Source organism: Procambarus clarkii, chromosome 33 (assembly GCF_040958095.1).
Source record: "Procambarus clarkii isolate CNS0578487 chromosome 33, FALCON_Pclarkii_2.0, whole genome shotgun sequence".
Taxonomy (NCBI): Eukaryota; Metazoa; Arthropoda; class Malacostraca; order Decapoda; family Cambaridae; genus Procambarus; species Procambarus clarkii.
In genome coordinates this window covers 41,242,627-41,314,715 of record NC_091182.1, presented here as the reverse complement: position 1 = coordinate 41,314,715, position 72,089 = coordinate 41,242,627, and the positions used below count along the sequence as shown (strand labels likewise).

Here is a 72,089-nt window from a genome sequence, read left to right as displayed (position 1 = left end):
TGATATTTAATAGGGTATTAATTTCATCAACACAAGACAGAGCATGAAACAATGGGTATTGAATAGAAATGATTGTAGATAGCCTATTGGTCCATATTTCTTGATGCTTCTATATTGGAGCGGAGTCTTGAGGTGGGTAGAATCTAGTTGTGCATTAATTGGCTGTTGATTGCTGGTGTCGACTTTTTAATGTGTAGTGCCTCGCAAACGTCAAGCCGTCTGCTATCGCTGTATCTATCGATGATTTCTGTGTTGTTTACTAGGATTTCTCTGGCGATGGTTTGGTTGTGGGAAGAGATTATATGTTCCTTAATGGAGCCCTGTTGCTTATGCATCGTTAAACGCCTAGAAAGAGATGTTGTTGTCTTGCCTATATACTGTTTTTTTTTGGAGCTTACAATCCCCAAGTGGGCATTTGAAGGCATAGACGACGTTGGTCTCTTTTAAAGCGTTCTGTTTTGTGTCTGGAGAGTTTCTCATGAGTAGGCTGGCCGTTTTTCTGGTTTTATAGTAAATCATCAGTTGTATCCTCTGATTTTTGTCTGTAGGGATAACGTTTCTATTAACAATATCTTTCAGGACCCTTTCCTCCGTTTTATGAGCTGTGGAAAAGAAGTTCCTGTAAAATAGTCTAATAGGGGGTATAGGTGTTGTGTTAGTTGTCTCTTCAGAGGTTGCATGGCGTTTCACTTTCCTTCTTATGATGTCTTCGACGAAACCATTGGAGAAGCCGTTGTTGACTAGGACCTGCCTTACCCTACAGAGTTCTTCGTCGACTTGCTTCCATTCTGAGCTGTGGCTGAGAGCACGGTCGACATATGCGTTAACAACACTCCTCTTGTACCTGTCTGGGCAGTCGCTGTTGGCATTTAGGCACATTCCTATGTTCGTTTCCTTAGTGTAGACTGCAGTGTGGAATCCTCCGCTCTTTTCCATGACTGTTACATCTAGCAAGGGCAGCTTCCCATCCTTCTCCATCTCGTAAGTGAAACGCAACACAGAATTCTGCTCAAATGCCTCCTTCAGCTCCTGCAGATGTCTGACATCAGATACCTGTGTAAAAATGTCGTCAACATACCTGCAGTATATGGCCGGTTTCAAGTTCATGTCGACTAAGACTTTTTGCTCGATGGTACCCATGTAGAAGTTTGCAAACAGGACACCTAGGGGAGAACCCATGGCGACCCCATCTACTTGCTTATACATGTGCCCATCCGGGCTCAAGAAGGGTGCCTCTTTAGTACAAGCTTGGAGTAGTTTCCTTAGAATGTTTTCTGGCATGTCAAGAGGAGTACAGGCTGGATCACGATACACTCTGTCCGCTATCATCCCGATTGTTTCATCCACAGGTACGTTGGTAAACAGTGATTCTACGTCCAACGAGGCTCTTATCCCTGTGGCCCGTGTGCCCCGCAGTAAGTCAACAACATATATATATATATATATATATATATATATATATATATATATATATATATATATATATATATATATATATATATATATATATATATATATATATATATATATATATATATATATATATAATATTATGAATAACAGAGGTCCCAGGACAAAGCCATGAGACACTGCACTTACAGCATTTGCCCCCGTCTGTCTTAACCCTATTTACACTAACTCTTTGTTTCCTTTGGTACAACCATGCCCTAATCCAACTTAATATAGCACCCAAAATACCGTGGGTCTCTAACTTTTTAATCAGTCTTTCATGTGGCACTGTATCAGAAGCTTTGCTAAAGTCAAGGTACACAACATCACAATCCTTACCACTATCAACTGCCTCAACTATGCTGGAACAAAATGATAGCAAATTTGTTAAACATGAACGGCCATGTGTAAGTCCATGTTGTGAATCATTTATTTATTTATTTATTTATTTATTTATTTATGTTTTTCAAGATGTTGACGAATGGTATTTGCAATTATCGATTCAAGTAACTTTCCCACAAAAGACCTTAAGCTTTTTTATTTTTTTAGGCCAATAGTTTGACGCAAGTGATCTATCTCCTTTCTTGAAAATTGGTACCACATTAGCAACCTTCCACGATTCTGACACTCTGCCTGACTCTAATGATTTATTAAATATAGTAGACAGTGGTTCGCAAAGCTCTTCTTTGTATTCCTTTAGCACCCTGGCAAACACTTCTTCCGACTCAGGGGATATGTTTTACTTTAGTTTCACTATTTGTTTAATAACATCCTCCCTGGTTACTGCTAAACTAGTCAACCTGTCCTCGTCCCCACCCACATAGACTTGTTTGGCTGAAGGAATAGTGTTATGTTCCTCTTTATTAAATACAAAGATAAAATATTTATTAAAAATACTAATTTCTTCATTATCAGTTATCTGACCTGCCTCAGTTTTTAATGGACCTATCCTTTCCCTAATCTTTGTTCGATATAACTGAAAAACCCTTTAGGATTTGTCTTTGCTTGTCCTGCTATGCGAACTTCATAGTTTCATTTTGCTCTCCTTATCTCTTTTTTAGAAGATTAGGCAAGAGTAACTGGTAGGGTGCTCCAGTGGGTAAGGGAGTACCCAAAAAACAGGAAGCAGAGAGTCACTGTGAGGGGTGAGACCTCGGAATGGCCACATTGTGAGAGGTGAGATGTCAGAATGGCTTAACTGTAAAGGGTGAGACCTCGGAATTATATCACATATTTCACACTCGACTCCCTGAAAATCGCCAGGTCTTTGAAAATGCTAATATATCTTAAGGCATTTATCCAGCCTATGTTCTTCCCGCACCCCCAAATGGGCTACGGGACAGACAGACATGCAAACTCCCTGCAAATTTGCGTGAGCATAGATGCACGCGAGTGCGCCCTCCAACTTTGGACAGACAGACATTATCTCCTATAGGATAGATATATAAACATATATCTTATTCCCCTAAATGGCCTGATCAGATGTACTCTCCGGATTTCGCTCTCCGGAATTCGGATTTCTTAAAAAAATATAAAAAAAATCCAGAGGAAACTCGGTGCCATCCGGATCGTCAATAAATGACGCAAAATAATTTTCATTAAATCACAACTTCGTTTTCTACTCACACTCGGGAATCCAGAGTTCGAATCCCGGGTGGGCCAGAAATATTTGTGCACGTTTACTTTAACCTTATACCTCTGTCCACCCAGCAGTAAACAGGTAATCGGGACTGTACTGGGTGTTTCGGGATTTACACCATTAGGGAGGTCAGGTACATAACACAAATAGGTGAAGAGTACGGCATAAAGGAGGGAAGAATAGGGCATAAATGGGGGACGAATAGGGCATAGAGGAGGGAAGAATAGGGCATAAATGGGGGACGAATACGGCATAGAGGAGGGAAGAATAGGGCATAAATGGGGGACGAATAGGGCATAGAGGAGGGAAGAATAGGGCATAAATTGGGGAAGAATAGGGCATAGAGGAGGGAAGAATAGGGCATAAATGGGGGAAGAATAGGGCATAAATGGGGGACGAATAAAGTAGAAAAAAAGGGAAGAAAGAACATACAAAGAATATTTATTTCTGATCAAAGAATATTTCTTTCTGATCAAAGAATATTTATTTTTACGTTCTGGTCTTGTTCCTACTCTCGTGGAGGGTAGAGTAAATAGTTCCGTAATTTGGGTATCCATAGTTCGATTCGATTCTTATGTGAATTGCTTCAAGAATTTGTAATCTTCTTACATCATGGGTTTTGTCTATTATACAAGTGTTTTTATTCAGCATTTCTCTTGTTAGGGTGATATCATGGGCTTGTCTCATGTGATTCCTGGGGGCACCGGATTGAAGACGGCATGTCAAACGCCTCGTCAGCTTGGTCGACGTCATACCTATGTACTTAGATTGAAGGTTACATCCTTCGTGGGGGCAAGTGTACATGTATACAACGCTTGACTGCTGTAGAGGGTTCTCTGTCGGCTTCGGGCTGTTTTTGATAAGGAGTTCGGAAGTCTTCTTGGTTTTATATTATATGAATAGATTTTATAGTTTTCATACTATATAAATTTACTCACTAATATTCTGCCACTCAGTAATTTACTGCCATTCAGCAGTTTATTGCCACTCAATAATTTACTCTCAGCAATTTACAACCAGTCAGTAATTTACTCTCAGTAATTTACTGCCCCTCAGCAATTTACTGCCACTCAGTAATTTACTGCCACTCAGTAATTTACTGCCACTCAGTAATTTACTGCCACTCAGTAATTTACTGCCACTCAGTAATTTAATCTCAGCAATTTATTGCCTCTCAGTAATTCTCAGCCTAACAATGATGTGGTGAACAACGGTGTGACTAATATACAGATTCATCATAATTTATCCCTTCACCAGATGCAATTAACGGCATTACACATTTTGACTCGGTGGCTCAGGCTTTCTCCTGTATAGCTGTGTGTGTGTGTGTGTGTGTGTGTGTGTGTGTGTGTGTGTGTGTGTGTGTGTGTGTGTGTGTGTGCGTGCGTGTGTGTGTGTGTGTGTGTGTGTGTGTGTGTGTGTGTGTGTGTGTGTGTATATGCTCACCTATTTGTACTCACCAATTTGTGCTTGCGGGGGCTTGAGCTCTGGTTCTTTGGTCCCGCCTCTCAACTGTCAGTCAACTGGTGTACAGGTTCCTGAGCCTACTGGGCTCTATCATATCTACACTTGAAACTGTGTATGGAGTCAGCCTCCACCACATCACTTCCTAATACAATCTATTTGTCTATTACTCTGACACTAAAAAAGTTCTTTCTAATATCTCTGTGGCTCATTTGGGCACTCAATTTCCACCTGTGTCCCCCTAGTGCGTGTGCCCCTTGTGTTAAATAGCCTGTCTTTATCAACCCTGTCGATTCCCTTGAGAATCTTGAATGTGGTGATCATGTACCCCCCTAACTCTTCTGTCTTCCAGCGACGTGAGGTTTAACTCCCGTAGTCTCTCCTCGTAGCTCATACCTCTCAGCTCGGGTACTATGGTGGGAAACCTTTGAACCTTCTCCAGTTTAGTCTTATGCTTGACTAGATATGGACTCTATGCTGGAGCTGCATACTCAAAGATTGGTTTGATATATGTGGCATACAAAGTTCTGAATGATTCCTTACAGAAGTTTCTAAATGCCGTTCTTATGTTGGCCATCCTGGCGTATGCCGCTGATGTTATCCTCTTGATATGGGCTTCAGGGGACAGGTCTGGCGTGATATCAACCCCCAAGTCTCTCTCTCTCTCTCTGACTCTTGAAGAATTTCATCTCCCAAATGATACCTTGTATCTGGTCTCCTGCTCCCTACACCTATCTTCATTACATTACATTTGCTTGGGTTAAACTTCAACAACTCCTTGTTCGACCATTCCTTCAGTTTGTCTAGGTCTTGTTGATGCCTCAAGCAGTACTCCTCTGTCTTAATCCTTCTCATAATTTTGGTGTCGTCAGCAAACATTGAGAGGAATGAGTCTGTACCCTCTGGGAGATCATTTACGTATATCAGAAACAGGATAGGACCGAGTACAGAGCCCTGCGGGACTCCACTGGTGACTTCACGCCACTCTGTGGTCTCTCCCCTCACTGTAACTCTCTGCTTCCTATTGCTTAGGTACTCCCTTATCCACTGGAGCACCTTACCAGTCACTCCTGCCTGTCTCTCCAGATTATGCATCAAACTTTTATGGGGTACTGTGTCAAAGGCTTTCCGACAGTCCAAAAAAATGCAGTCCGCCCATCCTTCTCTTTCTTGCTTAATCTTTGTCACCTGATCATAGAATTCTATCAAGCCTGTAAGGCAAGATTTACCCTCCCTGAACCCATGTTGATGGGTTTTCACGAAGTCTCTTCTCTCCAGACACACACACGAAGTCTCGTGTGTGTGTGTGTGTGTGTGTGTGTGTGTGTGTGTGTGTGTGTGTGTGTGTGTGTGTGTGTGTGTGTGCGTGTGTGTGTGTAACTGTGAGCTGGGTGTGGCTGTAAGCCTCTTGGGGGAACAAGGCAATTGCATGTTAATCTGTTCATAAGGTTTTATTTTTTATTATGCTAAAGCTGATACATGTACACCCAGTTGTGTCCACACTCCTGACACTCTCACACACACACACACACACACACACACACACACACACACACACACACACACACACACACACACACACACACACACACACACACACACACACACACACACACACACACACACACACTCACGCACACACTAAGATACAAAGAGACAGAAGATAGATTTATACCAACATTATTAATAGAAAGAAAGAGAGAATATAATAACCCGAGGTTCACTAAACAACGCGTGGAAACGGAAGCGAGAAGCAGGAAAGAGTGGAGGAAATACAGAGGACAAAGGGCAGAGGAAAACCAGAACAGGTTCAACGGGAAATAAGAAATATAAGAAGAGTAGCAGAAAGAAGCTATGAAAATTATATTGCTTCCAGAGCAAAGAACCAACCAAAACTGCTACTTAGACATATAAGTAGGAAAATGACACTGTCTACACTGTCATTGACCAAGTGACCAAGTGATCAGGTTATGAAAAAAAGAGGAGGCCAGTATACAGAAAACTATAAAGGTATTTCTGAAGAGCTTAGTGCCAGTTTCCATGGAGTGTTCACTACTGAACGTGAACAGCTCCCAGAGCTTGAAGAAGAGGCAACCCCCTCATGAGAGACTATTAAATATCAACAGAGGAAGTAATGAAACTGCTAGCCTCACTAGATGTAACTTAAGCTATTGGGCCAGATAAAATATCATCATGGATCTTAAAAGAAGCAGCACAGGCCCTCAGCATACCTCTGGCCATGATCATTAATGACTCACTTACACAGAGAATTGCCCAGCTGCTGGAAGAAGGCAAAGGTGGTGCCAATCGAGAAGAATGAAGATAGAGAAGAGGCACACTTAACCACAGATCAGTATCACTCACAAGCATCCCGTGCAAAGTAATCGAATTAATAAAGAGGTTGAGACTAGTTGCACACTTAGAATTAGGAACGTAACCCAACATCAACATGACTTTAGGGAAGGCCAATCATGCCTGACGAACCTCCTGGAGATGTATGATAAGGTAACTAAATTAAGGCAAGACAAAGAAGATTAGGCAAATTGCGAATTTGTGGACTGCCCAAAAAGCCTCTGATACAGTATCGCAGAGATTACTAAACAAACTCGAGAATCAGGGAGGAATACGGGGAAATGTACATATATGTGTGTGAGGAGTTACCAAACAGACAGGAGCCAGAGAGTGAGGGGGCGAGGCGTGGGACTGACGTAGGGTAACAAGCGGGGTGCCTCAAGAATCGGTGTTGGGTCCCATGCTGTTCCTCATTTACGTAAATGACCTGACTGCAGTAAATGAGCCGTATACGTCGATGTTTACAAACGTTGACTAGGTCTGTATGTCCGCCATCTATCCATGTATTTATCTATCCATCTATCCATCAATCCATCTATTTCTCTATCCATCTTTCTCTTGATATAGCTGTCATCTATGTAACTACCTTTCTATACATCCATCAATGATCCATCAGTATATATTTATCCATATTCCCATCCATCTATCCCTTTTTTCATCCTTCTACACTTCCATCATTCATATATCTATTCATCCATTTATCTTTCCCTCAATCCATCTATCTATATATCCATCTATTTACCCATCTAGCCTTGCATTTAACCTTCCATCTACTCATCTATATTAATATCTATCCATCTATCCATCCACTTATGTATCCATCTAGCTCTCTCTCCGTCTATCCTTCTATCCATCCATCCATCTATCTAACTATCCATCTATCTATCCATGCATCCATCTACACACATATATATATATATATATATATATATATATATATATCCATCTTCTCTCCCTTCAACTCCTCGTCCCTTTCATTTCGTTTCTCCTCCATCCTTCCCCCCTCTTTCACTTCCCCCCCATCATCCCCCCCCCTCCCTACCCCCCCCCCCTCACTCCCTTGGCCCCCTCCCCTTCAAACTCCTTTTCACCCCCTCCCTGCTTCTCTCTATGCTCTTTATTTCATAGTAATTCACGCAGAATATGATAGCTTCCCTTAGGAGTTTGTGCATTGGCCTCCAGTTTTCTATGGAGGGGAAGTTCCGAATATGATTTAAGTACTTAGCTAGTTGTGCTTGCCGGGGGTTGAGTTTCGACTCTTTGGTTCCGACTTTTAACTGTTAATTAACAGAGGTACAGGTTCCTGAGCCTATTGGACTCTATTATATCTACATTTGAAACTGTGTATGGAGTCAGCCTCCACCATATAACTGCCTAATGCATTCCATTTGTTAACTACTCTGACACTGAAAAAGTTCTTTCAAATATCTCTATCACTCATTTGGGTACTTCGACCTGTGTTCCCTTGTGTGTGTACCACCTGTGTTATATAAACTGTGTTTATCTACTCTATTAGCTCTTCTCAAAATGCTGTATGTGGTGATCATGTCTCCCCTAACTATTCTGTCTTCCAGGGACGTGAGGTTTAGTTCCCGTAGTCGCTCCTCGTAACTCATACCCCTCAGCTCGGGTACTAGTCTGGTGGCAAACCTCTGAATCTTGGTGGCATACAATGTAGTTTTGTGCTTGACGAAATACGGACTCCATGCTGGAGCTGCATACTCCAGAATTGGTCTGACATATGTGTGAGAGAGACTATAAGTATATATATATATATATGTGTGTATATCACGAAAAAAACACGTGATTAAAAATGTGACAGTGTCAGACCACGGAGGAAAATTGAAACAGGAATTTCCTTAAGTACTTTCGTATATTAATACATCTTCAGAAGTCAACTCCTTCTGAAGATGCATTAATATACGAAAGTACTTAAGGAAATTCCTGTTTCAATTTTCCTCCGTAGTCTGACACTGTCATATATATATATATATATATATATATATATATATATATATATATATATATATATATATATATATATATATATATATATATATATATATATGTGTGTGTGTGTGTGTGTGTGTGTGTGTGTGTGTGTGTGTGTGTGTGTGTGTGTGTGTGTGTGTGTGTGTGTGTGTGTGTGTGTGTGTGTGTGTGTGTGTGTGTGTGTGTGTGTAGCAGGCGGCGCCATGCATGGCTTCCTCAGCCAATGCTCGTCCATGCAGCATGCAGCTATCACCCCCAAAATACAATCATGAATTTAAACGCACGTTGTATCCTGTCTGTATTTTTCATATATAAAGAACTATTATTATATATTATAATTTCCTGTATAGTTAGACATAGATTAGGTTAGGTTAGGTGTTTAGATTCTGTTGGTAATTACTTGTATTTGCAATATGTTAGGGAAGCATGTTTAGACCTGCAGTTGAAACAGAGGACGACAGCGTAGCACTGATTGTGAAGCAATTCGATCGTCATCTATCTTAAGATGATTGATTGGATTGTCATCGAATCATTGTCACAGAGTCATCAGTCATTTGTAAAGGAGTGTTTTCACTCATAAACAGGGAGTTTGACGGCTGTATTAACGAGTATTTGATATCTGTTAATGGCGATGAGTTGGAAATGCAGGACTGGGCGCATGAAACACCATTTGGCTTCGAATAGATGAGTGAACCGGTTCATTCCAAGACCTTCTGAACCTTCTTCTTCAGCAGGTCAGCTGATTCACTCGCTGGCTAATGTCAGTGTGAGTTGTGTTGTGCTGTGTGCTGGATAGACTGCAGAGTGAGACTACAAATCACGCTTTGTACAATGAACATGAATGAAACTACATAACTACAATGACTACAATGAAAATCTCTTGACAACAACTCACAGATAAGGATAAAATTGAGTGAAGATCAGTGAAAGGAAAGTGTTGGAACGTCGTTTTGACTGTGTGTCTCAACTGCTACTTTCAGGAGGTTTTAAGTCTTGTATAGGACCTGCCAGTGGAAGACAGGCAGCCTATACTCGTGATGCAAAATTCATTGGTTGTCGTCAACTCCAGTCTTTCGTCCAGTGTTTCTTGATTTGTGTTGTTGAAAGTTTAAGACGGTTTGCATTGAAATGTGAATCTTTGACGACGACATGAAGTGGAACAATATTTTCTGAGTGAAAATCAAATAAGTTTAGCTAATTTATTTATTTATTTATTTATTTATTTATTTATTTATTTATTTATTTATTTATTTATTTATTTATTTATTTATTTATTTATTTATTTATACAAGATTTCTTTTATAACTGAACAGCCAATAGCACGCATAGCGTTTCGGGTAAATCCTTAATCCTAAATTTTCACATACACACATCTCCAGGAAGCAGCCAAAAACAGCTATCTACTTCCTAGGTACCTATTTACAGCTAGGTGAACAGGTCCATCAGGGTGAAAGAAACTATGCCTATTTGTTTCCGCTTCCGCCGGGGATCGAATCCAGACCCCTTAGGGCTACGAACCCCGTGCGCTGTCCACTCAGCCGTCAGGCCCTGTTGTTGTTATAGATTCAGCTACTCGGAACAAGTTCCAAGTAGCACGGGCTATGGTGAGCCCGTAGTGGACTTACCTGGCACAGGAGCGGGGCAAGTAGCACGGGCTATGGTGAGCCCGTAGTGGACTTACCTGGCACAGGAGCGGTAGCTGTGTGTCACTTCTCATTTGCGATGTTTATATTTATGGATTACAATGTGATCACCGAATGATTCGTGAAGATTAAGCCACCCAAGAGGTGGCACGGGCATGAATAACCCGTAAGGCGGTCATTCAAAAGGTGATATTATTATATTTGTTGTGTGGGGGAAATTTAAATGTATAAAGATGTTTCACCGAAGCATTTACAAAATTAGCAATGGGGATGGGTTTGCAGGTATGTAGGGAAGGGTTTGCAGGTATGTAGGGAAGGGTTTGCAGGTATCTAGGGAAGGGTTTGCAGGTATGTAGGGAAAAGATTGCAGGTATGTAGGGAAGGGTTTGCATGTATGTAGGGAAGGGATTGCAGGTATGTAGGGAAGGGTTTGCAGGTATGTAGGGAAGGGTTTGCATGTATGTAGGGAAGGGATTGCAGGTATGTAGGGAAGGGTTTGCAGGTATGTAGGGAAGGGTTTGCATGTATGTAGGGAAGGGATTGCAGGTATGTAGGGAAGGGTTTGCAGGTATGTAGGGAAGGGATTGCAGGTATGTAGGGATGGGTTTGCAGGTATGTAGGGATGGGTTTGCAGGTATGTAGGGATAGGTTTGCAGGTATGTAGGGATGGGTTTGCAGGTATGTAGGGAAGGGTTTGCAGGTATGTAGGGAAGGGTTTGCAGGTATGTAGGGAAGGGTTTGCAGATATGTAGGGATGGGTTTGCACGTATGTAGGGATAGGTTTGCAGGTATGTAGGGATGGGTTTGCAGGTATGTAGGGATGGGTTTGCAGGTATGTAGGGAAGGGTTTGCAGGTATGTGGGGAAGGGATTGCAGGTATGTAGGGATGGGTTTGCAGGTATGTAGGGATGGGTTTGCAGGTATGTAGGGATGGGTTTGCAGGTATGTAGGGATGGGTTTGCAGGTATGTAGGGATAAGTTTGCAGGTATGTAGGGATGGGTATGCAGGTATGTAGGGAAGGGTTTGCAGGTATGTAGGGAAGGGTTTGCAGGTATGTAGGGAAGGGTTTGCAGATATGTAGGGATGGGTTTGCACGTATGTAGGGATGGGTTTGCAGGTATGTAGGGATGGGTTTGCAGGTATGTAGGGATGGGTTTGCAGGTATGTAGGGAAGGGCTTGCAGGTATGTAGGGAAGGGTTTGCAGGTATGTAGGGAAGGGTTTGCAGGTATGTAGGGATGGGTTTGCATGTATGTAGGGATGGGTTTGCAGGTATGTAGGGAAGGGTTTGCAGGTATGTAGGGAAGGGTTTGCAGGTATGTAGGGAAGGGTTTGCAGGTATGTAGGGAAGGGTTTGCAGGTATGTAGGGATGGGTTTGCAGGTATGTAGGGATGGGTTTGCAGGTATGTAGGCAAGGGATTGCAGGTATGTAGGGAAGGGTTGCAGGTATGTAGGGAAGGGATTACAGGTATGTAGGGAAGGGATTGCAGGTATGTAGGGAAGGGATTGCAGGTATGTAGGGAAGGGATTGCAGGTATGTAGGGAAGGGATTGCAGGTATGTAGGGAAGGGATTGCAGGTATGTAGGGAAGGGTTTGCAGGTATGTAGGGAAGGGATTGTGTGCATCTGGGGGAGTCGGTCGGCCGAGCGGACAGCACGCTGGACTTGTGATCCTTGTGATCCTGAGTTCGATCCCAGGCGCCGGCGAGAAACAACGGGCAGAGTTTCTTTCACCCTATGCCCCTGTTACCTAGCAGTAAAATAGGTACCTGGGTGTTAGTCAGCTGTCTCGGCCTGCTTCCTGGGGGTGGAGGCCTGGTCGAGGACCGGGCCGCGGGGAAAAACAAGCCCCGAAATCATCTCAAGATAATTTGTGGTTTGGTTGAAAATCAGTGTTGGTGGGGTTAAGTCAGGCTTAATCTTTTACAAGACTATCTTGAGGTTATCTTGCGATGATTTCGGGGCTTTAGTGTCCCCGCGGCCCGGTCCTCGACCAGGCCTCCAACCCCCCCCCCCCCTGGAAGCAAACAGCCGACTAACACCCAGGTAGCTATTTTACTGCTAGGTAACAGGGGCATAGGGTGAAAGAAACTCTGCCCATTGTTTCTCGCCGGCGCCCGGGATCGAACCCGGGACCACAGGATCACAAGTGCAGCGTGCTCCCTACTCGGCCGACCGGCTCCCTAGAAAACAGAGGAATTGAATATTTTGAAAACTTGCTTTAGATCATATCCTTTTCTTTCTCTTTCAAGGCTTTACATTTTTTTAAACCTTTTCGTGTGATTTAATACAGTGTCTCAAAATTTTCCTTCTAGGTTATCTGTAGGTTATCTGTAGGTTATCTGTAGTTTTCAGGTTGTCTCAAATACCGCCACCAAAACTACATATAATTATCATGAGCAGGTCCATGTACTTATCATGAGTACCCAAATGAGCCACAGAGACGTTAGAAAGAACTTTTTCAGTGTCAGAGTAGTTAATAAATGGAATGCATTAGAAAGTGATGTGGTGGAGGCTGACTCCATACACAGTTTCAAATGTAGATATGATAGAGCCCAATAGGCTCAGGAATCTGTACACCAGTTGATTGACGGTTGAGAGGCGGGACCAAAGAGCCAGAGCTCAACCCCCGCAAGCACAATTAGGTGAGTACAATTAGGTGAGCACACACACACACACACACACACACACACACACACACACACACACACACACACACACACACACACACACACACACACACACACACACACTCATCTCACTGAAAAACTCCATAAAACACCAAAAAAGACCAAAACGCTTCCACACGCCGCGAAAAATCTCCCCTACGTGAGAGCGACCCCACAATAACCCGAGCACGGAGACAAGAGCCAGAATCATTGAAGAAAATAGAAAAAAAGGTTAAATCCTCTTGAAACTCCGTCTTAAAGATGATAGCAAGACTGAAACAATCAAAAGAGGGCACTGGCGTAACAAGCGAGGTAACAAGGGGGGTGCTAACAACCAGATGGTAGTTAGATAGAGCACACATTTCATTACCCTATACTTGGAAGCCTTTGGAGAATCAATTCTTTGCTCTATGCCTCAGACGAATGACGTCTTCCGAGGTCACATCCGGGTATTATCTCGTGAATGGCAGGTCAGAGATCACGGTAGTTAAGGGGAATATTCCCCAAGTGTTGAAAGTTTCACGCCTTTGGGGTTTTTTTTTCCCCTCGAAATTTTTTGAGTTTATATTTTCCTGTTTTATGGTGAGGTTAAATTGTTCGGGTTTTTGGCACTGCGTTTATGGCTGGTCTTCAGTAGCAGTGACGTCAGTCATGGTTGGTCTGTAGCAGTGACGTCAGTCATGGTTGGTCTGTAGCAGTGACGTCAGTCATGGTTGGTCTGTAGCAGTGACGTCAGTCATGGTTGGTCTGTAGCAGTGACGTCAGTCATGGTTGGTCTTCAGTAGCAGTGACGTCGTTCATGGCTGGTCTTCAGTAGCAGTGACGTCAGTCATGGTTGGTCTGTAGCAGTGACGTCAGTCATGGTTGGTCTGTAGTAGTGACGTCAGTCATGGTTGGTCTTCAGTAGCAGTGACGTCGTTCATGGCTGGTCTTCAGCAGTGACGTCGTTCATGGCTGGTCTTCAGTAGCTGTGACGTCGTTCATGGCTGGTCTGTAGCAGTGACGTCGTTCATGGCTGGTCTTCAGTAGCAGTGACGTCGTTCATGGCTGGTCTTCAGGAGCAGTGACGTCGTTCATGGCTGGTCTTCAGCAGTGACGTCGTTCATGGCTGGTCTTCAGTAGCTGTGACGTCGTTCATGGCTGGTCTGTAGCAGTGACGTCGTTCATGGCTGGTCTTCAGCAGTGACGTCGTTCATGGCTGGTCTTCAGCAGTGACGTCGTTCATGGCTGGTCTTCAGGAGCAGTGACGTCGTTCATGGCTGGTCTGTAGCAGTGACGTCGTTCATGGCTGGTCTGTAGCAGTGACGTCGTTCATGGCTGGTCTGTAGCAGTGACGTCGTTCATGGCTGGTCTTCAGGAGCAGTGACGTCGTTCATGGCTGGTCTTCAGTAGCAGTGACGTCGTTCATGGCTGGTCTTCAGGAGCAGTGACGTCGTTCATGGCTGGTCTTCAGTAGCAGTGACGTCGTTCATGGCTGGTCTTCAGTAGCAGTGACGTCGTTCATGGCTGGTCTTCACTAGCAGTGACGTCGTTCTTGGCTGGTCTTCACTAGCAGTGACGTCGTTCATGGCTGGTCTGAGAACAATGATAGTGAGAACGATATTAATGAGAACAATAATAGTGAGAACAATGATAGTGAAAACAATAATAGTAAGAACAATGATAGTGAAAACAATAATAGTAAGAACAATGATAGTGAGAACAATGATAGTGAGAAAGATGGTAGTGAGAACAATGACAGTGAGAACGATGATAGTGAGAACAATGATAGTGAGAACGATGGTAGTGAGAACAATGACAGTGAGAACGATGATAGTGAGAACAATGATAGTGAGAACAATGATAGTGAGAACAATGACAGTGAGAACAATAATAATGAGAACAATAATAGTGAGAACAATGAGTTTGGAGACAGGAGAAGCAACATCAAAGAAGATCTGGAAATATGAGGAAGAGAGAAGGGGACATAAATGAGGAGGAGAATGGGATGGAGGAATAGAAACTATAAGGCTAAAAAAAAAACAGCAGAGAAATTAATCATATTAAAAAGAACAGCCGAGACAAAAAAAAACGAAAATAGAGAATATGCAAAAAAGTACAAAGCAAAGAATATACAAAAACCTTCAAAGAATATATAAAAACCTTCAAAGAATATACAAAAAACCTTCAAAGAATATGTTACGGACCCGAGTCCAGCGTCCGAGCCCGGAGCAGTGACGACCACGCCATCTGTGGGTCAGCTCCCGAAACCCCCTCCAAATGAACTACGCCATCTAGTGAGGACGAGATATACTGGCCACAGGGGCTGGTTTCCCGTCCTGATCAGCTCATAACATAGCCGCTGCTGACCTCTGGTGAGGTGGAGCTTAGACAGCAACGCCATCTATGGAGTGGATAGGTGGGCGTTTGTGTCTAAGCCTGTAAGTGAGGTGCCCTAGAGTGTCCCTATTACTGATGACGTGTCTGATTACAGAGTCGACCTGGGACTGCTGTAATGGAAGTTGGATCAGTCTACCCAAGGCAGTCGAAGAGTCTCCACGTGTTTGCTGCAGCAGCTGTGAGTCGCCTCCCCCCTTCCGGATGAACACTGTTGTGTTATCCTGCCTGTGAGGTGGCAGATTCCAGGGATTGTCGTACCCGGGGCTGACTAGTGGAGAAGACTAACCACTGGAGTGTTGTGGTGAGGAGAGTGGCCTGTGAAGTCACATGAGGCTCCTGGCTAGGGCTCGCAACCCTAGTATCGGTCGTGGAGTGGCCTAACCAGAGGAACTGATTGGAACCTGCCAGCTACAGGCTGGATTTGTGGTTGATGGCCTCCACGACGGTGCCCCCCATTGGAGCTGTGATTTGGCTGGCCTGTGGCCAGGGTAGACTCGAGAGAATCGAAGGATTCATCGTGCGGCCACAAGAGGACCAAGGGTTAAGCATCGTTGAGCACCTGTGGAACACTCCGCGTCTTCATACGAAGACCACATTGTACATAACAGTGTTTATACCTCCCCCGTGTAATAATTAATATATTATTTATGGTGATGGTGATAATTATATATTTAAGTTTTTGCCTTTGTCTCCCTTCCCCTTTAATTTACTTGCGTTACGGAACACACCTCTTGAAAGTCACTACTAACTCGGGGCCGGATACCCAAACTCTACTAACATCAGAGAAAGAACCCCGTTGCGACCCAATAGGGCCGTAACAGAATATATAAAAACCTTCAAAGAATATACAAAAACCTTCAAAGAATAATCAAAAACCTTCAAAGAATATACAAAAACCTTCAAAAAATATACAAAAACCTTCAAAGAATATACAAAAACCTTCAAAAAATATACAAAAACCTTCAAAAAATATACAAAAACCTTCAAAACAAAGCATATTAGGCCGGACGGAAAATAATGAAAACATACGATGATGTTCAGAAGCATTATAAGTTTAATATGAGTTAATATAATCGTTATATGTTCAGAGTGTCAGGGGGCGGGGCGGTATAAGGGGGGCACAGCCGTATATGGAATAGGTTTCAGTGTTGTAAAAGTATATATATGTGCCTGAAGAACACACGATCCTGGCGAGTATAAGGGGGGAAGTATCAGGATAGGAGTTGAGGCAGTATCAAAGGATCAGTATAAGTACCAGATATTACAAGGATCGGAGGAGAATAAGGCTCTTGGCAGTATGTGGAGAGTATAAGTACAGGATCAGTGAAGATATCAGTGTAAGGGTCTGGAGAGTATAAGTACAGGATCAGTGAAGATATCAGTGTAAGGGTCTGGAGAGTATAAGTACAGGAGCAGTGAAGGTGAAGGGGTGATATAAGGGGAGGAGTAGTTAATGTTTCGAGACAATATAAGGATGGATCATTACAAGGATTTGGACAGTAATAGGAGCGGATGAATATAAGGGTTTCGACAATATAAGGGACGGAACAGTGTAAGTCGGTGTAGGATAAGTTGTACTCCTCTAGTTGTGCTTCTGGGGGGGGGGGTTGAGCTTTGGCTCTTGGTCCACATGGAAAGTATGAGGCAGTATGAGGGGTTTGAAAATACTGTGGTAGGTGGGAGAGTATAAGGTAGGGGGGGGTAGTATATATGAGCATGATAATATAGGAAGACTGGATGAGGAACTAGCCGGTATAAGGGGCTTTATAAGGGACGATGGAGCGGTATCTGGAGGGATGGAGGATGAGGTCCTTCCCTGGATCATTATTACCTCTACCCAAGGGGCTAGGTTTTCTTTACCTCTCTCTCTCTCTCTCTCTCTCTCTCTCTCTCTCTCTCTCTCTCTCTCTCTCTCTCTCTCTCTCTCTCTCTCTCTCTCTCTCTCTCTCTCTCTCTCTCTCTCCTCTCTCTCTCTCTCTCTCTCTCTCTCTCTCTCTCTCTCTCTCTCTCTCTCTCTCTCTCTCTCTCTCTCTCTCTCTCTCTCTCTCTCTCTCTCTCTCTCTCTCTCTCTCTCTCTCTCTCTCTCTCTCTCTCTCTCTCTCTCTCTCTCTCTCTCTCTCTCTCTCTCTCTCTCTCTCTCTCTCTCTCTCTCTCTCTCTCTCTCTCTCTCTTTCTCTCTCACTCTCTCTCTCTCCTTTTCCCTCTCTCTCTCTCTCTCTCTCTCTCTCTCTCTCTCTCTCTCTCTCTCTCTCTCTCTCTCTCTCTCTCTCTCTCTCTCTCTCTCTCTCTCTCTCTCTCTCTCTCTCTCTCTCTCTCTCTCTCTCTCTCTCTCTCTCTCTCTCTCTCTCTCTCTCTCTCTCTCTCTCTCTCTCTCTCTTTCTCTTTCTCTTTCTGTCCAACCACTTTGGCTGAATGGTTGAGCGACGGTCTCGCTTCAAGCAGGTCGGCGTTCAATCCCCGACCGTCCAAGTGGTTGGGTACCATCCTCTTGTTCGTGTACCACCCGTGTTAAACAGTTTATCTTAATCTACCCTGTCAATTCCTCTGAGAATTTTGGAGGTAGTAGTCATGTCTCCCCTTTTTTGTCTTGCAGTGTCATGAGGTGCATTTCAGGCAGCTTGTCCTCGTAACTCATGCCTCTTAGTTCTGGGACTAGCCTGGTGGCATACCTCTGAACTTTTGAACTGAACAGAGGGCAGCAGAGGCTGCCCTCTCAATTATATTGTTAACTGCCATGCTGTTTCTGTCATACTCTTGACTGGATCTTCTGTCATACGGTGGAGGGTTATATATCATTGCTGCTACTACTACTCTTGGTCCGCCTATCGTCATGGTGCCTGTTATGTAGTCTGTATCCCTGGAAACACAAACCGTAACTATCTCTATTTTCCGCTTGTTACAACTTGTAATAAAGTTGTTACATCTTGGCTTAACGTGTTTATGACGTATTAGAACGTTGTTACAACTTGCTGTATTGGTTGTTATAACTGGTTAGGAGGTGTTAAAACTTATTCGAACGTTGTAGCAACGTCGTAGTTTCGGTGTGTGTTTGGTGGGATAAACCCTTCACAGCCTAGGATAACCATCTCCTTAAACTTCATTCCTTTCTCATCAGTGGAGTCACTCCGCCTCCTCCCCTACCTTCCCTCCTCAGTGTTGTACTCACCAACGGGGCCTCGTAGCCTGGTGGATAGCGCGCAGGACTCGTAATTCTGTGGCGCGGGTTCGATTCCCGCACGAGGCAGAAACAAATGGGCAAAGTTTCTTTCACCCTGAACGCCCCTGTTACCTAGCAGTAAATAGGTACCTGGGAGTTAGTCAGCTGTCACGGGCTGCTTCCTGGGGGTGTAGGCCTGGTCGAGGACCGGGCCGCGGGGACACTAAAGCCCCGAAATCATCTCAAGATAACCTCAAGATATCCTAGTTGTGTTTGCGGGGGTTGAGCTCTGGTTCTTTGGTCCCGCCTCTCAACCGTCAATCAACTGATGTACAGGTTCCTGAGCCTACTGGGCTCTGTCATATCTACATTTGAAACAGTGTATGGAGTCAGCCTCCACCACATCACTGCCTAATAATTATAATATTGTGTTGCCTCTCCTGTGCTATTAAATGCGCCAACGACACCAAATTAACCAAGATAGTGCAGGCGATGAGTCACAATAACGTGGCTGAAGTATGTTGACCAGACCACACACTAGAAGTTGAAGGGACGACGACGTTTCGGTCCGTCCTGGACCAATCGACTTGAGAATGGTCCAGGACGGACCGAAACGTCGTCGTCCCTTCAACTTCTAGTGTGCAGTCTGGTCAACAACCAAGATAGTGCACGTAATGATATGACATGGAAGACTTTGTATAGAAAGTGCTGTAATTCCTACACGTTTCGATTTAAATGTCATCAAAGTAGAGCTAAAAGTTGGCATTTACAGCTTACATGAATTATATAATTACAGATCCAGTGTGCTGGAGTACAGGACGAAAACGGTAACCAGTGTTTCACTTTCCAAATGTCACATGAAATGTTTATTGGTTTTAAGAGGAGAACAGAAAGTGATGAATGTATGAGGCCAAGTGTGACTGAGATAGTCACGTCAGAGCAGGTGAAGGTTATCTTGTGGTACAGTACTCAACCCCTGGATCTATCTTGAGGTTATCTTGAGATGATTTCGGGGCTTAGCGACCCCGCGGCCCGCTCCTCGACCAGGCCTCCTTTTTGTTAACCCCCCTCCCCCCCAGAAACCAGCACGTAGTAGCTGTCTAACTCCCAGGTACCTATTTACTGCTAGGTAACAGGGGGCATTACGGTGAAAGAAACTTTTTGCCCATTTTTCTCCGCCTCCACCGGGGATCGAACCCGGAACCTCTGGACTACGAATCCGAAGCGCTGTCCACTCAGCTGTCAGGCGAGGTCTCAGCTGTCAGGCGAGGTCTCAGCTGTCAGGCGAGGTCTCAGCTGTCAGGCGAGGTCTCAGCTGCCAGGCGAGGTCTCAGCTGTCAGGCGAGGTCTCAGCTGTCAGGCGAGGTCTCAGCTGTCAGGCGAGGTCTCAGCTGTCAGGCGAGGTCTCAGCTGTCAGGCGAGGTCTCAGCTGTCAGGCGAGGTCTCAGCTGTCAGGCGAGGTCTCAGCTGTCAGGCGAGGTCTCAGCTGTCAGGCGAGGTCTCAGCTATCAGGCAAAGTCTCAGCTGTCAGGCGATGTCTCAGCTGTCAGGCGAGGTCTCAGCTGTCAGGCGAGGTCTCAGCTGTCAGGCGAGGTCTCAGCTGTCAGGCGAGGTCTCAGCTGCCAGGCGAGGTCTTAGCTGCCAGGCGAGGTCTTAGCTGTCAGGCGAGGTCTCAGCTGTCAGGCGAGGTCTCAGCTATCAGGCAAAGTCTCAGCTGTCAGGCGATGTCTCAGCTGTCAGGCGAGGTCTTAGCTGCCAGGCGAGGTCTTAGCTGTCAGGCGAGGTCTCAGCTGTCAGGCGAGGTCTCAGCTATCAGGCAAAGTCTCAGCTGTCAGGCGATGTCTCAGCTGTCAGGCGAAGCCTCAGCTGTCAAGCAAAGTCTCAGCTGTCAGACGAGGCCTCAGCTGTCAGGCGAGGTTTCAGCTGTCAGACGAGGCCTCAGCTGTCAGGCGAGATCTCAGCTGTCAGGCGAGGCCTCAGCTGTCAGACGAGGTCTCAGCTGCCAAGCAAAGTCTCAGCTGTCAGGCGAGGCCTCAGCTGTCAGACGAGGCCTCAGCTGTCAGACGAGGCCTCAGCTGTCAGACGAGGCCTCAGCTGTCAGACGAGGTCTCAGCTGCCAAGCAAAGTCTCAGCTGTCACTCGATGACGATGACTCTTTGGATATAACGGCTCTAGACCGGACGAGTCGAACCTGAGATGTTCCCCCTCTATCTTCCTTCGGCCACAAGTGTGTGGTACAAGAGGAAGTCAGACAATCCAAGAGAGTGGCGTACACTCACCGGACGAGCGCCCATCTTCCCCGTATGCAGTTTTTTGCAATCTTTTGTCTCGCGTCTTCGGAATGAGATGCACTCGAACGCTTGAAGGTTAGTGGTGGTGTCTTTACGCCAAGGCTCAGAGCCTGCGGGTCCGCATACTCTTCACACCATAAGATTTGCCATCACGACTTGCACTACTTTGTTGAACACGAATTGATTTGAACTCTGTCTCTGTGTCTGTCTGTCTCTCTCTGTCTCTGTCTCTGTCTCTGTCTCTGTCTCTCTCTCTCTCTCTCTCTCTCTCTCTCTCTCTCTCTCTCTCTCTCTCTCTCTCTCTCTCTCTCTCTCTCTCTCTCTCTCTCTCTCTCTCTCTCTCTCTCTCTCTCTCTCTCTCTCTCTCTCTCTCTCTCTCTCTCTCTCTCTCTCTCTCTCTCTCTCTCTCTCTCTCTCTCTCTCTCTCTCTCTCTCTCTCTCTCTCTCTCTCTCTCTCTCTCTCTCTCTCTCTCTCTCTCTCTCTCTCTCTCTCTCTCTCTCTCTCTCTCTCTCTCTCTCTCTCTCTCTCTCTCTCTGTCTCTTTCTCTCTCTCTCTCTCTCTCTCTCTCTCTCTCTCTCTCTCTCTCTCTCTCTCTCTCTCTCTCTCTCTCTCTCTCTCTCTCTCTCTCTCTCTCTCTCTCTCTCTCTCTCTCTCTCTCTCTGTACACACACACCCAAATGAGCCATAGAGACGTTAATAAGAATTTTTTCAGTGTCAGAGTAGTAGACAAATGGAATGCATTAGGAAGCGATGTGGTGGAGGCTGACTCCATACACAGCTTCAAGTGTAGATATGACAGAGCCCGATAGGCTCAGGAACCTGTACACCTGTTGATTGACGGTTGAGAGGCGGGACCAAAGAGCCGAAGCTCAACCCCCGCAATCACAAGTAGGTGAGTACACACACACACAGGTGTCAGATATCTCCCCGATTACCTGACGGATGCTGCACGGATGCCGCACGGATGCCGCACGGATGCCGCACGGATGCTGCACGGATGCAGCACGGATGCTCTGCTCTCCGCTAACTGTGCCTTTCAATGATAGATGTAAATTCACAATATTTGAGGAAGGCGATAGACAGGAAGCACTTAACTGTCAACCGTATACGATTCCAATTAGACAAAACCGTGCTTCTTTGTACGGAATGGTGAGTGAATGGGCTCAACCTGTCAGTCAATTTCGGGGACAGACAGTTCTTACAGCTGATCTGAGACAGTAATGAAGGATATACTCTGTAATGTATGATATACTCTGTAATGCAGGATATACTCTGTAATGCAGGATATACTCTGTAATGTATGATATACTCTGTAATGCAGGATATACTCTGTAATGTATGATATACTCTGTAATGCAGGATATACTCTGTAATGTATTATATACTCTGTAATGTAGGATATACTCTGTAATGTAGGATATACTCTGTAATGTAGGATATACTCTGTAATGCAGGATATACTCTGTAATGTATGATATACTCTGTAATGCAGGATATACTCTGTAATGTATGATATACTCTGTAATGCAGGATATACTCTGTAATGTATTATATACTCTGTAATGTAGGATATACTCTGTAATGTAGGATATACTCTGTAATGTAGGATATACTCTGTAATGCAGGATATACTCTGTAATGTATGATATACTCTGTAATGCAGGATATACTCTGTAATGTATGATATACTCTGTAATGCAGGATATACTCTGTAATGTAGGATATACTCTGTAATGTATGATATACTCTGTAATGTAGGATATACTCTGTAATGTATGATATACTCTGTAATGTAGGATATACTCTGTAATGTAGGATATACTCTGTAATGTAGGATATACTCTGTAATGTATGATATACTCTGTAATGTATGATATACTCTGTAATGTAGGATATACTCTGTAATGCAGGATATACTCTGTAATGTATGATATACTCTGTAATGTAGGATATACTCTGTAATGTAGGATATACTCTGTAATGTATGATATACTCTGTAATGTATGATATACTCTGTAATGTATGATATACTCTGTAATGCAGGATATACTCTGTAATGTATGATATACTCTGTAATGCAGGATATACTCTGTAATGTATGATATACTCTGTAATGCAGGATATACTCTGTAATGTATTATATACTCTGTAATGTAGGATATACTCTGTAATGTAGGATATACTCTGTAATGTAGGATATACTCTGTAATGCAGGATATACTCTGTAATGTATGATATACTCTGTAATGCAGGATATACTCTGTAATGTATGATATACTCTGTAATGCAGGATATACTCTGTAATGTAGGATATACTCTGTAATGTATGATATACTCTGTAATGTAGGATATACTCTGTAATGTATGATATACTCTGTAATGTAGGATATACTCTGTAATGTAGGATATACTCTGTAATGTAGGATATACTCTGTAATGTATGATATACTCTGTAATGTATGATATACTCTGTAATGTAGGATATACTCTGTAATGCAGGATATACTCTGTAATGTATGATATACTCTGTAATGTAGGATATACTCTGTAATGTAGGATATACTCTGTAATGTATGATATACTCTGTAATGTATGATATACTCTGTAATGTAGGATATACTCTGTAATTGGGGTATTATTACGGTGTATGATGGGGATAATCATCTGAAATGAACTTATACAGACTTGTATGATTCATACAACTGTATTTTATTGAACAATATTTCTTATTCTTCCTGACCCAGAGGTAAGTGTATAAGATGAAGGTTATTCACGTATAACTGGAAATGTATTAAATAAAGTGAAGGAGTACCTGTCAGACGTGAGCCAAAGGGTCGTAGCAGAGAGGGTGGGTGTCACGCTGAAAGGATCTAGCTATCACACTTTCTGCTATCACACCAGCTATCACATTTCTGCTATCACATTTGCCCTTGCCACTCCCACCTTGGCGAAACTCCTGTCTCCTATCCCTTTCTCACTTTATCCTCTCCCTTTCTGTCTCACTTTCTCCTCTCCCTTTCTCTCTTACTTTCTCCTCTCCCTTTCTCTCCTACTTTCTCCTCTCCCTTTCTCTCTTACTTTATCCTCTTTCTTTTAATTCTTACTTTATCCTCTTTCTTTTAATTCTTACTTTCTCCTCTCCCTTTCTCCTCTCCTACTTTCTCCTCTCCCTTTCTCTCCTACATTCTCCTCTCCCTTTCTCTCTTACTTTCTCCTCTCCCTTTCTCTCCTACTTTCTCCTCTCCCTTTCTCTCCTACTTTCTCCTCTCCCTTTCTCTCTTACTTTCTCCTCTCCCTTTCTCTCCTACTTTCTCCTCTCCCTTTCTCTCTTACTTTCTCCTCTCCCTTTCTCTCCTACTTTCTCCTCTCTTTCTCTCCTCCCTCTCTCTTCGACCCCAAGTGAGCGCCCTCTTCACTTGCCTGGGTAAATTTTCTGACAGTGCCCAGAAGACTTAAAGTTAATTGTCAGACTTGAAGTCTGACCAACACGGGAACAAAGACTTGTAAGCGCTGAAGGCTGAACAAACACGTATGTCTCTTGACAGTGGTACGTCTCTTGACAGTGGTACGCCCCTTGACAGTGGTACGCCCCTTGACAGTGGTACGTCCCTTGACAGTGGTACGTCTCTTGACAGTGGGACGTCTCTTGACAGTGGTACGCCCCTTGACAGTGGTACGTCCCTTGACAGTGGTACGTCTCTTGACAGTGGTACGTCTCTTGACAGTGGTACGTCTCTTGACAGTGGGACGTCTCTTGACAGTGGTACGTCTCTTGACAGTGGTACGTCCCTTGACAGTGGTACGTCCCCTGACAGTGGTACGTCCCCTGACAGTGGTACGTCCCTTGACAGTGGTACGTCCCTTGACAGTGGTACGTCCCCTGACAGTGGTACGTCCCCCTGACAGTGGTACGTCCCCTGACAGTGGTACGTCCCCATGACAGTGGTATGTCCCCTGTCAATGGTACGTCCCCCTGACAGTGGTACGTCCCCATGACAGTGGTACGTCCCCATGACAGTGGTACGTCCCCCTGACAGTGGTACGTCCCCTGACAGTGGTACGTCCCCATGACAGTGGTACGTCCCCTGACAGTGGTACGTCCCCCATGACAGTGGTACGTCCCCTGACAGTGGTACGTCCCCTGACAGTAGTACGTCCCCTGACAGTGGTACGTCCCCTGACAGTGGTACGTCCCCCATGACAGTGGTACGTCCCCCTGACAGTGGTACGTCCCCTGACAGTGGTACGTCCCCTGACAGTGGTACGTCCCCTGACAGTGGTACGTCCCCTGACAGTAGTACGTCCCCTGACAGTGGTACGTCCCCTGACAGTGGTACGTCCCCCTGACAGTGGTACGTCCCCTGACAGTGGTACGTCCCCCTGACAGTGGTACGTCCCCCTGACAGTGGTACGTCCCTTGACAGTGGTACGTCCCCCTGACAGTGGTACGTCCCCTGACAGTGGTACGTCCCCTTAACAGTAATACGTCCCCTGACAGTAGTACGTCTCCTGACAGAAGTACGTCCCCTTAACAGTAATACGTCCCCTGACAGAAGTACGACCCCCTGACAGAAGTACGACCCCTGAGAGCGGTACCACGGTAAGAAATGTGGGGTTCAAGAGCTAATACTCGGTCCAGCAGCCACACGTAGGTGAATACATGTAAGGTGAGTAGAGACACACACACACACACGAGAAAGGACAAAGTAATCGAATCATCTTGTGGCCTCTCCAGAGATGTGTATATATTGCTGAGAATTAAGTAACATTAGAGTGAGCTCCACTGGGAAATTACCGTCGGCCCCACACACCCTGATACTACACCAGCGTCCACACCTGGCAGGGTGGCTAGTATACACACCTGGCAGGGTGGCCAGTGTACACACCTGGCAGGGTGGCCAGTGTACACACCTGGCAGGGTGGCCAGTATACACCCCTGGCAGGGTGGCCAGTATACACACCTGGCAGGGTGGCCAGTGTACACACCTGGCAGGGTGGCCAGTGTACACACCTGGCAGGGTGACCAGTGTACACACCTGGCAGGGTGGCCAGTATACACACCTGGCTGGGTGGCCAGTGTACACACCTGGCAGGGTGGCCAGTGTACACACCTGGCAGGGTGGCCAGTGTATACACCTGGAAGGGTGGCCAGTATACACACCTGGCAGGGTGGCCAGTATGCACACCTGGCAGGGTGGCCAGTATACACACCTGGCAGGGTGGCCAGTATACACACCTGGCAGGGTGGCCAGTATTCACACCTGGCAGGGTGGCCAGTGTACACACCTGGCAGGGTGGCCAGTGTACACACCTGGCAGGGTGGCCAGTATACACACCTGGCAGGGTGGCCAGTGTACACACCTGGCAGGGTGGCCAATGTACACACCTGGCAGGGTGGCCAGTGTACACACCTGGCAGGGTGGCCAGTGTACACACCTGGCAGGGTGGCCAGTATACACACCTGGCAGGGTGGCCAGCATCTACACCTGGCAGGGTGGCCAGTATACACACCTGGCAGGGTGGCCAGTATACACACCTGGCAGGGTGGCCAGTATACACACCTGGCAGGGTGACCAGTATGCACACCTGGCAGGGTGGCCAGTATACACACCTGGCAGGGTGGCCAGTATACACACCTGGCAGGGTGGCCAGTATACACACCTGGCAGGGTGGCCAGTGTACACACCTGGCAGGGTGGCCAGTATACACACCTGGCAGGGTGGCCAGTGTACACACCTGGCAGGGTGGCCAGTATACACACCTGGCAGGGTGGCCAGTGTACACACCTGGCAGGGTGGCCAGTATACACACCTGGCAGGGTGGCCAGTATACACACCTGGCAGGGTGGCCAGTATACACACCTGGCAGGGTGGCCAGTGTACACACCTGGCAGGGTGGCCAGTATACACACCTGGCAGGGTGGCCAGTATACACACCTGGCAGGGTGGCCAGTGAACACACCTGGCAGGGTGGCCAGTATACACACCTGGCAGGGTGGCCAGTGTACACACCTGGCAGGGTGGCCAGTGTGCACACCTGGCAGGGTGGCCACCACCCACACCTGGCAGGGTGGCCACCATCCACACCTGGCAGGGTGGCCACCATCCACACCTGGCAGGGTGGCCACCATCCACACCTGGCAGGGTGGCCACCACCCACACCTGGCAGGGTGTTGCTGTATCTATTGACTGATGTAGTTGAAGTTTCTACTGATATATATATATATATATATATATATATATATATATATATATATATATATATATATATATATATATATTATATATATATATATATATATATATATATATATATATATATATATATATATATATATATATATATATATATATATATATAGGGGGGTACCACCACTGGTGTAATTATAGGGACCCACAGCCTCAGAGAAGGGAACACAGAGCACTCAGGGAAAAACTTGACATTTAACTCTGAATACGAAAGAGTGTTCACTTCTCCTACCACCCCCCTTTTTTTTTTATTACGATGTACACTTTATTATGCAAGGTTATACAGTTACATATCTGATTTTATACAAAAAATGAACATTAAGAGGACACAAGAAAAAGTTCGCTTCCTAGAGGCTGTAGATTTCCTCGAACTCCTCCGACGCCGGGCAGGAACCGAGGATGCAGCGGGCATTTCCCCTCTGGATCGCGACACTGAGGCGCTGAAAGAGAAAACTTGCTGCTCTAGGGTCTCTTGTGGTGTCAATGAGCTTGGAACCAAGATCCTTAAGAAACCTTCTTGCACTCTCACCCCATGGGCCTAGGGTCTCAGACCCTATTGGAACGAAATTGTACCTTTGATCTAATTGCCTGTACTTGACTGACTTTTGTTTTTCTCTGTGTGTCGCTGCGGCTCCTGCCGTGCCGGCAGAGAGGGTGATGTATGTCGTTGCCAGGGTGGATACGCAAGTATAGTCCCATGCTAACTGCCTGCCACCCTTCCACGGACGCAGTGTGATTCCGTCTGGTCGGCCGGCAAAGCTAACAGAGTCACGGTTCAGTAGGTTGCGGGGCTCTCTCTCCGCTGGACACTGAGCAGAGGCAAGGCTTCTTTTAATGATGTCGTTGACTTCGTCGTGTCTAGTGTGCCAACCACCCGATTTTCCACAGTGCAGGCCATGCAATCCATATTCGTCAGCATCTGCCTCGCCGCAAATACACCTGTGAACAGTGTGGATAGGGGCAGCAAGGCGGAGAGCGACTGCAATACGGAGCTCCTGCGGATCAAGACGTGTGCCTGTCGCAGACATAGGGACTGCCAGAAGGAAGTCCCCTGCATGGGGAGCCTGCACAGCTGTGAGGCGTGCACGATCACTGGGGGTTGTTGCTGCCTCCAGCAAAGCTGTGGCTTCTTTGTCTACAATGGGGCTGTCCCAACTGGATTGTTTCTTGGCTTTCGGCATGGCTGGTCTGAGTGCTGGGTCTGTCATGGCACCCCATTTCGTGTCACATTCCGTGTAGTGGGGGTCCTGTATCCCCGCTACATCACTCAGGGTGTCAGGTAGAATTTCCTTAACCAGGTCATCTGATGCTGAGGAGGAAGACAGGAAGGCTGGGACTGCAATTTGGGTGGCGGTGCGGACACCCAAGCCACCGAGCCTGACAGGAAGAGTGGCTTGTTTCCACTGGCATTCGTTGAGAGAGAGGTTAACAACTTTTTCCAGCATGGTCTTCAGTAGGAGGTCATACTCGTCAAGCTTTGGGTTGTTGTAAGATGGGGCGCACCTCAGAAAGTAGGTTAGCCTCGGAAGGGATAGGCATTTGGTGAGGAGATAAAAAGCATCGTGGGCATCGATGTCACCTATTCTGTCTTCCATCCTCCTAAGGTCTGCGATTTTCTTGTCGAGGATCTCCTCAATGGCGTTAGACCCGAGGGGAGCTCCAAGGAGGGTGCTGTTCTCGGCCCTAATGACATGGGCTCCAGGCAAGGCAGACCTTATTCTAGCTACGATGTCTGGGTTGGAGGAGACTACTTCACACTTGGAAGGGTTCAGGACGAGACCCAGGCTTACTTCTTGCTCCCTTATTTTCCTGATATCTGACAAGAGGTGGTCTACGGTGCCAGCTATAGTGCCATCATCCAAAAACCAGATGTTGAACTCGCTGGACAAGCTTTCGGTGATTTCTTTTAAGACTAAGCAGAAAAGAAGGGGAGCAAGAGGATCACCTTGCTGAACACCTTCACATGATCTGATTTCATGTTCACCAAAGAGCAGTTTTGACTCGCCACTGTAGCACGATAGTATGAACGGGTAGAGGGGCCGGAAATGGCGATGTACGGCACAAAGTACTGCATCTCTTCTTACCATGTTGAAGGCATTCTTAAAGTCCAGTTTGAGCAGGGCCTTTTCATCAGAAATGTTTGTGATGTATGCTCGTGCTGCATGGGCAGCCGCTTCACAGCCTTGGGGGATTCCAAATCCTAGCTGGATTGGTTTCAGCAATTCAGCCGCTTGCTGGCTGACAACCCTCGTTGCAGCCTTGGCAATCAGGCGTCGGAGAGTGTTGCCAACAGCGATTGGCCTGATTCCTTCGTCCTTCTTTTTGAGAGCACAGAGGGAGGCACCAAAAAAGAGAGGCCTGATGACCTCAGGTATCTCACCAGCCAGACACATGTTGACGAACCTTGTGAGTTCCATAAGAAGATCTTGTGCAGCATCACCAACCGCAGGATTTAACATTTGCTTGATATGTTGAGGTTTTAACCCTGTAAAGCCGCCTGCTGACCCAGGTGGAAAAGAAAGGGCTGCTTTGTAGACCTCAGATTCACCAACTGTTAATGGGTCTGAAATGGTGTCGGCTGATGGCGGAACGATGTTGTCGCCTTGAGGGGCTCTGGGTGGGTGCTTGCTTTGCAGGGCCCGTGCTGTGGCTGAGTTTCGAGGAGCAATTTTCTCGTCACTGGTGAGGACTCTAATAGCACTTGCGGTGCGGTATTATATATATATATATATATATATATATATATATATATATATATATATATATATATATATATATATATATATATATATAAGCAGGGTATTGGTTTAAGCAGACTATGCAGCTGCTGGCATTCTTGCAAGAACACGGGCATGCATTCCTCAAATGTAATTAGCTGGTTCATTTATCATTCGTTCGACTTCTCCTTCCTTCTCCATCTCCTTCTTTAGCGGCTTTTCCTTCCTATTCTCACCTTCATCATTCGTTGTTTCCCTTTGGTGTCATAATTGCTCACTTCCCCCCCCCCCTTCTGTCTTGAAACTATCTTGAGGTTATCTTGAGATGATTTCGGGGCTTTTTAGTGTCCCCGCGGCCCGTTCCTCGACCAGGCCTCCACCCCCAGGAAGCAGCCCGTGACAGCCGACTAACACCCAGGTACCTATTTTACTGCTAGGTAACAGGGGCATAGGGTGAAAGAAAAACTAAAGAAAGAAACTAAAGGTAGTGTAAGTATCTTCTTATATTATCTTGGCTGCTTTCTCCTGCTCACGCGGGCACCTAGAATGGACGAGAGTGCTATAATGGTCTCGTTTCTTGCAAGTCCGGGCTCAATCCCCGATGGCTCAAGTGGTTGATCATTATTTCTGTCCATCCGGCCCGTCGTGAATCCTTGTGGTCATATCTTTTCCCAAGTGCTTTATATGTCGTTATAGCTTTGCACTTTCGCTTGAAAGTTAACTAATCTCTTTCCCTTATTTTTATACCTTGAGATTAGTGTTTGATAAGAATGATATTGGTGCACGAAAAGAGATGAAGCGAACGAAGAACTGTTATCATCACTAGAAACATCATTTTGAACTTAAGAACATCAGTTGAACTTAAGAATATCAGTTGAACTTAAGAATATCAGTTGAACTTAAGAACATCAGTTGAACTTAAGAATATCAGTTGAACTAGGAACATCAGTTGAACTAGGAACATCAGTTGAACTTAAGAACATCAGTTGAACTTAAGAACATCAGTTGAACTTAAGAACATCAGTTGAACTTAAAAATATCAGTTGTGCTAAGAACATCAGTTGAACTTAAGAACATCAGTTGAACTTAAGAATATCAGTTGAGCTAGGAACATCAGTTGAACTTAAGAACATCACTTGAACTTAAGAACATCAGTTGAACTTAAGAACATCAGTTGAACTTAAGAACATCAGTTGAACTTAGGAACGTCAGTTGAGTTATGAACATCAGGTTATTAAGTGTTAAATCAATACTAGAAACAGGATTTTTTTATGAGGTTATTAATTGTCATATAATTTTACTCTAAGGTTAGATTATAATCATATTAGGTCCAAGCTGAAGCAGGAGCTGTGTGACAGAGCCTTCATATACTCCGCTGACTTGATCTCATGGAGGTTATCTTAAGATGATTTCGGGGCTTTAGTGTCCCCGCGGCCCGGTCCTCGACCAGGCCGACAAGGCCGACTGAGAGAGAACTCTATCAACATCAGAGGCCCGAGACTGTTCAACACGCTTCCACTACACATAAGGGGCATAACTGGCAAACCCCTCACAGTGTTCAAGAGAGAACTGGATAAGCACCTCCAAAGGATACCTGATCAACCAGGCTGTGACTCATACGTCAGGCTGCGAGCAGCCGCGTCTAACAGCCTGGTTGATCAGTCCAGCAACCAGGAGGCCTGGTCGACGACCGGGCCGCGGGGACACTAAGCCCCGGAAGCACTTCAAGGTAGCCTCAAGGTAGGTAGGCCTCCACCCCGAGGAAGCAGCCCGTGACAGCTGACTAACACCCAGGTACCTATTTTACTGCTAGGTAACAGGGGCATAGGGTGAAAGAAACTGCCCATTGTTTCTCGCCGGCACCTGGGATCGAACCCCGGACCACAGGATCACAAGTCCAGCGTGCTATCCGCTCGGCCGACCGGTGGAGAATCCACTTGTTGAAAGAATATTTCTCCAGATAGGAGTGACTTGAGAGATGAATGACAGGTTTAGGGGTGATGTTCGTGTGTGTGTGTGACACAGCCAGGATGAGTCTGTCGGCAGCTGAGCGCCATGTGTTGTGGTGACCGTCTCCTTGTTGTCCACGAAGCTGGACACGATAGAGCAAATATGTGTTTGTGATTGGTACAGAGTTCTGCAACCCCCTTGCTGTAATGCATTACGTTACGTGGCGTGTGGTTGTGTGGTTGTGGCAAGTTCTGATTGTGGGGTTGTACTTCCCTAAAGGTTCTCAAGAAGGTGAATTTCCAGATGTTAAGTTTAAGCTCCTGGTCTCACTATTCAACCTTCAATCGGCTGGTGAGTTGAAATGACTTATTTTACATTACAAATATATCAGAACAGGTTCCGGATCCCTTTGGTCACTGATAAACACACACACACACACACACACACACACACACACACACACACACACACACACACACACATTTCTTACCAAGCCGCCATAGGCTTCTCTCCCCTGTAGCAAGATATAAGTCAGCTGTGAACACAAGCTGACCCTTAAACTGTGCTCTGGAAGGCCCCCCTAGTTCCTGAATTCCCTGGAACGGATCCTTTGGTAATCCGGGGATTGCACAGGATTGTGTACGTGTATCTGATTTCACAGGGACCTGGGGAGAAGAGTGGCCACGCAGGGGTGAGAAGAGCTCCTGTAATCTCTCGGGGGATGGGACAGGTATAGAGTTTAACATCCCAGAGGACTTGTAGAGGCATTCACACCTCTCAGGGGGCTTGTAGAGGCATTCACACCTCTCGGGGGGCTTGTAGAGGCATTCACACCTCTCAGGGGGCTTGTAGAGGCATTCACACCTCTCAGGGGGCTTGTAGAGGCATTCACACCTCTCAGGGGGCATGTAGAGGCATTCACACCTCTCAGGGGGCTTGTAGAGGCATTCACACCTCTCAGAGGGCTTGTAGAGGCATTCACACCTCTCAGGGGGCATGTAGAGGCATTCACACCTCTCATAGGGCTTGTAGAGGCATTCACACCTCTCAGGGGGCTTCTAGAGGCATTCACACCTCTCAGAGGGCTTGTAGAGGCATTCACACCTCTCGGAGAGCTTGTAGAGGCATTCACACCTCTCAGGGGGCTTGTAGAAGCATTCACACCTCTCGGAGGGCTTGTAGAGGCATTCACACCTCTCGGAGAGCTTGTAGAGGCATTCAAACCTCTCAGGGGACTTGTAGAGGCATTCACACCTCTCAGGGGACTTGTAGAGGCATTCACACCTCTCAGGGGACTTGTAGAGGCATTCACACCTCTAAGGGGGCTTGTAGAGGCATTCACACTTCTCAGGGGGCTTCTAGAGGCATACACACCTCTCAGAGGGCTTGTAGAGGCATTCACACCTCTCAGGGGGCTTGTAGAGGCGTTCACACCTCTCAGGGGGCTTGTAGAGGCATTCACACCTCTTAAGGTTGCAAGTAGAGGCATTAACACCTCTCAGGGGGCATGTAGAGGCATTCACACCTCTCAGGGGGCTTGTAGAGGCATTCACACCTCTCAGGGGGCTTGTAGAGGCATTCACACCTCTCAGAGGGCTTGTAGAGGCATTCACACCTCTCAGAGGGCTTGTAGAGGCATTCACACCTCTCAGAGGGGCTTGTAGAGGAATTCACACCTCTCAGAGGGGCTTGTAGAGGCATTCACACCTCTCAGAGGGCTTGTAGAGGCATTCACACCTCTCAGAGGGGCTTGTAGAGGCATTCACACCTCTCAGAGGGGCTTGTAGAGGCATTCACACCTCTCAGGGGGCTTGTAGAGGCATTCACACCTCTCAGAGGGGCTTGTAGAGGCATTCAGACCTCTCAAGAGAGCGTGTAGAGGAACTTGAATGATATTGTAGGTATGGAAAGGCAGTGAGGGCTGTGATGGCTGGTATATGGATAGGTCTTATGAGCTCTAGGATGTGTGGATAGGTAGGCTGAACTCTGGCAGTGTTAAGGGATAGTGTAAGCTCTAAGGAGTGGGGCTTTATTGGATGATAATGGGTAGTAAAAGCTCTGTTTGGTGTTAAATGGTATTTCACTCTGTATGGGAATTTAAGGGTTATCCTGAGTTCAATGGGACTTTAATATATTGTCTGAACTCTATGGGAAGTTAATGGATAGTTTGAGCTGTGTGGTATGTTAAGTGGATAGTCTGAGCTCTATGGGACGTTTAGGGACAGTCTGAGCTCTATGATGTGTTATGGGATAGTCTGAGCTCTATGGGTGTTATGGGATAGTCTGAGCTCTATGGGACGTTTAGGGACAGTCTGAGCTCTATGATGTGTTATGGGATAGTCTGAGCTCTATGGGTGTTATGGGATAGTCTGAGCTCTATGTTGTGTTATGTGATAGTCTGAGCTCTATGGGTGTTATGGGATAGTCTGAGCTGTATGGGTGTTATGGGATAGTCTGAGCTCTGTGATGTGTTATGTGATAGTCTGAGCTCTATGGGTGTTATTGGATAGTCAGAGCTCTATGATGTGTTATGTGATAGTCTGAGCTCTATGTTGTGTTATGTGATAGTCTGAGCTCTATGGGTGTTATTGGATAGTCAGAGCTCTATGATGTGTTATGGGATAGTCTTAGCTCTATGTTGTGTTATGGGATAGTCTGAGCTCTATGGGTGTTATGGGATAGTCTGAGCTCTGTGATGTGTTATGGGATAGTCTGAGCTCCATGAAGTGTTAAGGGATAGTTTGACCCCTAAGGAACGTTAATGGATAGTCTTTGCTCATGGAAATGTGAATAGTTAAGAACACGTCATCCTCCCACCCTCTCTCCTACCACTGATCTGTTCACAAAGGAGTGAACAGAACAGTGAACAATATTGAACAGTGAACAATATTTCCCCTTTAAAGAAGCCTAATTTCCACACGCCTAATAATTTACATATGATTTCGAGAGGCCTACGCATTTATTTTCATATATAAAGATGCTCCCGTTACGCCTTAAGACACAGAAGAGATTTCTCCATGTTGAGAAAGTGTATGGAGCAGGATGGTGGGCTCGAAGTATCGTTCTAGGTCTCCCCCCCGGACACATAAACTGCGACTGGGTGAAAGTTACACAATGTGGAGTCCATGGGTTTAAGGCAAGCGTCTGGGATATGGCTCTGAACACCGGTTCGATACCACCAAACAGCTCCGGTGATGTTATCATTGATATATCACGGTATTGTGATTTCGTTATGTGTTTCGGTTTGTTACAAAAGGATGCAACATAGAGTTACGATATGCGGCTGCCTTCCTTGTATGTTATGTGCCTGCCATTCTAAGTGAAAATGATTACTCATGCATATAATGCCCCTTTGCACGCGCACGCAACGACGCACACTCAGGCACGTTCAGAGTCAAACGTGCGTGCACACACACACACACACACACACACACACACACACACACACACACATACACACACACACACACACACACACACACACACACACACACACACACACACACACACACACACACACACACACACACACACACACACACACACACACACACTGAACTCAAGGGAACTGACAGGGTTGATAAAGACAGGCTGTTTAACACAAGGGGAACACGCACTAGGGGACACAGGTGGAAACTGAGTGCCCAAATGAGCCACAGAGATATTAGAAAGAACTTTTTTAGTGTCAGAGTGGTTGACAAATGTAATGCATTAGGCAGTGATGTGGTGGAGGCTGACTCCATACACAGTTTCAAGTGTAGATATGATAGAGCCCAATAAGCTCAGGAACCTGTATACCTGTTGATTGACAGTTGAGAGGCGGGACCAAAGAGCCAGAGCTCAACCCCCGCAAGCACCACTAGGTGAGTACAACTAGGTGAGTACACACACACACACACACACACACACACACACACACACACACACACACACACACACACACACACACACACACACACACACACACTCACACACACACACACACACACACACACACACACACACACACACACACACACACACACACACACACACACACACACACACACACACACACACACACACACACACACACACACACACACACACACTCACACACACACACACACACACACACACACACACACACACACACACACACACACACACACACACACACACACACACACACACATACACACACACACACACACACACACACACACACACACACACACACACACACTCACACACACACACATACACACACACACACACACACACACACATACACACACACACACACACACACATACACACACACACACACACACACACACACACACACACACACACACACACACAAGCGAGCACACTGATACTTTTTTATATGCATTCTATTCCACGACAAAATTTTCAAGTTATTTTAGAAAAAAGTGTCAAGTTAAACTTATAAACTTAACAGGTCCAGTTAAGATTAACAGGCCCAGTTTCCGCGGATTCATTATAGAACTTAGCCTCATCCACCCAGGTACCTATTTTACTGCTAGATAACAGGGGCATAGGGTGAAAGAAACTCTGCTCATTGTTTCTCGCCGGCGCCCGGGTCGTACCCTGGACCACAGGATCACAAGTCCAGCGTGCTGTCCGCTCGGCCGACCGGCTCCCCACATACTCCCCACGACCGGTACACGTACCGGTCGTGGTACGTGTGGTCGTGTAGTACCGGCTTCACACACGTACTACAAATGCATCATTAACCTGTAAATAATAAAATACCATGATGACCAGACCACACATCAGAAAGTGAAGAGACGACGACGTTTCGGTCCAAATTTTTTTTTTTTTTTTTTTTTTTTGAGATATGTACAAGAGTTGTTACATTCTTGTAGAGCCACTAGTACGCGTAGCGTTTCGGGCAAGTCCCTGGAATACGATCCCCGCCGCGAAGAATCCTTGTTACAACCAAGTACACATTTTACTGTTGAGTTAAACATTGGCTACAGTTAAGGATTTGCGCCCAGTAAATCCTCCCCGGCCAGGATACGAACCCATGACAAAGCGCTCGCGGAACGCCAGGCGAGTGTCTTACCACTACACCACGGAGACTGATAATGGTCCAGGACGAACCGAAACGTCGTCGTGTCTCCATCTTCTGATATGTGATTCAACATATCTTCAGCCCCGTTATTGTGACTGTGCGTCACTATAAAATACCATTCTCTTCATCCACAACTTTGCTTGACGTAACTCTACGTAACAGAGCTGTACCTACACAACAGCTCTATCACGCTGGGAAGTTCCTCTCTCAACCCACCTCCCACCTAGCTCTACTTCCTTGCTCTCTCCTCTCCATTTCTCCCCAGTTCCACTCTTCGCAAATTCTAAGCTCCCATTATTTCCATTCTCCTGTGGTTTCCTTCTGTCATTTCCTTTCAACTGCTTTGAGGGAACAGGACCTCCCTCACACAAGCTGACTATTCCCCTCTCAAGCTGACTATTCGCCTCCCAAGCTGACTATTCCCCTCTCAAGCTGACTATTCCCCTCCCAAGCTGACTATTCCCCTCTCAAGTTGACTATTCCCCCTCTCAAGCTAACTATTCCCCCTCTCAAGCTGACTATTCCCCCTCTCAAGCTGACTATTCCCCCTCTCAAGCTGACTATTCCCCCTCTCAAGCTGACTATTTCCCCTCTCAAGCTGACTATTCCCCCTCTCAAGCTGACTTTTCCCCCCTCTCAAGCTGACTATTCCCCCTCTCAAGCTGACTATTCCCCTCTCAAGCTGACTATTCCCCTCTCAAGCTGACTCTTCCCCCTCTCAAGCTGACTCTTCCCCCTCTCAAGCTGACTCTTCCCCCTCTCAAGCTGACTATTCCCCTCTCAAGCTTACTATCCCTCACCCCCTATCCTACCCCTCCCGAGCCCTACCTAACAAGCGTACGGCCGCTTCTCAGGAAAGCTCGCATAGCAACGCACTCTCTTCCCCCAAGCACTCAGAGCGCCCAGACTAGAGAGAGAGAGAGAGAGAGAGAGAGACAGACAGAGAGAGAGAGACAGAGAGAGAGAGACAGAGAGAGAGAGAGAGAGAGAGAGAGACAGAGAGAGAGAGAGAGAGAGAGAGAGAGAGAGAGAGAGAGAGAGAGAGAGAGAGAGAGAGAGAGAGAGAGAGAGAGAGAGAGAGAGAGAGAGAGAGAGAGTGAGAGAGAGAGAGAGAGAGAATGTGGCTTCACACTTGCTTCCGCCGACTTCCGCCTCGATCCTCGGCCGTAGGGTCGACGTGGGGGCTCTTATCTCCAGCACTCCCGGCTCTAAACACCGGCATGTTTACCACTTGATAAAACGCGCCATGCTAAGTATCACCTTGCTTGGAGGCTGGGGGGGGGGAGGGGGTTTACTATCGCGATAAGCCGAGGGGCGTGTCTATATCCCGGGCAAGATAGACGAGGTGGAGCGGGTATAGATCGTTGGGGGCACTCTAGGTACACAGAGATGGGAGAGAAAGCGTGGGAGAGAGAGAGAAAGGGATGGGTGTAGAGAGAAAGGGACGTGGGAGAGAGAGAAAGGGAGGGGTGTAGAGAAACAGGGCATGGGAGAGAGAGAAAGGGAGGGGTGTAGAGAGACAGGGCATGGGAAAGAGAGAATGGGAGGGGTTTAGAGAGACAGGGGTGGGAGACAGAGAGAAAGAGAAGAGTGTAGAGAGAAAGGGCGGTGGAAGAGCGGGTTGAGAGAGAGAGAGAGGCTACTAAACAAGGAGGAAGGAGGGAGAGAGAGACACATAGTGATGAAAAAGAAACGAGGATTAAGAGGAGGATGACAAAGCGAATATTGAGGAAAGAGACAGAGAAAGAGACAGAGAAAGACAGAGAGAGAGTAGAGACAGAGGACAAATGACGGACACAAGCGTGTAGTGAGAGCAACAGTAAGGGAAGAGAAATATCAATAAATCTCTAAGAATATTGATAGTAATAATAAAAAAAAAAGGAAAGCAAAAGCCCGTCACAGATAACTATGTACTTTCTCTTATAGATAGCGGCAGAAGCATGCAAGAGTCCCCCAAAGAGCAGTAACATGAATATGTATATACATTATAAATATGTATATACAGCATAAATGTGTTTATACAGTATAAATAGGTTTATACAGTATAAGGATCAGTTTGACATCATCTGGAATATCCTCCCCCCCACCCCCTTCAGTCATGGGTTATAGGCCTAATCTTATCATTATTATAAGCGTTTATCGCTTAATATGGTTTTAATATGGTCCAAAGCGTCATTCATTTGCTAATGCGATTTCCAAATTTTTAGTTTGGGAAAGCTGGATTTTGTAAATTAAATATATATTCGGTTAGTGATGGACTGAAAATATGCATTCCTGTTCGCCAATAAATACAGCAGTTGTATAGTGTATATGTGACTGACACTACACCTGCAACAGTCGATGTACACTACTATGACTGAGTCAGATGTTTCAGTCCTGCCCTGAAACCTTGAAGTAAGTAAGAATGACCCGCCGTCAGAAGCAATCACAAAAACAAACCCCCCCTGCCCCTTCTCCTACAAACCCCCCCCCCCTACAACCAACAAATGATCTAGTTAGCCCCCCTAACCGCAATGCCCATTTTCTCACACACTGACACGCTTCCGCCGTCAGAAGCAATCACAAAAAAATTGTTGAGTAAATGCATAACGCAAGCCCTTACTCGCGCATCACACACACACACGGGATAACATCAGCAGCATATGTAAAGCTGGCTATAATACAGGGAGACATTGTTGCAACTACTCTGGCTGTAACAAATGACAAATTAAATACATACTACAGGCATGATGATCAAACTACACACCAGAAGATTATGAAACGACGACGTTTCGGTCCAGGACGGACCGAAACGTCGTCGTCCCTTCACCTTCTAGTGTGTGGTCTGGTCAACATATTTCAGCCCCGTTATTGTAACTCGTCGTCTGCAAATTACAAGCATGGACTCGGCATTTCGGGAAGAAATCAAAATATTTAAAAAGCTACAAGTTTGTAGTTAGGATTATGTTCAATTATTTTAGGATACGAAAATAGGTAAAGAGAGCACACTTTAAGCTCTCTAGAAGAGAGAATCACACAGAGAGGATATGATCACGACGTGAATAGTAATGATAGAATAGACGAGGTGGATAGGGATAGCCTTTTTCTCCATTCCCAAGAAAATAGAACGAGAGGAGACAGTTGAACGTCTAAAACAGTTTAGAAAGACTTAAGCGAACATTGACCAAAAAGTCTAACGTTGAACCTGAACTACTTCAGGTGAAACAGGTTGAATTTCTGTACACAGAAATAACATCACATGAGACCAGAAGGCATGGCAGGATATGCAGAATACCCCCGTTGATGAGCAGAGGTGCAACAGGTACTCTGAGAGAGAACTATCAACATCAGAGGCCCGAGACTGTTCAACACGCTTCCACTACACATAAGGGGCATAACTGGCTGACCCCTCACAGTGTTCAAGAGAGAACTATCAACATCAGAGGCTCGAGACTGTTCAACACGCTTCCACTACACATAAGGGGCATAACTGGCTGACCCCTCACAGTGTTCAAGAGAGAACTATCAACATCAGAGGCTCGAGACTGTTCAACACGCTTCCACTACACATAAGGGGCATAACTGGCTGACCCCTCACAGTGTTCAAGAGAGAACTATCAACATCAGAGGCCCGAGACTGTTCAACACGCTTCCACTACACATAAGGGGCATAACTGGCTGACCCCTCACAGTGTTCAAGAGAGAACTATCAACATCAGAGGCTCGAGACTGTTCAACACGCTTCCACTACACATAAGGGACATAACTGGCCGACCCCTCACAGTGTTCAAGAGAGAACTATCAACATCAGAGGCTCGAGACTGTTCAACACGCTTCCGCTACACATAAGGGGCATAACTGGCCGACCCCTCACAGTGTTCAAGAGAGAACTATCAACATCAGAGGCCCGAGACTGTTCAACACGCTTCCACTACACATAAGGGACATAACTGGCTGACCCCTCACAGTGTTCAAGAGAGAACTATCAACATCAGAGGCTCGAGACTGTTCAACACGCTTCCGCTACACATAAGGGACATAACTGGCCGACCCCTCACAGTGTTCAAGAGAGAACTATCAACATCAGGGGCCCGAGACTGTTCAACACGCTTCCGCTACACATAAGGGGCATAACTGGCCGACCCCCTCACAGTGTTCAAGAGAGAACTGGATAAGCACCTCCAAAGGATATCTAATCAACCAGGCTGTGACTCATACGTCAGGCTGCGACCAGCCGCGTCCAACAGCCTGGTTGACCAGTCCAGCAACGAGGCGGCCTGGTCGACGACCGGGCCGCAGGGACGCTAAGCCCCGAAATCACCTCATGGTAACCTCAAGGTTGTGGAACTCAACCTTGTCTTCAGCTTCATAAAAACCTTCGACAGAGAAGTGGATATAAAACAATTAGCTGACCTATTAGTGATTTTAAGTGATAAGTTACATTTACACACCACAGAGTCTATCACAGATTAAGAAAGTAATTAGAAACAGAGCAATGCAGATGATGTACAATGACCACAACACAGCAGTTGCAACATCAGGATCTGCGGGTTGGTACAAGAATTCAACCAACTACGAACCACTTAGTTTGATGAAAGGGAGCAGTAGAGCAACAGAAGTGCACTTACATCGCATCAGGCTTGGATACCCATGTGCATGGGAAATAGGCTTACAGGTTCCGGAAGATGAGAGGAAATGTCAGCACTGTGAAGAAATGCCCGACAGACCACTGGAACATTATCTAACACAGTGCACAGTTACAACCACAACAGACCACTGGAACATTATATAACACAGTGCACAGTTACAGCCACAAGATACCACTGGAACATTATCTAACACAGTGCACAGTTACAACCACAACAGACCACTGGAACATTATATAACACAGTGCACAGTTACAGCCACAAGATACCACTGGAACATTATCTAACACAGTGCACAGTTACAACCACAACAGACCACTGGAACATTATATAACACAATGCACAGTTACTAACCCAATAAGATTTCAACTTAGATTCAACAGAGCAGAAGAAGTTGTTAAACACATGGGACAAAATCTTACTGCAGCGACCATACGAGTCATAAATACTCATACTCCGCCCAAGTAAAACAGAAACAAGCAACACTTAGTGGGCCAGCCAGAGGCTTAGGGCCCGCCCAGTGGGCCAGCCAGAGGCTTAGGGCCCGCCCAGTGGGCCAGCCAGAGGCTTAGGGCCCGCCCAGTGGGCCAGCCAGAGGCTTAGGGCCCGCGCAGGAATATCCCTTCAAAAAAAAAAAGTGATAAGTTATATCTAGATCTATATCTATAGCTAGATATAACTCCCCATACACACTGACAGATAAGCACTGGGAGTTAAGCATACTGACTAGCAGTGGTCCTGACTTCCCTCAAAGTAATCCTTGAGATTACTGGATCACTCTGGACCAGGAGCTTACATTCCGCTCGAGGTCCAGGAGCTGGACCTCGAGCTGACATTCAGACGACTGATTCAGAGAGCAATGATGACTGAGCTATAGCACACACACAGAGATCACATTAACGTGATGCATCAAATGAACAAATCCACAAGGCCCGTGACGAGGATTCGAACCTGCGTCCGGGAGCATCCCAGACACTGCCTTAATCGACTGAGCTACGATAGGGTTAAAAGAGTTGTAACCAAAGTTCTACTGAACTTACTGGATCCCGTAGCCTCTCCGAGGCACAAACCAGGATTTTACACAACTCCCCCCCTGCACCCGAGCTATGTCAATAGGCCGTTCTCCCTCTTCGCCCTTACACCATTACACACAGAGATCACACTAACGTAATGCATCACATGAACAAAATAGGTAACGGGTGATTACCTAGGCACTAGCAAGTAACTTCAATGTCCTCAGAGCCTAGTTCTGAGTGCCTGTGCAATAGGACGTATCTTGAGTTATCTTGAGATAATTTCGGGGCTTTAGTGTCCCCGCGGCCCGGTCCTCGACCAGGCCTCCACCCCCAGGAAGCAGCCCGTGACAGCTGACTAACACTCAGGTACCTATTTACTGCTAGGTAACAGGGGCATTTAGGGTGAAAGAAACTTTGCCCATTTGTTTCTGCCTCGTGCGGGAATCGAACCCGCGCCACAGAATCACGAGTCCTGCGCGCTATCCACCAGGCTACGAGGCCCCATTATATTTGCTTACCCTCTATATAGACACATCACAGGAAATACAGAAGTGCAAGAGCCCCCAAAAATATATTCTCTGTTGCAGCAGAAACCTTAATTTCCTGACATGGTGGAACATTTTTTTTTTTCTGGGCGGATTTCCAGATAATATTTACTTTTGCAGCGAGAGTCCGACGTGGCAACGAGCAGGGAGCAGTTTGTCATTGCCATATTCCCGGCAACGTGTGGCAAGTGCCGGCTGAACAGGTGGTCATTAACCCCACCATCTAAAGCAGTGTGATTAACGTGGGTAATATATTGTTGATGCGAAGTAGCCTATTTTACGAAAAATTCGAGAATTAATTACTTGCCATTTTTTTGTTTTAGCATTATTAATAAGGCTTTCTGGGTCAGGATGCGTGAAATGTGACTTTGATCCTATTACTAACAGGAGCGTTTTATAGTGTATTGATGAGCATGAAAGAATGATCAATACTCCATACAACATAATACTCCACACACACTATAATGCTCCACACACACTATAATACTCCACACACACTATAATGCTCCACACACACTATAATACTCCACACACACTATAATGATCCACACACACTATAATACTCCACACACACTATAATGCTCCACACACACTATAATACTCCACACACACTATAATGCTCCATACAACATACTATAAGCCACACCACATAGTACACCACACAGTACTCCACTACACTACACCGTAGACAACTTTAGTAAACAAACGCAGTTATCAGTTATCTCTAATCATACTGCGGTAAAATAAATAGTTAAAAAATAGGTAATGTTTTCCCAAAAAATTCTGTAAATAGTCCTGACTTGACATTATAATAATAGCAATGAAAATTCCGAGGGAAAAAAAATGGTCAACATACCAAAAAATAATTTTTTAAGTTATGAAAGCTCGCGTTGTGATATTATTCATTTTTTCGTGACGTAAAGAAGGGGGAACTTTGACGAGCCGTCGGCTTCCTGTCCTCGTCGAGGCCACTAGTATTAGTGACCCTCAGGTAAATTCAGGTAATGGACAATACACTCGCTCATTTACAACGTTAAGGAAACAACGTTGCTATCCTCCCCCGAGCAATTATTAAGTCGAAACTTAGAACCAAGTCCGGTAACAGAGCAGGGAAGGGTGGTGCGGAGCGTGAAGTGCAGTGAGGGGAAGAGCAGTGTGGAGAGAGAGAGAGAGAGAGAGAGGGAGAGAGAGAGAGAGAGAGAGAGAGAGAGAGAGAGAGAGAGAGAGAGAGAGAGAGAGAGAGAGAGAGAGAGAGAGAGAGAGAGAGAGAGAGAGAGAGAGAGAGAGGGAGAGAGAGAGAGGGAGAGAGAGAGAGAGAGAGAGAGAGAGAGAGAGAGAGAGAGAGAGAGAGAGAGAGAGAGAGAGAGAGAGAGAGAGAGAGAGAGAGAGAGAGAGGGAGAGAGAGAGAGAGCGAAAGAGAAATTTTTAGAAGGAGAGAGAGTGAGAGAAATAGAAAGAAATAGAGAGAGAAAGAGAAAGAGAGAGAGAGAGAGAGAGAGAGAGAGAGAGAGAGAGAGAGAGAGAGAGAGAGAGAGAGAGAGAGAGAGAGAGAGAGAGAGAGAGAGAGAGAGAGAGAGATAGAGAGAGAGGGAGAGAGAGAGAGGGAGAGAGAGAGAGAGAGAGCGAGAGAGAAATTTATAGAAGGAGAGAGAGAGAGAGAGAGAGAGAGAGAGAGAGAGAGAGAGAGAGAGAGAGAGAGAGAGAGAGAGAGAGAGAGAGAGAGAGAGAGAGAGAGAGAGGGAGAGAGAGAGAGGGAGAGAGAGAGAGAGCGAAAGAGAAATTTTTAGAAGGAGAGAGAGAGAGATATAGAAAGAAATAGAAAGAAATAGAGAGAGAAAGAGAAAAAGAGAGAGAGAGAGAGAGAGAGAGAGAGAGAGAGAGAGAGAGAGAGAGAGAGAGAGAGAGAGAGAGAGAGAGAGAGAGAGAGAGAGAGAGAGAGAGAGAGAGAGAGAGCGAGAGAGAAATTTATAGAAGGAGAGAGTGAGAGAGAAATAGAAAGAAATAGAGAGAGAGAGAGAGAGAGAGAGAGAGAGAGAGAGAGAGAGAGAGAGAGAGACAGACAGACAGACAGACAGACAGAGACCGTCAAGGACCTGTCATTCTGCTGTTCCTTGCTATATATACCACTACTTTCTCTGCTTGGTCAATTTCCCCTTATAATCTCAGGTGTTATCGCCCTGTAATCCCTAATCTCTCTTCTCCTCTGGCGTGGTCAGGTCCAGTTCCCTCAGCCTTTCCTCATAGCTCAATCCCTTCTGACTCGTTGCAAGATATGCAACAAGACACGTTCCAAGTACCAGTAAGTACTTAAAGACTTTACTGGTGCACGAATGAACGAACGGGTAGAGGGGGAATATTATAAACAAGGATTTATGGGTCTCTTCTTACCAAGTCTTAGTAAATTTGGATTTCTTTAATCGAGTCTGATAAACGACTTAATGTGTGTGTGTGGGGTTGAGTGTGTGTGTGTCCGAGTAACTGTGGCCGCTGTTTTCCCAGTCCGTCCTCCTAGAGTTTCCCAACGTCTAGAAAACGTTCAATTTAAAGTGGTCTCTCCTAACCCTACCAGAGGACCCAAAACAGAAAACGGGAAAGTACGTCACTTTCGCCAGCCGCTTCCATTGTGTAGTACGACAATTTTAGGCCTTATGTAACGCGTACGGGCGAAATGCGACGTTCTTTGCAGGAGGACAGGTTGGTTTTCCATCATTTTGTACTCTAGACCTGAGATGTTGTGGTATCTGTATGGCATAGCGAAGAGGCGTCGGCCCAATCGTCACGGGTCTGACTTCCCCTCCCTACCCCCCTTTCACCCAACCACTTTGGTTGAAAGGGGGGGGGGAAGGTGCTCTTCCTGTAGTCGGAGGAGCTACAGCCTTGCCTCTACAGCGTTCGATCCCCTCCGACTATCCATATGTGGTTAGTCACCTAACCTTCCTGCCTGAGCCTCTCCGCTCCTTGTTCTCATAGCCCTTCTAAGCGGTAAGGAATAGTTCTGACCTAGTGGGGGACCGGGGGAGCCGGTGGCTGAGCGGACAGAGCACTGGACGCGTGATCCTGTGGTCCCGGGTTCTATCCCGGGACCCGACGAGAAAAGATGGGCAGAGTTTCTTTCACCCTGAGGACCCTGTTACTTAGCAGTAAATAGGTACCTTGGAGTTAGTCAGCTGTCACGGGCTGCTTCCTGGGGGTGGAGGCCTGGTCGAAGACCGGGCCGCGAGGACACTAAAACCCCGAAATCATCTCAAGATAACCTCAAGATAGTGTCTTCTCCTCACAGTAAACCCTTCAATCTTCTTAATAAGGACACAATAAAAATTTGATGAAGTTCAATAAAAATTTGATGAAGTTCAATAAAAATTTGATGAAGTTCAATAAAAATTTGATAATGTTACTATTCAATCCGCTACAGAAATTATAAATATGGTAATGAAGAAAGGTCCCATTAACACGCAGGCGATGAGTCACAATAACGGGGCTAAAGTATGTTGACAAGACCACACACTAGAAGGTGAAGCGACGACGACGTTTCGGTCCGTCCTGGACCATTCTCAAGTTGATTCCCATTAACACTCTAATTGCCCTAGTCTCCCATTCAAAGTCCTATTACACGTTAATGTCATGTTACCTTTGAAATAGCACCGCCTTAACCCATTTTAACCTAACATTCTTCCCCCCTAAATTGCAATGGTTTCGCGCCAAAGAAACGGTGTTATTTGGCCATTGCTTTATTTGTTCTTCGCGTTTCATACAATTAGCAATTAGAACATTAAACAGCATTCAGAGACAATCAAGCCTCAGCGAAGACGTGTATGTGTGTGTGTGTGTGTGTGTGTGTGTGTGTGTGTGTGTGTGTGTGTATTCACCTAATTGTATTCACCTAGTTGTGCTTGCGGGGGTTGAGCTCTGCTCTTTCGGCCGACCTCTCAACTGTCAATCAACTGTGTCTACTACTACTATTGTGTGTGTGTGTGTGTGTGTGTGTGTGTGTGTGTGTGTGTGTGTGTGTGTGTGTGTGTGTGTGTGTGTGTGTGTGTGTGTGTGTGTGTGTGTTTCTGGGAGACTGACGATATATTTCAAACCAACGCTTGCATGAGCACTGCATACTTCATAAGTCACTCCAGACATTACCACAAAACACAACACACCAAGAACGAGCACAGCACTGGACACACACACACACACAGTACACACCCAGCACACACCGCGCATGAGCCCCTGCACCAGTCGACGCACAAGCTCGACGCATGAGCACAGCACGACCGCCATCAACACCGGGGGACCAAGAACGCATAGCGAGGCGCCGGTCTCCAGCCGGGCATTTGTAGAGGCTTTGTCTGAGATCACTTAAGTTCTCAAATCGTGGCTATAAATATAGATTTGTTGTGGCAGCGAGATCTCCCGGCGGCAGATATTGCCGCTCGGGGTCCTCCCTATGACCTCCACCTGCAACATTTGCATCTTATACAATGCCATTTTATTTACCAATGACGTTAATACAACGCTTCCAGGACAGGAGGGGTGGGGGAGGGAAAAGCTGGGGAAACGGGCCAAATTTAACCCCTCCGATACACACACACTCTCAAACACACACACACACACACACACACACACACACACACACACACACACACACACACACACACACACACACACACACACACACACACACACACACACACACCAAAGAGACAGAGCTCAACCCCCTGCAAGCACAACTAAGTGAGCACACACCACACACACTCACACACACACACACACACACACACACACACACACACACACACACACACACACACACACACACACACACACACACACACACACACACACACACACACACACAAGTTCACACTAGAAGAGTTTCAGATCACCAGTGGGGAAGTAAGAGTCACTGGCAACAGGGGAACTATCAAGAATTTGGAAAGCAGCTAATTTAGTCCCAATATACAAGAAGGGGGATAGACAGGAGGCATTGAACTACAGGCCAGTGTCCCTAAATTGCATACCATGCAAGCTGATGGAGAAAATTGTGCGAAAAAAGCTAGTGGAGCATTTGGAGCGAAAAAACTTTGTAACACAGCATCAATTTGGGTTCAGGGATGGCAGGTCCTGCCTCACAGGGTTACTTGAATTCTACGACCAGGCAACAAAAATCAGGCAAGAAAGAGAGGGGTGAGCAGACTGCATATTTTTGGATTGTCAGAAAGCCTTTGATACAGTACCACACAAGAGGCTAGTGAAAAAGCTGGAGATGCAGGCTGGAGTGAAAGGGAAGGTACTCCGGTGGATAGAGGAGTACCTAAGCAACAGAAGACAACTAGTCACTGTGAGAGGTGAGGTCTTAGATTGGCGAGACGTCACTAGGGAGTCCCGCAGGGGTAGGTCCTTGGACCTATGCTGCTGATATATGTAAATGATCTCCCAGAGGGTATAGAATCGTTCCTCTCACTGTTTGCTGATGATGCAAAAATTATGAGGAGGATTGAAACTGAGGACGATAGTAGGAGGCTACAAGATGACCTAGACAGACTGAATGAATGGTCCAACAAATGGCTGCTAAAGTTAAACCCAAGTAAATGCAAAGTAATGAAACTAGGCAGTGGAAACAAGAGGCCAGACACAGGATACAGAATAGGAGATGAAGTACTTAATGAAACGGTCAGAGAGAAAGATCTAGGAGTTGATATCACACCAAACCTGTCTCCTGAAGCCCACATAAAAAAATTACGCCAGCGGCATACGCAAGGCTGGCTAACATCGGAACAGCTTTCAGGAACCTGTGTAAGGAATGTTGACCAGACCACACACTAGAAGGTGAAGGGACGACGGCATTTCGGTCCGTCCTGGACCATTCTCAAGTTGATTGTGATGAGGAAGTTGATGCAGGCAATAAATAGGCAAGAGAGAGGTGAAGAGCAAGGTAAGGTGTAGTAGAGGGGATAGTAGTTGGAATAAGAACTGCAGAACGCCCATTGTGTAAGGAATCATTCAGAACCCTGTATACCACATATGTATTTCCAATCTTGGAGTATGCGTCCCCAGCATGGAGCCCGTACCTTGTCAAGCACAAGACGAAGCTGGAAAAAGTTCAGAGGTATGCCACTAGGCTAGTCCCAGAACTGAGAGGCATGAGTTACGGGGAAAGGCTGCGGGAAATGCACATTACGACACTGGAAGACAGAAGAGTGAGGGAAGACATGATCACTACCTACAAAATTCTCAGGGGAATTGACAGGGTAGACAAGGATAAACTATTCAACACTGGTGGTACGCGTACAAGGGGACACAGGTGGAAACTGAGTACCCACATGAGCCACAGGGACGTTAGAAAGAACTTTTTCAGTGTCAGAGTAGTTAACGGATGGAATGCACTAGGCAGTGATGTGGTGGAGGCTGACTCCATGCACAGTTTCAAATGTAGATATGATAGAGCCCAGTAGGCTCAGAAATTTGTACAACAGTTGATTGACAGTTGAGAGGCGGAACCAAAGAGCCAGAGCTCAACCCCTGCAAGCACAATTAGTTGAGTACAAATAAGTGAGTACACGCTACCTATAATTTTGAATAGAACGATTAAGACAGGAAATCTCACCAGAGTATATAAAAAATCAAATGTGGTCAAATATTCATAAAAGGAATGCATTAAATTACAGACCAGCATCATTGACAAGTATTCCATGTAAAGTGGTGGAGAAAGTGACCAGGTCAAGCATGATGGACCATCACCAGAGGGCGGAGTAAGTGTCGAAAGGTCACCATGGATTTAGAAATGGAAAATCGTGCCTGACAATCTTCTTGAGGTTATCTTGAGATGATTTCGGGGCTTTAGTGTCCCCGCGGCCCGGTCCTCGACCAGGCCTCCACCCCCAGGAAGCAGCCCGTGACAGCTGACTAACACCCAGGTACCTATTTTACTGCTAGGTAACAGGGGCATAGGGTGAAAGAAACTCTGCCCATTGTTTCTCGCCGGCGCCCGGGATCGAACCCGGGACCACAGGATCACAAGTCCAGTGTGCTGTCCGCTCGGCCGACCGGCTCCCTAGCTTGATTGATCTTGATTGAATTTTGTGACAAGAATAATTAAATATACAGAAAAATGAAGACTGGGTAGACTGTATTTTCTACGACTGTCAAAAAGCATTTGACATTGTTCCTCCATGACTCTTGTAAAAATAATGGAGGTGGAGGCAGTGATAATTGGGGAGAACACTGAACTGGGCAAAGGAACATATGAAGAACAGAAAGCAAAATATTATAGTCAGAGAGATGGCTTCAATCTGAAGGAATGTGATAAGTAGGGTCCCACAAGGCTCTGCCCTGGCATACATTGCCTTTACTAATTTCTGTGTATTTATGTTTGCAGGTTAGATTAGCTACCCTTATAAAAGCACTACAATCACCATTTGTGGTAAGTTCAATAAATCACAAAACTATATGCTTAACAGCTCTCTAACCCTATCCACGGAGGACAGAAGCAAATGTAGATATGTAGGTTAGCATTGTAAATGTGTGGCCACGTCTGTGGTAGAAAATAATAATTATACAAAACAAATTATGTGAAAGACCTACCCGAGGTAAGCCTGGTCGACGACCGGGCCGCGGGGACGCTAAGCCCCGGAAGCACCTCAAGATAAGGAGGGAGTGAGTTTAGACATGTCAATGTTTGCTGATGATGCAAAGCTGATAAGGAAAGTAAAAACGGAGGTTGACTGCAGGAAATTACAAGAGGACCTTGAAGAAATTTCAAGAGTGGTCAAACAAGTGGTTACTGGAATTCAACTTCAACAAGTGTATATCAACTACGAGAAAAGGAGAGAGGAAACCAGGAGGCCTCTAATCCTTAAAGGGAAAGTAGCTACAGGAATCTGAAAGAAAGAATGCTATGGAATTGGATATAGTTTTTACACTAACACCGAAGGCATATATCAATAGGCTAACATCAGCAGCATATGAGACGCTGCCAAACACAAGAACATCATTTAGAAACCTAAATCAGAACTCCTTGAAGGCAATCTACACAACATCTGTTAAACCAATACTGGAATACCCAGCACCGGCATGGACTCCGCACCTTGGGAAGCATAAAGCCAAACTTGAAAAGTACAAAAGTTCACAACAAGACTGGTACCTGAGCTAAGAGGACTAAGCTACGAAGACAGGCGAATGGAACTCAAATTATGGCTAAATAGAAAGACATTTCCTGGGAAATGCCCAAAAGGCTCTTAGATCCCACTCTTTTAATACCTAAATTTGCTTTTTTTTTTGTCCCACTCTTTTCATGACAGTGTTGATTATTCATCAGAGACGGACGAACGCCGTCAATTCTTCCTTTTTCAGTTTTATAATTGGGTAACTAATTATCCAGGGTAAACACTTCCCACATGATATAGTAATGCTCCGTGTAAAGAGTCGAGTGAAGAGTGATTATACTATCAATAACTTCCCCGATAATTGGTGTAAGTTCATACATTCAACCTTGTTAAAAAAAAAAAAAAGTGATTTGCCAACAAAATAGATTAGAGCCTTAAAATTGTTGCAATTAAAACTTTTGCTGGCAATTAGTCCGAGTTAGTTCCGATACGGCCACCGGAGTTTGAGATGATGAGCAGATAAATATACACAATCAATGGTGGATAGATATTTTGAAAATTATTTATTTCACAAAAAATTACGGAATACATCAGAGTCTGTAGAGGCATCAAAGACACTAGACTTGAACCTGGAGGCAGTGAAGACGCGTGACTTGAACTTGTTGGTTCAAGTACACAAGTGGCTATTAGAGTTTAACCCGAGCAAATGTAAAATAATACAGATAGGTGTATGGAGCAGGAGGCCAGATACATGACGCTATATGGGAGATGAAATCCTTCAAGAACCAGGTATATCTTGAGGTTATCTTGAGATGATTTCGGGGCTTTAGTGTCCCCACGGCCCGGTCCTTGACCAGGCCTCCACCCCCAGGAAGCAGCCCGTGACAGCTGACTAACACCCAGGTACCTATTTTACTGCTAGCTAACAGGGGCATAGGGTGAAAGAAACTTTGCCCATTGTTTCTCGCCGGCGCCTGGGATCGAACCCAGGACCACAGAATCATAAGTCCAGTGTGCTGTCCGCTCGGCCGACCGGCTCCCAGAGGGTAGAGGGAAAGATCTGGAACCTGATATCATGCTAGACCTGTCCCCTGAAGCACACACTAAGAGGATGTATCATCAGCGGCATATGCCAGGTTGGCCAACATTAAAACTGTCTTTAGAGACTTGAGTTAGGAATCATTTAGAACCTTGTATACCACATATGTCAGACCAGTCCTGGAGTATGCAGCTCCAGGATCGAGTCTGTATCTAGTCAAACATATAACTAAATTTTAGAAGCTTTAAAGGTATGCCTCCAAACTAGTGTCCGAACTGAGGGATATAAGCTAAGAGGAGAGACTACGGGAACTAAACTTCACTTTGATGGAAGATAAAAGTGTTAGGGGAGACATGATCACCACATACAAGATTCTCAGAAGAATTGATAGGGTAGATGAAGAGGGTTTATTTAACACAATGGGCACAGGCACTAGGGTACAGACATGAGCACTGAGTACCCACATGAGCCATAGGGACGTTAAAAGGAACTTTTTCAGTGTCAGAGTAGTTAACGGATGGAATGCATTAGGCCGTGATGTGGTGGAGGCTGACTCCATACACAGTTTCAAATACAGACATGATAGAGCCCAGTAGGCTCAGGAATTTGTACACCAGTTGATTGTAAGTTGAGAGGCGGGACCAAAGAACCGAAGCTCAATCCAGGCAAGCACAATTAGATGTGTACACACACACACACCAACATCACCGGCATGTAACCCGCACCTTGCGAAACATAACGCCAAAATTGAAAAAAGTAAAGAGGTTTTCCACTAGATTGGTGCCAGAGCTGAGAGGTCTAAGCTACGAAGATAGAAACAAATCTACAAGGGCCGTGATGAGGATTCGAACCTGCGTCTGGGAGCATCCCAGACACTGCCTTAATCGACTGAGATACGACAGGGTAAAAGGGTTGAAACCGAAGTTCTACTGAACCCTTTTACCCTGTCGTAGTTCAGTCTATTAAGGCAGTGTCTGGGATGCTCCCGGACGCACGTTCGAATCCTCGTCACGGCCCTTGTGGATTTGTTTATTTGATGCATCACGTTAGTGTGATCTTTGTGTGCTACGAAGATAGGCTTATGGCACTAAATCTCACAACACAAGAGGATGGGGAAGGAACAGAGAGGACATGATCACAACTTACAAGATGCTGAGGGAAGTTGATAAGGTGGATGAAAATATCCTCTTCAGACTAAGAGAAAGCTGAACACAGGTGGACGCTGGAAGCGCAAATGAGCCGACGGGACGTAAGAACAAATCCACAAGAGCCGTGATGAGGATTCGAACTTACGTCCGAAATCATCCAAGACATTGCCTTTATCGACTGAGCTACGACATGGTCAAAAGAGTTGAAACTGAAGTTCTACTGAACTTACTGGACGTATGAAAGCCCTCGAACTCTGTACGGGGAGTTAACACGTAGAAGGAAGAGGAGGTTATGGAAGCCACCTCCAGCCACAACCTTAAGGCCCGATTTGACAAAAAATATAAAAGGCAGAGTAGTTTCAACGCAACAAGTGCAACAAGGCTAGTAGGAGGGGCTTAAGAGCTAGACCTCACTTCCCTCTAGACACTGATAGCCAAGTGCAGGCGATGAGTCACAATAACGTGGCTAAAGTACGTTGACCACCCTTCGTCCCTTCACCTTCTAGTGTGTGGTCTGGTCAACACTGATAGCCAAGTCCTGATAGTCATGTACACGCACACTTCCTTTGTGAGTCCCATTTTTGAGTATGCTGCTCCAGCCTGGAACCCCCGACCTAAACACAAAACCACCATATACGTTTTAAAAATATGCAACAAGGCTCGTTCCTGATCTAAGGGGACCGAGCTGTGAGGAAAGACTGAGGGGACTGGACCTCACTACACTGGCTGAAAGAAGGAATAGGGCAGACATGATAACGACATTCAAGGTACTAAAAGACATTTACAAATTGACAAAGAGATTGACAAAGAGAAAACAATAGGTCAGGAGTCTGTATATTCGATAATTAACGGTTAGAAAGGTCGGGGATCTACAAAAATTCAATTACAACAATTTTACCCAGCACACACCACCAAAATCCTGTTTTACATCATAAACTTAAGAGATTCACACCATGAAAACTCTGAAACTTGCTCAGGCGAGACCTTTTAGTGACGAAGAATCCATTCCACCACCTTGCTCCAAACACTTAAAAGACACTCAATAATTTCTAACTCTATCATAGCTGTGAACAGTTCGGCCAACAACGACAAGAATCTGGGGCCAGATTCAGGAAGCAGTTAGGCAAGCACTTGTAAACTTGGGTCCAGATTCACGAAGCAGTTAGGCAAGCACTTGTAAACTTGGGTCCAGATTCACGTAGCAGTTACGCAAGCACTTACGAACTTGTTCATCTTTTCTCAATCTTTGGCGGCTTTGTTTACAATTTTTAAACAGTTAATGAGCTCGGAAGCACCAGGAGGCTGTTTATGACAATAACAACAGTTGATTGGCAAGTTTTATGCTTGCAAACTGTTTAATAAATGTAACCAAAGCCGCTAAAGATTGAGGAAAGATGCAGGCGATGAGTCACAATAACGTGGCTGAAGTATATTGACCAGACCACACACTAGAAGGTGAAGGGACGACGACGTTTCGGTCCATCCTGGACCATTCTCGAGTCGATTGTGTGACTTGAGAATGGTCCAGGACGGACCGAAACGTCGTCGTCCCTTCATTTTCTAGTGTGTGGATTGGTCAACATTAAGGAAAAAGGTACACGTTCGTAAGTACTTGCATAACTGCTTCGTGAATCTGAACCCAGATGAACATACGAAAAAGGGCGGTCATCTCCCTTATAACCCCTACACATCAATCTCATTATTCCCCCTCCCCCCACACAGTCTTGACAGGGGGGAATGTTTCTCCGGTTTATTGCGTCCTGCGTCTTACTTCCCCCAAGACACGTTGCGTTTTGTCATGGTTAAAAGCGGATGGTCAACTTCCCAAGGTTTTGTGTGGTTTCTTATTGGGCTTAGCGCGTCCGTCATCCACTTTTAGGGCCGTCACTCTGGGGGCTTGCCGGGCCCTGGGGGCTTGCCGGGCCCTGGGGGCTTGCCGGGCCCTGGGGGCTCTATGTGTGTGTCTCCACCTCCAGCCTAGCTATATTTTTTTGCTTTTTTTCCGAGGATTTATGTACACTGGGTGAAAATGGTTGCAAGGTTGTCTACACCAGGGGTAAATTGTTGCAAGGTTATTTACACCAGGGGTAAATTGTTGCAAGGTTATCTACACCAGGATAAAACAGTTGCAAGGTTGTCTACACCGGGTGAAATTTCTGGTAAGTTGTCAGGAGCTGGTGTAAACTCATCTTGATATTAGCGCTGCTAAGCTGGTTGTGTCGTGGACAGTCACAGAGTCAGAGGTAATATTTTTAAATAGGAATTTTATCTAATTGGAGACATTATTACACGAATAAGGTTATATATATATATATATATATATATATATATATATATATATATATATATATATATATATGTGTGTATATCACGAAAATAAACACGTGATTAAGAATGTGACAATGTCAGACCACGGAGGAAAAATGAAACAGGAAATTTCCTTAAGTACTTTCGTATATTAAATACATCTTCAGAAGGTGAAGACCTTCTGAAGATGTATTTAATATACGAAAGTACTTAAGGAAATTTCCTGTTTCATTTTTCCTCCGTGGTCTGACATTGTCATATATATATATATATATATATATATATATATAAATATATATATATATATATATATATATATATATATATATATATATATATATATATATATATATATATATATATTAAATATATTAGAGATTATATATATATATGAGAGAGAGAGAGAGAGAGAGAGAGAGAGAGAGAGAGAGAGAGAGAGAGAGAGAGAGAGAGAGAGAGAGAGAGAGAGAGAGAGAGAGAGAGAGAGAGAGAGAGAGAGAGAGAGAGAGAGAGAGAGAGAGAGAGAGAGAGAGAGAGAGAGAGAGAGAGAGAGAGAGAGAGAGAGAGAGAGAGAGAGAGAGAGAGAGGGAGAGAGAGAGAGAGAGGGAGAGAGAGAGAGAGAGAGAGAGAGAGAGAGAGAGAGAGAGAGAGAGAGAGAGAGAGAGAGAGAGAGAGAGAGAGAGAGAGAGAGAGAGAGAGAGAGAGAGAGAGAGAGAGAAGAGAGAGAGAGAGAGAGAGAGAGAGAGAGAGAGAGAGAGAGAGAGAGAGAGAGAGAGAGAGAGAGAGAGAGAGAGAGAGAGAGAGAGAGAGAGAGAGAGAGAGCACAAGTACGTGATACGTCTATCAGCAAGGCAGGAATGGGACCAAGGTTCTACGTCATTTAAACGCACGACTTAACTCATGGACCAAGATGTGCTCCAAGTTAGTCAACAAATCACTGTTTTGGGAATAGTTCATAATGGGGAAATAATCCAAATTTATTCCCAGTTTCAAAAAGGAAGAACGATCACTCACATCTGTCTATTTTACGGGTACTTTAACGTCAGGTTTGAAGAAATTTTATTTATTTGAGCTAATTATAGAAACTGTCATATTCATTCACCTTATTAAATAACTTATAAACTCGTTTTTCATGAGAACAACAACCACTTGAACTGTACGGTAGAGCGACGGTCTCGTTTCAAGCAGGTCGGCGTTCAATCCCCGACCGTCCAAGTGGTTGGTTACCATTCCTTTCCCTCGTCCCATCCCAAATCCTTTTCCTGACCCCTTCCAAGTGCTATAAAGTAGTAATAGCTTGAGGCTCTCCCCTCATAATTAAAACCCCCAAATTCTCGAGAATAACCATTATTTGTGAGTTTCTCTCTTATTCTTTTCAAACATTTTTGAATCGGTAAACAGAGGTAGAGATCATGATATTAATGTCAGTCACAAATTGCTTTGTAAAAATGTGTGAAAAATCATCGTGTTAACTGCGAAAATTTTCAATTATGAATTTGCTATCGAGCAGCACAATACATTTTTTTTAATACATGGCAGACAAAATACATGAACTAAAGTGATTGGCAATTGTTATGAGAGTGCCTGACACCGCTGTGACCTTGGAGCTCAGTGCCACCAGCTCCAGTCCAGTGTCACTCGAAGAGAAGGATTGCGCTTCCTGTTTGACCTTCAGTTGGGATGTAAGGAATTCACACATACTTAACCTTTCTTACATTAAGTTGGCCGTCAGCCGTCAGTGCTGGGCCGTTAGTGCTGGGCCGTCAGCCGTTAGTGCTGGGCCGTCAGCCGTCAGTGCTGGGTCGTCAGCCGTCAGTGCTCGCCCGTCAGCCGTCAGTGCTGGGTCGTCAGCCGTCAGTGCTCGCCCGTCAGCCGTCAGTGCTCGCCCGTCAGCCGTCAGTGCTGGGCCGTCAGCCGTCAGTGCTCGCCCGTCAGCCGTCAGTGCTCGCCCGTCAGCCGTCAGTGCTCGGCCGTCAGCCGTCAGTGCTCGGCCGTCAGCCGTCAGTGCTCGCCCGTCAGCCGTCAGTGCTCGGCCGTCAGCCGTCAGCACTCTACTTAAAGAGCTTCATTGACATTATTGTGTGATGACCAAGTTCATTTAGTAAACTGATAACTGAGTCCACTCTAATGATGACCTTGAGAGACTGTCTTTAGAGCAATCATTAGTGTCTAACAACTTAATTCAACATTTGGCCTTTGGTAGACCCAGTCATCATACATTCATCATACATTCATCATACATTCATCATACATTCATCATACATTCATCATACATTCATCGTACATTCATCATACATTCATCGTACATTCATCGTACATTCATCGTACATTCATCATACATTCATCATACATTCATCATACATTCATCATACATTCATCATACATTCATCATACATTCATCGTACATTCATCATACATTCATCGTACATTCATCGTACATTCATCATACATTCATCATACATTCATCATACATTCATCATACATTCATCATACATTCATCATACATTCATCATACATTCATCGTACATTCATCGTACATTCATCATACATTCATCATACATTCATCGTACATTCATCGTACATTCATCATACATTCATCATACATTCATCATACATTCATCATACATTCATCATACATTCATCATACATTCATCATACATTCATCATACATTCATCGTACATTCATCGTACATTCATCATACATTCATCGTACATTCATCGTACATTCATCATACATTCATCATACATTCATCATACATTCATCATACATTCATCGTACATTCATCATACATTCATCGTACATTCATCGTACATTCATCATACATTCATCATACATTCATCATACATTCATCATACATTCATCGTACATTCATCGTACATTCATCATACATTCATCGTACATTCATCGTACATTCATCATACATTCATCATACATTCATCATACATTCATCGTACATTCATCGTACATTCATCATACATTCATCGTACATTCATCGTACATTCATCATACATTCATCATACATTCATCATACATTCATCGTCGTTAGAGACCAGTGCTGGTCAGCGATTGATGGCTGTACCATAGAACACTGGGAAACAGCTGAAGAGGCTTTTCTTAAACTACTTTTCTACTAACTTTTTTTAAACTACTTTAAACTACTTAAACTACTACGAATTAACTACTTTTCTGTTAGTTAATTTTGGCCAAAATCACAAAGAACCTGTGAATTAACCTGAATAGATAAAATAGGCTTTTTGCTGATTTTTTTGCTGATGGACAAAGATCTATTGTATGAGGACAAGGATTTATTGTATGAGGACAAGGATTTATTGTATGAGGACAAGGGTCTATTGTATGAGGACAAGGGTCTATTGTATGAGGACAAGGATCTATTGTATGAGGACAAGGATCTAGGGTATGAGGACAAGGATCTAGGGTATGAGGACAAGGATCCAGGGTATGAGGACAAGGATCTAGGGTATGAGGACAAGGATCCAGGGTATGAGGACAAGGATCTAGGGTATGAGGACAAGGATCTATTGTATGAGGACAAGGGTCTATTGTATGAGGACAAGGATCTATTGTATGAGGACAAGGATCTAGGGTTTGAGGACAAGGATCTAGGGTATGAGGACAAGGATCCAGGGTATGAGGACAAGGATCTAGGGTATGAGGACAAGGATCCAGGGTATGAGGACAAGGATCTAGGGTATGAGGACAAGGATCTATTGTATGAGGACAAGGATCTATTATATGAGGACAAGGATCTATTGTATGAGGACAAGGGTCTATTGTATGAGGACAAGGGTCTATTGTATGAGGACAAGGATCTATTGTATGAGGACAAGGGTCTATTGTATGAGGACAAGGGTCTATTGTATGAGGACAAGGATCTATTGTATGAGGACAAGGGTCTATTTTATGAGGACAAGGATCTATTGTATGAGGACAAGAATCTATTGTATGAGGACAAGGATCTATTGTATGAGGACAAGGGTCTATTGTATGAGGACAAGGGTCTATTGTATGAGGACAAGGGTCAATTGTATGAGGACAAGGATCTATTGTATGAGGACAAGGATCTATTGTATGAGGACAAGGATCTATTGTATGAGGAAGGGTCTATTGTATGAGGACAAGGGTCTATTGTATGAGGACAAGGGTCTATTGTATGAGGACAAGGATCTATTGTATGAGGACAAAGATCTAGGGTATGAGGACAAAGATCTAGGGTATGAGGACAAGGATCTATTGTATGAGGACAAAGGTCTATTGTATGAGGACAAGGGTCTATTGTATGAGGACAAGGATCTATTGTATGAGGACAAGGATCTATTGTATGAGGACAAGGGTCTATTGTATGAGGACAAGGGTCTATTGTATGAGGACAAGGATCTATTGTATGAGGACAAAGATCTAGGGTATGAGGACAAGGATCCAAGGTATGAGGACAAGGATCTAGGGTATGAGGACAAGGATCTAGGGTATGAGGACAAGGATCCAAGGTGTGAGGACAAGGATCTAAGGTATGAGGACAAGGATCTAGGGTATGAGGACAAGGATCCAGAGTATGAGGACAAGGATCTAGGGTATGAGGACAAGGATCTAGGGTATGAGGACAAGGATCTAGGGTATGAGGAAAAGGGTCTAGGGTATGAGGACAAGGATCTAGGGTATGAGGACAAGGATCTAGGGTTTGAGGAAAAGGGTCTAGGGTATGAGGACAAGGATCCAGGGTATGAGGACAAAGATCTATTGTATGAGGACAAGGATCTATTGTATGGGGACAAGGGTCTAGAGTATGAGGACAAGGATCTATTGTATGAGGACAAGGATCTATTGTATGAGGACAAGGATCTAGGGTATGAGGACAAGGATCTATTGTATGAGGACAAGGATCTAGGGTATGAGGAAAAGGATCTATTGTTTGAGGACAAGGATCTAGGGTATGAGGACAAGGATCTAGGGTATGAGGACAAGGATCCAGGGTATGAGGACAAGGATCCAGAGTATGAGGACAAGGATCTATTGTTTGAGGACAAGGATCTAGGGTATGAGGACAAGGATCTATTGTATGAGGACAAGGATCTAGGGTATGAGGACAAGGATCTATTGTATGAGGACAAGGATCTATTGTATGAGGACAAGGATCTATTGTATGAGGACAAGGATCTAGGGTATGAGGACAAGGATCTATTGTTTGAGGACAAGGATCTAGGGTATGAGGACAAGGATCTAGGGTATGAGGACAAGGATCTAGGGTATGAGGACAAGGATCTAGGGTATGAGGACAAGGATCTAGGGTATGAGGACAAGGATCCAGAGTATGAGGACAAGGATCTAGGGTATGAGGACAAGGATCCAGGGTATGAGGACAAGGATCCAGGGTATGAGGACAAGGATCCAGGGTATGAGGACAAGGATCTAGGGTATGAGGACAAGGATCCAGGGTATGAGGACAAGGATCCAGGGTATGAGGACAAGGATCTAGGGTATGAGGACAAGGATCTAGGGTATGAGGACAAGGATCCAGGGTATGAGGACAAGGATCTAGGGTATGAGGACAAGGATCTAGGGTATGAGGACAAGGATCTAGGGTATGAGGACAAGGATCTAGGGTATGAGGACAAGGATCCAGGGTATGAGGACAAGGATCTAGGGTATGAGGACAAGGATCCAGGGTATGAGGACAAGGATCCAGGGTATGAGGACAAGGATCTAGGGTATGAGGACAAGGATCTAGGGTATGAGGACAAGGATCCAGGGTATGAGGACAAGGATCTAGGGTATGAGGACAAGGATCTAGGGTATGAGGACAAGGATCTAGGGTATGAGGACAAGGATCCAGGGTATGAGGACAAACATATGAGGAAAAGAAGGCTGGGACGTAAAGGCAAGAAGAAACGGCGCCTTCTCACTCGAACATCGGGGATCGATCGCCGACCTGCATAAAGCGAGGTCTTCGCTCTACCGACCAATCCAACTTGGTGGATTTCGTTCCAAAGTTAACAATATACTTACGACATCCTAAGTTCCAAAGTTAACAATATACTTGCGACATCCTAAGTTCCAAATATACCAATGTACTTACGACATCCTAAGTTCCAAAGTTAACAACATACTTACGACATCCTAAGTTCCAAAGTTAACAACATACTTACGACATCCTAAGTTCCAAAGTTAACAATATACTTACGACATCCTAAGTTCCAACGAGCCACATTGTAAACGCTTACCTGAAAAAAAAGAAATATTTGGCTTAGATCACAACTCTAGCCTCGCACTACTCTCCACGACATACAAAATCTACCATCCCAACCTAACTAGAAGCGCACACACCCAAGCAACCCATCTAACTCAGCAAACTTATTCATAGAAAACCAGCATTTTTGGAGACCTGCAACTGTTCATAGCACGTTGAATTGGGTACGTTGGTTGCCTTAACGGTCCACAGACGTTAGTTCAGAGGACGGGTTGTTCTGCCCGATTGCCCCTCATTGTGGGAAAGGGGTCCCAGTTGCTCAGTTTACCCTCAAGGGGACGAGTTCCCTGTTGTTCTGTTTCACCTTATGGGAAGGAGGTTATCTTGAGATCTTGAGGTTATCTTGAGTTGATTTTGGGGCTTTAGTGTCCCCGCGGCCCGGTCCTCGACCAGGCCTCCACCCTCAGGAAGCAGCCCGTGAGAGCTGACTAACACCCAGGTACCTATTTTACTACTTTGACCATTGTTTCTCGCCGGCGCCTGGGATCGAACCCAGGACCACAGGGTCACAAGTCCAGCGTGCTGTCCGCTCGGCCGACCGGCTCCTTAGGTAAGCTCCGGAGGTAAGGTAAGGTAATTATCAGGATAAAGAAGTAGGCCATTACGACTATATAGCACTTGAAACGGATATGGGGATAACGATTTTAGGCTAGGACGGAGGAAATGAATGGTGCCCAACTACTCGGACGTTCGGGAATTGAACGCAGACCTGCATGAAGCGAGACCGTCGCTCTACCGTCCAGCCAAGTGGGGGCAGGGGGAATATGACCATACCATACCGTATGGTCCTGTAGTAGGAGTACAGAACCATACAATGTGGTATGGTTCTCCTTGTTAATGTGCATTGTTATCTGTATAATGTATAATGTATATTGTAATGTAACAATGCACATCTGTATAATGTGCATTGTTATCTGCCCTGGAACTACTTTCTTGTGTATGATGACCCAAGAGTCAGGCACCAGTCATGTACCAGGCGCGCGTGTGCATGTGTATTCAGTATTGTGTGTGTATGCGTTCGCGTACATGCACATATACGTGCGTGTGTGTATATATATATACATGGATCCGCGTTTGTGTGAGCATGTATTCGCCTAGTTGTATTTACCTAGTGGTGCTTGCGGGGGATGAGCTCTCCTCTTTCGCCTATGCGTACATGTACTTTGAGCTATGCATATATGTATGCGATGAGTCACAATAACGTGGCTAAAGTATGATGACCAGACCACACACACTAGAAGGTGAAGGGACGACGACGTTTCGGTCCGTCCGGGACCATTCTCAAGTCGATTGTGAGAATGGTCGACTTGAGAATGGTCCAGGACGGACCGAAACGTCGTCGTCCCTTCACCTTCTAGTGTGTGGTCTGGTCATCACTATGCGTACATGTATGCGCGTATGTTAGAGAGCACTTATGCGTAAATGTCTGCGTTAGTTAATGAAATGATATTGCGTGTGCTCACCCAGTATGTGTGCACATCCCCGAATATTTTCACGCATTTGCATGCATCTTTACGCATTTGCACGCATCTTTACGCATTTGCACGCATCTTTTGTTTTCTTATTGATTTAATAAAGTTAACTTCAACGAACAGCCACGTATAAATTAACTAACCGTTCACAGGAGCACAGTTGCATATATTCATATTTGCTTTTAGCTCTTCCTTGATATGCAGAAAAAAGCAAGATAACTTTTAAAGATAGAAGTACGTTTATTAAATAGTTTATAATGCTCAGTCGCTTGTTTGTTTCATTATAATTTATCCAGATTAAATATTTTGTTTAAATTCAGCATTTTGGGACAAAAATTATAGCATTGAAATAATATATTATTATATAAGCTGCAATCTAATGCAGGCGGGAAGCCTTCCGTGGCTTTCTGTGGTATTGACTGATGCACACGTTCATGTGAAGGTCAGAGGAGGTCACTGGAGGTCAGTGGGAAGTGCAATGTAACAATGCACATCTGTATAATGTGCATTGTTATCTGCCCTGGAACTACTTTCTTGTATATAATTTACCCAACTCTCTATAATTTACCCAACCTCTTAGGCTTGACGGTAGAGCGACGGTCTCGCGTTATGCAGGTCGGCGTTCAATCTCCGACTGTCCAAGTGGTTGAGCACCATTCCGTTCCCCCGATAATCCCTCGCTCTCTCTAACTTAATGCCACTACTCCTAAGACATCGCTCGTTCAGGCTCCTTCCAGCCTCTGAGAATCATTCGTCAATTTGAACATTTTGTTAACATTTGTGTCAATTTGAATTTTTTTTTTAAAAGTCGATATTTTCAAAACTGTAATTTAATATTTGTGTATATTATAATTTTTGTGAACAGTTAGCCTAAGATACTTCTGACTCGTTATTTTGGTTCTGTTGGCAGCTGTTAGTGGTAGTGAAGCAGTTAGAGAAGTGTGATTCGAACACAGGATGATTAGGAAAGAAGTATTCGAGAAAAGTTCGAACTTAATCATTTGTGAACTATTTGTGAAGTGATATACATTAATATGAAGGGGTTGTTGCGACGGGATTGTCAAACAGGCAGAAAACTCTCTAGATGAGACCTTTTGTGTTCTCTCTCTGATCTTATACTTCTCTAAGCTGTTCTTAACTAATCTTAACCTGTTCTTAACTAATCTTACCCTGTTCTTAACTTATCTTGGCCTGTTCTCAACTTATCCTAACCTGTTCTTAACTTATCCTAACCTGTTCTTAACTTATCCTAACCTGTTCTTAACTTATCCTAACCTGTTCTTAACTTATCCTAACCTGTTCTTAACTTATCCTAACTTTTTTCTCACGTGCAGATGAAGAGTCACAATAACGTGGCTGAAAAATGTTGACCAGACCACACACTAGAAAGTGAAGGGACGACGACGTTTCGGTCTCTTCGGACAATCGACTTGAGAATGGTCCAGGACGGACCAAAACGTCGTCGTCTCTTCACTTTCTAGTGTGTGGTTTGGTCAAAATTTTTCTCACATGTTCATTCTCATCCAATCTCTGATTAGATAATCCGTCTCAGCTTTGTTCTCACCCATTTCCTAATCCTCTCTGCTAACCAAATCAAACTTTCTCTCACTCTCTCCCTCTCTCCCTTCTTCAGCCTCTCTTTCCCTATGTCACGAACTCTTAACCCTCACTTCCTCAACCCATTATTTCTCTCGCTTGCTCTCAAACTCTCTTTACTGCACCCCACTAACTCTTAAACTCTCTCTCTCACTTCCTCTACCCCTCTTTTGCGCAGGCAGTAACTCTTGCGCTCTCTCTGAGCCCCGCCTGGCCTCTTCCCGAGGGTGCCGCAGTATCAGGCTCCTGGTAGTGCAAGTCCTGAAATACGAGACAGCTTCGCATGTCGGACGCTCGTGTGACCAGAAGGGTGATTTCGCGGGCGCTTGGCCGGCGGTCGGTCTCTGGCTTACTCGTCCCTACCTCCCGAGTCTGGCTTACTCGTCCCTACCTCCCAAGTCGCCACACTAAGCCTCACCGACACTTGCTTCCTGGGCTCAGTGCCCACAGCTGTTTTACTAAGTTGTCTAGACACTTGCTTTCTTCTTGGGATCACTTTCAACAGCTGTTCTTACTAAGATGCTTCAAATCTTCTTACCTGAATGTAAGTTTACAATTAGTTCAATAATTTGCACCGGCACTTCCAGTGCCAGGGATGTATGTTGCCTAATACATTACCTGGCACTTGAATCCAGAGGCAAGAAGGTAATTACCCTGTTCAGTAGTTAGTTACTTTATTCAGAAGCTTCAGCTGTTAATACTTGTTAACTTTGGATAACCTTCTAAATATTTTGGCAATTACCAGGGAAAACTTCATTCAGAGAATTAGTTTACATTTCTTAATTTATGCTGTTTCTAATTTTGAGTGATGCTTATTCGTCCACTATGTCAATTCTAATCAGTATCTGATAAGTCGCAATCATGTTCACACTGTTACTCCTTTTTTTATCAGTAATGTGAGGTCCAGTTACCGTAGTCTTTCCTTCGAACTTGAAGCAACATCAGTTCAGCAAGGAATCTCTTTTGGTCTTCTGACCTCTTGTTTATTTTTCTTGCCATCTTCCATTTCGGGTTCCATGCTAGGGCTGCATACTCAAGAGCGGGTCTGACATTGGTTGTATATATATATACCGCGTAAGATTCCTTTATACCTCAGTACACATCAGCTTGTCGGAGCCTTCTCTGATAAACTAAAGTGCATTAATGTTGCATATGAATGTAAATGTAAGTCTGAAGAAGTGCACTATGCCATAAAATATATTCAATACGCAACAAACACTTTGCGAAAGCGTCTCACTGTTCGCAGGATGAAAGAAGGGAAAAGTAGGATAAAAGAAGGGAAAAATAGGATGAAAGAGCGAAAAAAGTGGGATGAAAGAGGGAAAAAATGAGATGAAAGAAGGGGAAAGTGGGAAGAAAGAGGGGAAAGTGGGATGAAAGAGGGAAAAAGTAAAATGAAAGAAGGGGATAAGTTAAAGACTGGGAAAAGGACAGGTGGTGGTGATGGTGGGGGTGTGTGGGGGGGGGGGGCAGAGGCCGAAGGGGCAGTTAGGCGCTGGCTAATGGTCGTTTGCCTCCACCACCGCTCGTTCCCCTGGCAAAGTTTAGTCTTGTTAGTACTAAGATGGATGCCCATCCTTTGGAGTGGGGGGGGGGGTAATGGGCGTGAGGGTGGGACGCAGCCCACTACGACACCAACCCCACATACCCACCCACCCACTCACTAATTCTGTCTTTCATCATTTTACTTGTTCCCATTTAATTACTCTTAATGTGTCTTTTATCTCACATATTTATCGTATGTTATGGCTGACTGATCTCGTTATAAATGTCTCTTACGTCTATGTCTATTCGCTCTCTTCCTCTGGTTTAGTTTCTCTTTCTTTTCTTATTCTTCTCTATTTCCGTCCATTCTCCAGTTTCCGTATTTCTATCTCAGCTTCCTTCCTCTCTGACCGTTTTCTCTTTCCTGCATCAAATGCTTTTTATAACCCTCTTCCATTCTCTGTTACTTTGTTTTATCTCTCTGTTTTTCTTTTATTCGTGTTTTCTTCTGTTCCTCAAGTTCCAATCCTTCGCTTACTGCTATACACTCTTTCACGCGACACTAACAAACTCGCCCAATAGTTGCGAAATCGCGCAATACCCATAAACTCACTTCATGCAGGTCGGCGTTCAATCCCCGAACGTTCACAAGTGTTTGGGCACCATTCCTTCCCCCCGTCCCATCCCAAACTCTTATCCTGACCCCTTCCAAGTGCTATATAGTCGTAATGGCTTGGTGTTTTACCCTTGATAATTCCCTCCCCTCACTGAACACCTTCAAACCTGTAAATTGGCCACACACATCTGTAAATTGGCCCCACATACCTGTAAATTGGCCCACTACACACCTGTAAACTCGTTCAGTCTACGAATTCACTCAACAACTTCAAATCAGTCTAAACCTCCTAAGCCATACAACGTGTGTAAACTAAACTCATCTTGAACCTCAGTCAACAGCCTGACGGACTCGGTTGGCTGAGGTTGACACCTGAGTTGACCGGTCAACAGTTGACAGTCCCGTTGATCCTGACGATCATTTGGGGCTGGTTAACCTTTCTTCCGATCACTGACACTCACTCACTCACACACACACACACACACACACACACACACTCACACTCACACTCACACTCACACTCACACTCACACTCACACTCACACTCACACTCACACACTCTCTCTCTCTCTCTATCTCGCTCTCGCTCGCTCGTTCGTACGGACAAGAATTTTTCCCCAGGAACTTCTTTCTACCACCCAATCTTACGACCCCCAATCTTACGACCCCCCAATCTTACGACCCCCAATCTCCCGACCACCCAATCTTACGACCCCCAATCTTACGACCCCCAATCTTACGACCCCCAATCTTACGACCCCCCAATCTTACGACCCCCCAATCTTACGACCCCCCAATCTTACGACCCCCCAATCTTACGACCCCCAATCTTACGACCCCCCATTCTTACGACCCCCCAATCTTACGACCCCCTAATCTCCCGACCACCCAATCTTCACAAGGCTTATTTTACCACACTTTGAGTCGAGCATCATCTCCCCTCTCTGTTAATGACTGATTCGACAATTTCATTTCCTGGTTTTCTGTGGATCACATTTTAGTATTGTATCTTCAGACTTGTGAGCTTTGCCTCCTTGCACAGATTGTAAATCAATTTGGTTACGTGTATGATTCCAAGTTGACCAGACCACACACTAGAAATTGAAGAGACGACGACGTTTCGGTCCGTCCTGGACCATTCTCAAGTCGATTGTGAATGTCAACAATCAAGTCGACAAGTCGACTATTTTCGTCGTTAAGTTATTCTCAAGTCGACAATCGACTTGAGAATGGTCCAGGACGGACCGAAACGTCGTCGTCTCTTCAATTTCTAGTGTGTGGTCTGGTCAACATACTTCAGCCACGTTATTGTGACTCATCGCCTGCACATGATTCCAAGTGCTTTCATATTTGGGTTTTCCTCATAAGCTGCAAGTCTAATAATTTCCTTGTGAGAAGTTTTGTGTCTTGTGAACTAACTAACTTTCTGGACGTTCCCTCTCGCTCGTGTTTTTCCCAGATTGTGTGTATGAGTGTGTACTCACCTATTTGTGCTTGCAGGATCGAGCATTGACTCTTGGATCCCTCCTCCCGTGTGTACTCACCTAGTTCTCACCTAGTTGTGTTTGCGGGGGTTGAGCTCTGGCTCTTTGGTCCCGCCTCTCAACCGTCAATCAACAGGTGTACAGATTCCTGAGCCTATCGGGCTCTATCATATCTACACTTGAAACTGTGTATGGAGTCAGCCTCCACCACATCACCCCCTAATGCATTCCATTTGTCAACCACTCTGACACTAAAAAAGTTCTTTCTAATATCTCTGTGGCTCATTTGGGCACTCAGTTTCCACCTGTGTCCCCTTGTGCGTGTTCCCCTTGTGTTAAATAGACTGTCTTTATCTACCCTATCAATTCCCTTCAGAATCTTGAATGTGGTGATCATGTTCCCCCTAACTCTTCTGTCTTCCAGCGAAGTGAGGTTTAATTCCCGTAGTCTCTCCTCGTAGCTCATACCTCTCAGCTCGGGTACTAGTCTGGTGGCAAACCTTTGAACCTATTCCAGTTTAGTCTTATCCTTGACTAGATATGGACTCCATGCTGGGGCTGCATACTCCAGGATTGGCCTGACATATGTGGTATACAAAGTTCTGAATGATTCTTTACACAAATTTCTGAATGCCGTTCGTATGTTGGCCAGCCTGGCATATGCCGCTGATGTTATCCGATTGATATGTGAGTGTGTGTGTGTGTGTGTGTGTGTGTGTGTGTGTGTGTGTGTGTGTGTGTGTGTGTGTGTGTGTGTGTGTGTGTGTGTGTGTGTGTGTGTGTGTGTGTGCGTGTGTGTGTGTGTGTGTGTGTTGTGTGTGTGTGTGTGTTTTGTGTGTGTGTGTGTGTTTTGTGTGTGTGTGTGTGTTTTGTGTGTGTGTGTGTGTGTATGTGTGTGTGTGTGTGTGTGTGTGTGTGTATGTGTGTGCGTGCGTTTGTGTGTGTGGAAGCACACACCAATTCACACTGGGCTGCTTCTTGCCCTGCTCCAGCTCACCAAGTTGATATGACTTTGTCTTCATGTATATTCTCAGGGAAATATACATATTCACTAGATTACAGGATGTGTAAATATGCATGTGCAATGAATGCATATATATATACATGAATACACTGCACCTTTCTTTCCCTTGCCTGACAAGCTCCCACTTTCTGGACAAACTTTTACCAGACAACACAATTTTTTTTGTTTAATTTACATTATGTTCAACGTTTAATATATATATATATATATATATATATATATATATATATATATATATATATATATATATATATATATATATATATATATATATATATTATTTTATACATACACACACACACACACACAACTCCATACACAGCTTCAAGTGTAGATATGATAGAGCCCAGTAGGCTCAGGAATCTGTACACCAGTTGATTGACAGTTGAGAGGCGGGACCAAAGAGCCAGAGCTCAACCCCCGCAAGCACAACTAGATGAGTACAACTAGGTGAGTACACACAAGAGAGAATGTCTGCTTGCCTGTTTGTCCAAGGTTGGGTCAGATTCTTGGGCCGAGCATATCCCAACTTCTCAAGATGTCATGACGGTATGGCGGGTGTTACTGGCCAGAAAAGGTCGGCCCCAATGCCACCTTTCAAGAAATTTCGGTTCCTACGCCAACCAGGGATTTTCCCGAAACCTGAAATCGGGACTTTGATTTCCATAGAGTTTGTTTTAGTTTTCCAGATGTTCGCAATATTTAATTTTCTGAGAGAGAGATTGAGAGAGAGAGAGAGATATTGAGAGATATATAATGAGAGAGAGAGAGAGAGAGAGAGAGAGAGAGAGAGAGAGAGAGAGAGAGAGAGAGAGAGAGAGAGAGAGAGAGAGAGAGAGAGAGAGAGAGATATTGAGAGATATATAATGAGAGAAAGAGAGGGAGAGATAGATAGAGAGAGAGAGAGAGAGAGAGAGAGAGAGAGAGAGAGAGAGAGAGAGAAAGAGAGAGAGAGAGAAAGAGAGAGAGAGAGAGAGAGAGAGAGAGAGAAAGAGAGAGAGACAGAGTCACTGAGACAAACACAGTCTCTTCTTTAACATACACCCATGTTCTCTCCTCTTCTCTAGCATACACCCCCCCCCCCATCCTTCTCTCTTGTAACATACACACACCTATACCCGCCTTATCTCTCTCTCTTCCCCATGCCCACCAATGTTCTTCATCTCCTCTCTCTCTCTTTATCACATACCACGCCATCTCCTTTCTCTTCTCCCCTCCCTCCCCCCTTCCCCCCCTCATGCACCCTCATTGCCAACTACTCCCAAGCTACATTAAGGCAATGAGGTGGTTCAGTTATTTTGTGTTTAGTCTCTTCTAAGTGGAGGTATTACTACAGCTGTCATAATTAGTTGCCAAGATGACCTCGTCCTCGAGGACCCGTCTGTTGACTTTCTCGCTCTCTTTCTTTATATATATATATATATATATATATATATATATATATATATATGTCGTACCTAATAGCCAGAACGCACTTCTCAGCCTACTATTCAAGGCCCGATTTGCCTAATAAGCCAAGTTTTCATGAATTAATGTTTTTTCGTCTACCTAACCTACCTAACCTAACCTAACCTAGCTTTTTTTGGCTACCTAACCTAACCTTACATATAAATATAGGTTAGGTTAGGTTAGGTAGGGTTGGTTAGGTTCGGTCATATATCTACGTTAATTTTAACTCCAATAAAAAAAAATTGACCTCATACATAGAGAAAAGGGTTGCTTTATCACTTCATAAGAAAAAAATTATAGTAAATATATTAATTCAGGAAAACTTGGCTTATTAGGCAAATCGGGCCTTGAATAGTAGGCTGAGAAGTGAGTTCTGGCTACTAGGTACGACATATATATATATATATATATATATATATATATATATATATATATATATATATATATATATATATATATATATCTGGCTTTCTCGTTAGCTATATCAGGCTCGTTCACGGTCTTTCTATAACTGGCTCTCTCAAGCTCTTATTCTATACCTGACTCTTTCGCTACCTCGCCTCCTATCAGGCTCTTTTGCTCTTTGGATCTCTCGCACTCTATCTGGCTCTCTGTTTGGCTCTTTCGCCCTATATCTGGCTCTTTCGCTCTCTCTCGCACTCTATTTGACTCTCTATCTCGCTCTTTCGCTCTATATCTGGCTCTTTCGCTCTCTCTCGCACACTATGGCAGGCTATTTAGTTCTCTGAATGTGATTCTCTCTCGCTCTCTTTCTATCTTGTTCTCTTTATCTCTGAATCTGGCTCTCTCAGTCTCATTCTATAGCTGGCTCTCACGCTTCCTCACTCTATATCTGGCCCTTTTGCTTTCAATATCTGGCTCTCTCGGTCAATTT

The 72,089-nt window shown here is 45.0% G+C and overlaps 3 protein-coding genes across 3 annotated transcripts; 2 read left to right on the top strand and 1 right to left on the bottom strand.

Moving 5' to 3' along the window:
- The first annotated feature begins 13,632 nt into the window (after positions 1-13,632).
- Positions 13,633-15,158, top strand: LOC138370833 (GATA zinc finger domain-containing protein 24-like). The gene is made up of 2 exons (XM_069335439.1): positions 13,633-13,679; positions 14,762-15,158. The coding sequence occupies exons 1-2, from the start codon at positions 13,633-13,635 to the stop codon at positions 15,156-15,158; spliced, it is 444 nt and encodes a 147-aa protein (XP_069191540.1).
- Positions 15,159-24,568: 9,410 nt separating this feature from the next.
- LOC138370832 (chloride intracellular channel protein 6-like) lies at positions 24,569-24,940 on the top strand. Its single transcript, XM_069335438.1, has one exon. It carries the CDS (start codon positions 24,569-24,571, stop codon positions 24,938-24,940), a length of 372 nt encoding a protein of 123 aa, XP_069191539.1.
- Positions 24,941-32,292: 7,352 nt separating this feature from the next.
- LOC138370831 (uncharacterized) lies at positions 32,293-33,653 on the bottom strand. Its single transcript, XM_069335437.1, has 4 exons — positions 33,478-33,653; positions 33,027-33,266; positions 32,443-32,936; positions 32,293-32,300 (listed from the first exon to the last, which is right to left on the bottom strand). The coding sequence occupies exons 1-4, from the start codon at positions 33,651-33,653 to the stop codon at positions 32,293-32,295; spliced, it is 918 nt and encodes a 305-aa protein (XP_069191538.1).
- Positions 33,654-72,089: the final 38,436 nt, after the last annotated feature.

Excerpts from the sequence above, each read along its gene's own strand:
- LOC138370832 (XM_069335438.1), top strand. The coding sequence starts at position 24,569 with ATGTCTCTTGACAGTGGTACGTCTCTTGACAGTGGTACGCCCCTTGAC.
- LOC138370833 (XM_069335439.1), top strand. The coding sequence starts at position 13,633 with ATGACGTCTTCCGAGGTCACATCCGGGTATTATCTCGTGAATGGCAG. Across the intron at positions 13,680-14,761 it reads TATTATCTCGTGAATGGCAG|CAGTGACGTCGTTCATGGCT; the intron begins GTCAGAGATCAC and ends GGTCTTCACTAG.
- LOC138370831 (XM_069335437.1), bottom strand. The coding sequence starts at position 33,653 with ATGCCTCTACAAGCCCCTCTGAGAGGTGTGAATTCCTCTACAAGCCCC. Across the intron at positions 33,267-33,477 it reads CTCTACAAGCCCCCTGAGAG|GTGTGAATGCCTCTACAAGT; the intron begins GTGTGAATGCCT and ends GCCCCCTTAGAG. Across the intron at positions 32,937-33,026 it reads CTCTACAAGCCCTCTGAGAG|GTGTGAATGCCTCTACAAGC; the intron begins GTGTGAATGCCT and ends GCCCCCTGAGAG.